This window comes from Pristis pectinata, chromosome 5 (assembly GCF_009764475.1).
Source record: "Pristis pectinata isolate sPriPec2 chromosome 5, sPriPec2.1.pri, whole genome shotgun sequence".
Lineage (NCBI taxonomy): Eukaryota > Metazoa > Chordata > Chondrichthyes > Rhinopristiformes > Pristidae > Pristis > Pristis pectinata.
Window position 1 is genome coordinate 34,944,090 of NC_067409.1, and position 60,948 is coordinate 35,005,037.

The following is a 60,948-nucleotide window of genomic DNA, read 5'->3' on the forward strand; positions in this document are numbered from 1 at the left end:
CACACCATGTCCATGATGACCATCTCGTACCTATCTATACTAATTCTATTTACCAGTACCTGGTTCATGACCTACTATGCCTTGGCAATTTAAGTGTGCATCCAGATGCTTAGATATTGTGAGAGTTCGTAACTCCACCACTCATGCAGCAGTGTTTTCCAGATCGTGACCACCCTCTGGGTGGAAAAAAAATTCTCAGATCCCTTCCAAATCTCTTAATCCTCATCTTAAACCTCTACCCTTTGGTCTTGTTTGCCCTTTTTTTTTTGATTCCCAAAATTCATCACCTCACTCTTGTCGGGATTAAATTCTATCTGCCATTGCTCTTCCCAATTTACCAGCTGATCATTATCCTTCTGTAGCCTAAGGCTACCTTCACCATCAACACCACCAATTTTCACTGTTAGAGGATGGGAAATGATTCAATTTACAATAATATTCATTTAGGTAATTGAATTTTGCATATAACCACATTGTGATATTTCAGAGGAATCAACTTGATATTTAACAAATGGCTTATGAAATTGCTTACTGATATCAAATTCTTGCAGAAATTTTTTTATTTTTAATCAATCATCCACCTGCAATTCTTTGCCATTGTTTCTCATTTCACTGCAACCGGATGGCCACTGTCTTGTTTTCAATTTTAGGCTGAGAACGAGTCCCAGCAGAGCTAGACAACTTCCCAACGAGAGAGAGCATAATACTCTGCAGCATCATTTCTTCCCCACTAAAGCCTAGCTTCAGTCTGTAGTTATGTCTTTTTCACGGTTTATTTGCCACTGCCACTCTTAAAGCAATTCCTGATTCCTAAATGAAAGAGTTAAATCACCAACTAAGTTATTAACAATCATTTTATCTTCTTGACATTCACAAAGAACTTCACAGATCATTTTCCTTGACTGTAGCAATCTCCAAATGTTGTTCAGACTGAAACCGTCCATTCTTGGTTCTGGGGTGGTTATAGGATCCTGCAGCCATACAGCACAGAAACGGGCCCTTCAGCCCACTATACCTATGCTGAACATAAAGTACTCATTTGCACTAATCCCACTTCCCAGCACTTGGTCTGTAGCCTTCTACACTTTGGTGACTTAAATGCTTGTCCGGATACTTAAAATATTGCTCGAGTATCTGCCTCCTCCATCTTCTCAGGTAGTGTGATCTAGATTGCGATCATATTCTGAAAACAATTTTCCTCTGATCCCCTCTTACTATTCACTTTAAACCTATGCTGTCGGGGTTTAGGTATCTTGCAGGGAAAGGTTTCTCATTATTCACCCAATGTATACAAAATCGTGCGGCATACCTCTGTCAGATCCCTTCAGCCTTTTCCACTCCAAGGAAAACAGTCTATCCAGTCTCTCTTCAAGAAGTTCCATGCCAGGCAATGTCCTGGTGAATCTCCTCTCTCGTGCATCCAAGTCATACCGATTGTGTGGAAACCAGAACTGCACACAGTATTTCAGTTGTGGCCTCAAAATTTCTCTTATATTCTATTTCTTGGCTAATAAAGGCTAGCGTACTGTATTCCTTTTTCACCACGCTATCTCGGTGTTCTGTCATCTTTAGGGAATCTATGGACTTTTACATCATGGTCCTTCTGTTCCTCAATAATCTAGGCCCCTATCATTCATTGTATATGCCTTACTCTTAATAAGCCTCTCAAAATGCATCACCTCACACTTATCAGGATGAAATTCCATCTGCCATCGCTCTACCCAACTTACCAGCTGATCCATACCAAGCTCCTTGCATTAAAATAAATGCAATTTTTCCTTGTAACCCTGCTCTGCACCTCTGCATGCCCATGCCTGCTCTGCCTGTTGAACTATTATTTCTGTATTTGCCTTTACCTCATTCACAAAGTACATCTACTGTCTGCCTCATTTCCCTGCTGAATTAGTCTCTGGAAGGATGTTGGGCCCATTCTGGTTCAAGTGCAAGTCATCCAGCTTGTGTGGGTCCTACATATTCCAGAAACTGTTATAATGATTGAAAAATTTAAAGCTCATCTTCCTAAGCTATCCCATTAGCAACACATTCATCTTGATCTCTACCTTGCGGAAGCCAGACAGCAGCTCTCAGATACCTCCTCATACCTACACCTGGACAATGACCCCCACCAGCTCACTGTCTCCTACACTATCACAGATCTTTCCTCCACAGCCTCCAACCTGACAGTGGCCTAACGCCGCACTTCCCACTGCCATCTCTTGCCCAAGATCCACAACCAGTACTGTTCTCTAGGCCAACTGTTCCTGCCTTCATACACCCACATCAGGAGGGTCTTAAAGCTCTCTGCTTCTTTCAACATCAAAGATCCAACCAGTTCCCCTCTGTCAACACTCTCAACCGCCTGGCTGAACTTGTTCTTACCCTGAACATCTGTTTTGATTCCTCTTACTTCCTACAAATCTAAGGTGTAACTCACATGGGCTGTAGCTATCTCTGTCTTTTCAATGGCTGCATGAAACGGTTCTTGTTCCAAACCTTCTCTGGTAGCACTCCCCAACTCTTTCACCATTGCATTGATGACTGCATTGGTGTTGCTTCCTGCACCTGTGCAGAACTCGTCAATTTTATCAGCTTCACTACTAACTTTCACCACGCCCTCAAATTCACTTGGATTTTTGACACTTTTCTCCCTTTTCCAAATATCTGTCTCCATCTCGAGACAAACTATCCACAGACATATACTACCTAGATTGCACCTCTTCCTACCTTGTCTCCTATAAGGATACTATTCCTTTTTCTGAGCTCCTTCATCGCCACGCCATCTGCTCTCAAGAAGAGGCCTTCCATTACAGGACCTCTAAGATGTCCTCCTTCAGGAAATGTGGCTTCCCTTCTGCTGTGGTTGATGGAGCCCTCTCTTCCATTTCTCAGACTTCTGCTCTTACCCCTCCCTCCAAACAGAATGGAGATCCCCTAGTCCTCACCTTTCACCCAACTAACCTCCCCATCCAGTGCTTCATCATTTCTGCCAGTTGCAACGAAATCCCACCACCAGCCACACCTTCCCCTCCCCACCACTTTCTGCCTTATGCAGGAACCATCTATGAAGGAAAATGCACAGTTGATGTTTCGGGTCATGACCCTTCAGCTGGACTGGAAAGTCAGAGGGGAGATAGCCAGTATAAAGAAAAGGTGGAGGGGAAGGGGTGAAGCAATTAATAGGTGGATCCAGGTGAGGGGGGTGATAGGCAGATGGCAGAAACACCTGTCTGTTTCCCTCACTCTGTCCACAATGGCTCTCTGTCAGCTCTCTTTCCCCAGAGTGCTGATTCCCATACACACTTGAAAAATGTTAAAAATTGCTGTTCTATAACATCTGAAAAGAAATGAATTGAAAGTGTTAACTGGAAGAACATTGCAGTAGTCCAGAAAATCTGCCAGACCAGCACCAATACCCAAGCATGTCAGATTAATAGACTTTTACTGTTATCTGTATGGGGGAGGGAGGGAGGGGGGTGGGGAACGTTAGCCACAGGGCACTCCAGCACCCACTGCTCCACCTGGTGGAGCCTCATCATTTTTCTGCCTGTGCAGCAAATAATTTTAGGGTGAATGGTTCACTAAATGTGCTAAATGTAATGTTCTTTGCGTCACAGATGGTCCGTAGTGAATCCATTCACATCTCCAGCTGCACAACACAGTCAGTCAGTCAGGACCTACAGCTGGATACTTCCTGTACACTTGGCAGCAGGAACACACAGTACCCCCAATTTCCCATGATGTGTGGGAGGAACGCACCACAGGGCTGACTTCTCCTGCCATGGATTACCCTCGAGTTACTCTAAATTAAAGAGAGTACGTAACTACACTAGGGAACTGCCACGCACAATCTGAAGACCTAACTTTTGCCTAGAAAATGATATCAGTAAAGAAAGGCAAAAATACCAGAGCAAAAAAAAAGCTGCTGGAGGAATTCAACAGGTCAGGCAGCATCTGTGGTGGCAAGGGAATAGTTGACGTTTGGTGTCGAGGCCCTGCATCAGGACTGAGAGTGTAGGGGGAGATAGCTGGTGGAAAGAGGTGAGGGGGAGGGGTGAGGCAGGAGCTGGCAAGCGATAGGTGAATCCGGGTGAGGAGGGGATACTGCAGATGCTGTCTGAGCTGCTGTTTGTTTCCTTGCTCCAGATTCCAGCAGCTGCAGTCTCTTGTGTCTCCAAGGTATAAATACTCACCTGTTACTTTTTCTCAACCACCAACCCCCCCCCACTCTGAAATCTACTGCAGATTCTCTCTCCCTTTTTATTCACTCAAACAGCTCTAGCCCAGTCAGCTGAATGTTGACCTCAGCTGAAAAGATTATAATTACAAAGGGAGGTCCTCACTTTAGATACCTTGTTTTTAAACTTTTGAACAGCACAGAGGTAGCATAGAAGATGTTGGAATACTTGTATCTGGAAGTAACAAGAGCATACATAGGTGGATGGATGAAACAGAAGAAAGGGAGGGAGACCAGTTGTGCTATAAATGTGCAAGGAGGTGGTCTTGGTATTGGAAGAATATATGACATCAAAGATTGTAAACTATAATTTTTCAGCATCAGTCAATGAACAGGGAACAGAATGACTGACAACACTTATGGCAAGGGATGCGGGAGATTGTCTTCATCTTCCCGGTAACAGGCACGGTAGCATAGTGGTTAGCATAATGCTTTACAGCGCCAGCGACCCGGGTTCAAATCCGGCCATTGTCTGTAAGGAGTTTGTACATTCTCCCCGTGTCTGTGTGGGTTTCCTCCGGGTGCTCCGGTTTCCTCCCACATTCCAAAGACGTACGGGTTAGGAAGTTATGGGCGTGCTATGTTGGTGCCGGAAGCATGGCGACACTTGCGGGCTGCCCCCCAAAAAAATCACTACGCAAAATATGTATTTCACTGTGTGTTTCAATGTACATGTGACTAATAAAGATCTTACCTAATTAATTAAAGACAATTTGTTATTTTGTACTGAATGATCAACAAACCAAAGTCACAGTCCGGAATGAGAGAGGTGTTAAAGATAATAAGATAAGATATCTTTATTAGTCACATGTACATTGAAACACACAGTGAAATACATCTTTTGCAAAGAGTGTTCTGGGGGCAGTCCGCAAGTGTCGCCACGCTTCCGGCACCAACGTAGCATGCCCACAACTTCCTAGATTTAGGAGTAATCAGTGTACATTTAAATGATATTAGTTAATGGAGTGAAAAAGGAATCCAAAAAGGAAATGGTCAAGGGATAATTAAAAATTACTACATGATTGATTTTGTCAATACAATTTTACAAAAATGATAAATTATCTTTCATGAGGTTGTAACTAGTAGAGCAGATAGAGCCATTAAGCAGGTTTGCACAGCCCAAAAGCAGATCTGCAGTACCTAAACTCTCCTAACCAGTCATCAATCTTTGGCAATTTATTAATTCCAATGATGTTGTCCGGCACCTTATTAAATGCATTTAGAAAATTGAGACCTTTTTGCAGGGAGGGTCAGATTGATGTTCTGAATTGTGAACATGAAATTTCCAAATTTCCTGGGAGGTTCTAGCAGTTTTGCAGAGAAACCTGGGCATTGACGATGCATTAGGTTAGACTCTGCAGGTTTAGCTATTTACTGGGGAAATGCAGCTTTGAGGAAAATAGGTAAACATTAGGTAATTTCCGTTGTATTTGCATTAATTGAGATAATTTAATTGGCAGATACATTCAGCGTTTCAAAGATCTGCTCTCCCCTCCTCCCCACACCTATCACTATCTCTTACCTGCACCTACCTATCACCATCTTGTGCCCATCCTGCCTCCCCTCTTTTGTCCACCTATCACTGCTCTGCTTTTCCCTCCTATATAGTGGGCTTTTTTCCTATCCTCAGTCCTGAAGAAGGGTCCTGACCTGAAACGTTGACCGCCTGCTTTTCTCCACGGACTCTGTCTGGCCTGCTGAGTTCCTCCAGTATCACAGTGTTTTTCATCTAGATTCCAGCATCTGCGGTCTCTTTCAAAGCATTTCTCAGGGTGGGATTTGTATTTCAGCAGGAAGGATCTACACACAATCCGGTGCCTCGCTGTTCAGTAAGGGGCTTTGGGGACCAAACTGCCACTACAGCTGTGTGTGGGTAAGGGAGCAGGTGGTTTGTTACTCACTGAGGGAGGCTGAAGGAAAACATCCCATGGAGCAGATGTGTTTTCACCATTGTTTGTTGTGCACCATTTATCCAAGTCTGCTAGTTTCATCTGTTACAACAGTTGCTACACTTTAAAAGTATCTGCTGAAAAGTGAAGTGGGATGTCCTGAAAAGTAATAGGAGAAAAGAATGCTGGGCTGGTTATTGGTAAACTTTGTCCCCATATCACAGAGATCCTTTTGGCAAGCAAGGGATCCAACGTTGCCCTCCAGTGGAGGACAGGGGAACTGCAGTATGGAGTGTAGAAGAGGAGAGTTGGAGCGCGTGTCCACAGATCCCTGATGATAGGCAAATGTAGATGATATATGGGATAATTGTCTTTATTGAAAAGCAATGGGGAGGTTATGATTGAACTGTATATAATATTAGTTAGGCCAGAGTTGGAGGTCTGTGTACTGTTCCAGCCACAAAGGATGCAGAGATCAGAAGAACAATAAATGAGCATCTTTTAAATCATCAATCTTTGAAAATTACTGTTCTTTACACTTTATTAGTAAACACCAAAATGCTTTTAAGAACCTGAGTATAGTCGTATGAACATTTATTACTTTAACCCAATTTTATCCAGTAAATGGCAGGACCCTTTGGAGCACTTATGTATGGAGGGAACTTAGGGTGCAAGTCCATAGCTCCCTGAAAGTGGCAACATGTGTGGATAGGGTGATAAAGCAGGCATACAGCATACTTGCCTTTACCGATCAGGGCAATGAGTATAAAAGTTGGGAAGTCATGTTGCCGCTGTATAAAACTTTGGTTAGGCCACATTTGGAGTATTGTGCGCAGTTCTGGTCACCACATTATAAGGAAGGACGTAGAGGCTTTGGAGAGGGTGCAGAAGAAGTTCATAAGGACGTTGCTTGGACTAGAAAGTAGTAGCTATATAGAGAGGTTGGACAAACGTGTATTGTTTTCTCTGGAGTATCGGAGGCTGACGGGCGACCTGATAGAAATATACAAAATTATGAGAGGTACAGGTAGAATAGATAGAGTCTTATTCCCATGGCGGAAGTGTCAAATACAAGACGGTATAGACTGAAGGTGAGAGGGTGAATGTGTGAAGTAGATCTGCAAGGCAAGTTTTTTTTTTACAGAGAGTGCTCCTTACCTGGAATATGCTGGCTGGAGAGGTGGTAGAAGCAGATATGAAAGCAATATCGAGATAACAAGAGGCATTTAGGCAGGACATGAACAGGCAGGGATTGGAGGGATATAGACCTTGTGCAGGCAGATGGGATTAGTTTTAGTTGGCCTCATGATCATCACAGACATTGTGGACTGAAGGGCCTGTTTCTGTGCTTAAAGTCCATAACATGGTCCAGATCCATATTCCGTTCATAAGACAAAAGGAAGAATGAAGTTTCCTTTGCAGATGAGGCCAAAATGGATGTTGCACCTGTGCCTATTCTCTGCTGAAACTATTGGAAAGCAGGACAGCAAATTGTGATATGGATATTTGGACTTTGCTGCAAGATATAGATAGGATGAGTGAGTCGTTGGAAACTTAGCAGATGGAGTTCAATGTAGGAAAGTGTGAGGTCATGCATTTCAGTAGAAGGAATCTGGACAAACTATTTTCTAAATTGAAATATATTGGAGATGAGCAAATATATTACAGGGAGATTAATCTACCAGCCAAATGACTTTATTAATCCTGACTCTATTCTCTTTACCATCATTACCTTCCTTATCAGATTCCAGCACTTGTTGGCTTTGTGTTCCTGCTTATCACCCTCCAGCAGCTGTCTCCACCTTCACCCTCCTCTGCCTCCTCCTGCCTCCATCTTCCTCCTTTTGTCTACCTCCTTCTATCATCCATTTGCTTCTGTCTCCCAACTCCACCGCTCCCCCTCCCCTACCTGGTTTGATCTGCCTGTCATCCTTCATCACCTCCCCTCCCCCTCAGTCCATCAATCACTTCTAGCCCCTGTCTCACCACTCCCCCTCCCCTCTTTATACTGGCCATCTCCCCTCTCCACGCTTAGTCCTGATGCTGGGATTTGACCCAAAACATCGACCATTCGATTCCTCCCACAGATGCTGCTCAACCCACTGAGCTTCTCCAGCAGATGGTTTTATTGCTCCAGATTGCAGCATCTGCAGTCTCTCGTGTCTTTACTTTTCCTTATCCCTCCCTCCCCCAACCTCCCTGTAACTTAAAACTAACTTGTTTTCTTTATTTCCAAGTTTCTCCACATGCTGCCTGTGTACTCATGGTCCCCAGGGTTAGAGGGCTCCAATGGTTTACAACCCTCTGAGTTAAGAAGTTTCTCCTTCCTTCCACTCTAAGTTGCCGACGTCTTATCTTAGTTCTAGATTCCCCAGCCTGTGGAAACAGATGCTCAGCATCAACCTTGTCAGTCCTTTTTATAAAGGTGTACATCCTAATTAAATCACCTCCAAACCTTCAGAAACCTTATGGGTTTAGATTAATTTTCCTGAATCAGTCAAATAGTCTGATTGTACCATGTGTTCCCTCACTATACTCATCCTGAAAGAAACTCCATCATGTCCTGTAAAATCTAGTGTGGGAGCTGCTTCCACACTTTTGGGGACTTCAATTTTGGGGAAAGAAAGAGTTCTTGACTATTTCACTGATTCAGAGAAGAATGTCACAAGGGCCATGGGTTCCCTTGGACCAGATATGACAGGAAGTTCAAACAAGGCCAAAATTAAATTATTTTTAATGGTGAGAAGTTAGTGAATGCTGATCTGCACAGGGATCTTTTTTAATAATGACAGGAGGCCATTTAGCTCATTGGGCCCATACTAGCCCTCAGAAGACTAATTCTACCAGGCCCATTCTCCTTCCTTATTTCCCTCTAGTCCTGTAACTTTCTCACATGCCCAGAAAGACGAGGAGAGAGAGAAGGAGCGGGGAGAATGAGAGAGGGCTGGGGGAGAGTGATAGAGAGTGGGTGGGTGAGGGATAAGGGGGTCTGGAGGAAGTGAGGGGAGAAAGGGAGGAGTGTCTCTAATCCTTTCCCTCCCTTTTGTCTCTTTCCCTCCAGCTCTCTTACCTTCACTTACTACCACCTCTTCCCTTTGGCCCTCTCTCACCACATTTGTTTCCTCCCTTCAGCCCATCCTGGTTTTGCTCATCACATCTACCCATCAATCTGCCTCTCTCCCACCCCAACTCTTCCTCTCCCCCTTCCCCACACTTCCACCGTTCTCTCCTAAGCCCGCTACCCCCTCATCCCATCTCCTCCCCAACCCTTTCCACCCATCCCTCTCTTCTACGCTCAGACCTTTCCTACCACATCCTTCCCTGCTTCCCAACATCCCTCAATCCCACCCCAATCCCTCTCCCTAAACCCTGTCCCTCTATCCCCACAGACAACGTTTTCTTTCACAGGGTACTCCTATGGCTCTTCTGATAAAGAGACAGCAGGTGTCCGAGCTACTTTCTACAGTTCTGGCCATTGATGGTGCAGTTCCCACCCATTGAGGCCGCCGAAAGATTCAGGGGTCAATACTGGAGGGCGGGGAGTGGGTTAATTCAGGAGTGTGAGAGTGGGACTGGACTGAGTCTGACATTAGAAAGCTCTAGTGACTGGGTCTGATGCCAGGGATGGTGGAGTAAGGACCAGCACCAACATATGAATGGGCAGGAAGTTCAACATCCAAGGAAGCGTGGTGTGCTCATTGTGGCCACTACTCACGTCTGCTCACTGGGTATATTCAAGCAAGAGATCAAAGATTTTTGGATGTTAAGAGAATCATGACATATTGGATTACTACAAGAAAGTGGAGATTGGGCATCAGGGTTGAATGGCTTTGTCCTGCTTTTATTTCTTATGTTTATATCACTCACAGTTTGGGAAGACCAACCAACGTACACACCAGTGTGTGAGTTGTATCCGTTTTATGTTCTCTTAAAGAAAAATTCCTGGAGAATTCCTAGATTTCTCACATTGTTCAGCTTGCACTTTCACAATCCCTTTCACGTGAAGCAGCAGCAGTTTGTAAAATTCATTAGCAAATGAGTGAACTTTCTTTGGCAAGATGTTATCATAGTAATGATGGAAGAACTGATTTCCGTGCATGTCTTTGGAGAAGGGCCAGAACCCATATAACTGAACTTCATCGCACATCTCCAATGCTGCACTTAATATTAGGAAACCACTAGAAAGACGATTCTCGTTTATACCATTATCTATCCAGAACTGAGAAACAGATTTCATGTACGATAGATTTAAAAATATTGCCTGTTGTTTTGCTCCGAAGTCTTGCAGGGTGAAGGAAACTTTGAATGAATTTGAAGTATCGTACGAATAAGAAAATGCAGGCAGCAGGATCAATGCATTTTCATAGACGGATACATGGTCCATAAATGGCTTTCGCCTTGAATTCAGATTTTGATATCTGTAAGATAAATAATCTTATTTATACGAATTCTATCAGCCTTCCACAGTAACTTCAACTGTCAGCAGAACCTGAAGGAATTGCAGAGGCGGGTTGGGGCTAACTACATTGGGTGTTCTCAATACAGGCCACGGTATAGGTTGATAATGCTAGCTGGTTCACCCACAGCTTCAGAACGGGATTCAAACTTGGCAAAAATAATATTGGAATCTACTAATTTGTGTGACTTCTTGTTACTGGACTAGTGAATTCAGGAATCTGGACTAATGATTCCAAGATGTTAGCTAGGATCCCCACATCAGCCTAACTTAAATTTAGTTAATTAACATGCATACAAAGTTAACACTGGTATTTGAAAATAATAAAAAAAAACTGTAGATGTTGGAAATCTGAAACAAAAACAGAAAGCATTGCAAATATTCAGTAGACGAGGCAGTATCTGTGGAGAGAGGAACAGCTTTCTCACTTTTCCAGTTCTGATCGAGGGTCTTCGACCTGAAATGTTAATACTGTTTCTCCTCCACAGACGGGGCCTGGCCTGTTGAGTGTTTCTTACAATTTCTGTTTTGATTATTAGCTAATGTCAGTAGGCTGGTATTGATAAATCCATCTGCTTTACTAATGCCCGTTAGGGAAAGATATCTACCTTCCTCACCCAAAATGATTTCAAACCCACAGCAATGTAGCACATTCCCAGCTGCTCTAACTCCTCTTTGAAGTGATCTTCTGCCCTTGACAATATCAGAAAGAGTTACCACCACACAGCTCTGTGGAGACAAAGTTCCATCCTCATAGCAAAGATATACTTTGTCAGAATGTGTGGCACTATCATCGTCCGCAGCAGCAGAATTGTATCTTTACCAAAATCAGAAGCTTCTTTAAATCCCATTCAATTTTGCTTACATTTTCCCAGTTTTTCCCCATTCCAATGTCTCTTTGTAATTTAATATTTCCAATGATTCCTATCTTCAAGACATCAGCAAACTTGGATACATTCCATAATCATTTGTAAATACAGTATTTATGGCCCCAACACAGGTCCTTGCAGGATACCACTGTCAACTTGAGTACTTATTCATTTCCTTACCCTCTGTCTCCTGCCGCTCAGCCAACTTCCTAGCTAGGTGAATGAGCACCAACTTTAGCTAATGATCTATTGTGAGGGATTTCATTGAGTGCCCTCTGGAAGACCATGGACATTCCCCTGCCTGTTACTCTAGCCACGCCTCATCAGACATGAATGACCCTTTAACATATATCAAAGATCAACTGAAAACTATCATCGTGGGCAGTCCTTAATTTGTCCTCTAACAGACATTGAATAAACGGATGTAAAATACCGTTTTTCCTCTTCCACATTTTACAAATGGTAATTTTCCAATCTAAAGGAATGGCTCCTGAGTTAAGAGAATAATAATTAGAGCATCTGTAATTTTCTTAGCTACCTCCTTTAAAACATAAAATACAGTACATGAACAGGCCCTTCAGCCCACAGCGTCTGTGCTGACCATGATGCCAGTTGAAACTTTTCCCACCTGCATGCACATGGTCTGTATTCCTTCATTCCCTACGTATTCATGTGCCTGTCCAAATGCCTCTTAAACATTTCTATTACTTGGAATGGCATCTGTCTGATCCCAGCATTTGTCACTGCATGAATAACAAAATTGTTATTTTGTTCTGCTAATCCCTATCACCGATTTAACATTAGTTTCCTTCAAAAGTTAAGGATGCCATTCTCTTTCCTTACTGTAAATACTGGAACAAAGTAATCATACGCCATGGAAGTCATTTCCACAATAATCTTACCATTCACTACTTTTTCAGGTGACCCACATTGATCCAAGTAACCCTCTTTTTCCTAACGTAATTATAATGACATTTGTTGACACTTTTTATTCATAGTTTCCTTTTTGTAGGACCCATTATTTGTTATATCACTTTATGCTGTTATTTGTATTTTCATAGATTCATAGGGTTAAACAGCATGGAAACAGGCCCTTTGACCCAACTCATCCATTCAAACAAACATGTCTGTCTAAGCTAGACCAATTTGCCTGCATTTGGCCCATATTCCTCTAAACCTTTCCTATCCATGTAACTGCCCACATGTTTTTTTTAAGTTGTAATTGTATCTGCCTCTATCACCTCCTCTGGCAGCCCATTCCATATACCCACCACCTACTGTGTGAAAAACTTGCCCCTCAGGTCCCCTTTAAACCTTCCCCCTCTTCCCTTAAACCTAGAGTATGTCCTCTAGTTTTACACTCCCTTACACTAGGAAAAAGACTGTGACTGTGAAAAAGAGCTTATCTACGCCATTCGTAATTTTATACATTTCTATAAGGTCACCCCTCAGCTTCCTTTGCTCTGGGGAAAACAGTCTCAGCCTTTCCAATCTCTCTTTATAGCTCAAGTCCTCCAGTCCAGGTAATATCCATGTGAACTTTCTTTTGCACCTTCTCTAGCTTTAATCACATCTTTCTTATAGTGTGGAAACCAGAACTACACACAGTACTACAAGCACAATCTAACCAACGTTTTGTACAGCTGTATTTCTTCTAGAATCTATGCTAGTTTCACATTTTGTAGTTTTTTTTAAAACTGCTTTCGTCATTCACCTCGTTAGACAGTTATTTTGTTTTTGCTGTTGAGCTTTTGCCTCCAAGGGGTATAAAATGGTCCTGCAACATTATAACCTCGAAAGTTGGACACTCCCTTTCAGTTCTATGCAACTGAAAATTATTTTCCTCCAATATGGAATACAATTGGGAGCATTTCTGGAACAGATTGGGACACATGGGAAATGTTGCCATGTAAGTTCCACTAGCAGCAAATCATCGTTGTGCACCAGTCATTATGTTGGTGTGAAACTTACACAGAATGATGTAATTCCCCATGCAACAATATGTTTAAAGCATTCCCAGGTAAATTAGTGCACATCGTAACAAGGAGTGACTAACTAGTCACTCTCAGAATAAACCTCAAAACTACTCTGGGTTAGATCCCATTGATTAAGTCTCTTATGTATCTGCTTGTCTTTGGGATCCCCCTCTTTTCCAATGACCCCTTCCCATTCATCAATCTCCAAGTTCCCTGCTTGACCCAAGTCTTAAACTCCAACCTTTTCCCGACGCACCTTCACACCACTGCGCCCACGCGTGCGCGCACACACACACACGCGCGCACGCACACACACACACACACACACACACACACACACACACACACACACACACACACACACACACACACACACACACACACACACACACACACACACACACACACACACCGGACCCCGCATCACCAAAGCCTAGTCCCTGACTTCTTCCCCTAAATGGTCCATGCCCAATCCCCAATAAAGTGCCAATCTCCAGCAGCCACTGCCAGCAACCTCCCCACCACAGGCTCCTAATGTCCAGCCAGTAACAACCATCCATCAACATGCACCCGACCTTCCTGAGTTCTGACCCCATTGCCAGGCACAGCATGCAATGATATGTTAACTCGGTCAATTTGTAGGAATGGTCAATCATCCCGTTGCCTCCACAGATGCTGCTTGACCTGCTGAGTTCCACCAGCAGTTTGTCTAGACTTCCGGACATAGTTTCAAAATAAAGGATGGCCTCTTTAAGATTGCATAAACTGTAAGTGCAAAAACAAGCTATTTGGTCCAATCAGTTCATGCTGGTATTTATGCTCTACTCAAGCCTCACATCATCTTTCTTCACCTAAATCCATCAGCATCACCCTCTATTTCCCTCCTCATCTAGAACACAGAACAGTGCAGCTCAGGAACAGGCCCTTTGGCCCACAGTGTCTATGCCAACATTTAAGCATGGTATCAATTTAAACAAATCCCAACTGCCTGCATATGGTCTTTATCCCTCCATTCCCTGCCTGTTCATGTGCCTGTCTAAATGCCTCTTAATCACTGCTATTGTATCTGCTTCTATCACCTCCCCCAGCAGCATGTTCCACTGTCTGTGCAAAATAAAAACTTGCCTCTTTTAAACATTCCCCCACTCACCTTAAATCTATGGCCTCTAGTATTTGACATTTCCACCCTGAGAAAAAGTCTCTGCCAATCAACCCTATCTATGCCACTCAGAATTTAGATACTGGTTGCATCTCAGCCTCCGATGCTCCAGAGGAAACAGTACAAGATTGTCCATCCTCTTCTTATGGCTAATACTCTCTAATCCAAGCAACATCCTGGTGAACCTCTTCTGCACCCTCTCCAAAGCCTTCCTGTAATGCGGTGACCAGAACTACACACAATACTCCAAATGTAGCTTAACCAAAGTTTTATACAACTGCAATGGGATTTCTCAACGTTTATATTCAATGCCCCAAGTATGCTGCACACCCTTATTACTACCCTATGTACTTGTGCTGCCACTTGCAGGGAGGTATGCGCTTTTACCCCAAGATCCCTCTGTACATCAATGCTCCCACAGTTCCTGTCATTTTCGAGACTAATAGAGAGGGGGTAAGTTATTAGTTTATTTGTTGAACTCAGCGGTATTCAGCAAGATGCATCTAGGGTTGGTCTTATGTTTGGAGTGTCAGATGTGGGGACCCTGGGAGACTACCAGACTCCCCGATAACTACATCTGCGCAAAGTGCACCGAGATGCGGCTCCTCAAGGAACGGATTGAGAGTCTGGAGCTGCAGCTCGATGACCTTCGGTTGGTTAGGGAGAGCGAGCAGGAAACAGATAGGAGTTATAAAGATTTTGTAGACAGCACCTCTGTGGCGGTCCCCCTCAAAAACCGATATCTCATTTTAGATTCGGTTGGAGAGGATGACCTGATAGAGGAAGACCTCAGCAACTGGGACCTTGGCACCGTGCCTGGAACTGTGGTCCAGCGGAGGAAGCGAAATGCAGTGGTTATTGGGGATTCTATAGTAAGAGGTACGGATAGCAGATTCTGCAATAGCGACAATGAGTCTCGGATGGTGTGTTGCCTCCCTGGTGCCAGGGTATGGGATATGACGGACCGGGTCCAGAATATTCTGAGGGGAGAGGGTGAGCAGCCAGAAGTCTTGGTACATGTAGGTACCAATGACATAGGTAGAAAAAGAGAAGAGGTCCTGAAGGAGGAATACAAGGCATTGGGGAGAAGGTTGAGAAGTAGGACCTCAAGGGTAGTAATCTCTTATTACTACCTTAAATTTACTAAAAATTACTACCTGTGCCACGTGTCAATGATAGGAAGAATAGAAAGCTCTGGCAGATGAATGCGTGGCTGAGTGACTGGTGCAGGGGGCAGGGCTTCAGATTTTTGGATAATTGGGAGCTTTTTTGGGGGAGGCATGACCTATTCGCTAAGGATGGGTTGCACCTAAACTCCAGAGGTTCCAATATCTTGGCGGGAATGTTTGATTTAGTTGTAGGGGAGGGTTTAAACTGATCTGGCAGGGGGATGGAAACCAGGATGTTAGGTTACAAGATGCTAAGGTAAAGGAGGGAGTTTATAGAAACAAGTCCAATGAGGATGGCAAGAAGGACAGGCAGGTGAGAAGTCAGGATAATTTGCCGAATAATAGAAGTACAACAAGTCAGGATGTTAGGATACAGAATATTAGGATAGGGGATGAGGTATATAGGAACATGTCTAAGGAGGTATGTAGTGAAGATGGTAAGAAGGATAGACAGGTGGAAAGCCGGGATAATCTGCTGAACGATAGAAGTACAACAAAATTAATAGCAGATACCGGACTAAACGTACTATATTTAAATGCACGTAGCATTAGGAATAAAGTAGATGACGTAGTGGCACAACTACAGGTTAATAAATACGACATTGTGGCAATCATCGAGTCATGGCTTTATGATGGATGCGATTGGGAACTGAATGTCCAAGGGTACACAGTGTATAGAAAGGATAGGCGGGTAGGCAGAGGGGGAGGTGTGGCCATGATGGTTAGTAGTGATATAAAATCGATAGAAAGGAAGGATATTGGGTCAGAGGAGGTGGAATCCTTGTGGGTGGAGCTAAGGAATAGCAAGGGTAAAAGGACAATAGTAGCAGTCATATATAGGCCCCCTAATAGCAGTCAGCAAGTGGACGATAAGTTGCAGTTTGAGATAGAAAAAGCATGCCAGAGTGACAATGTGAAGATAATTATGGGGGATTTTAACATGAAGGTGGACTGGGAAATCCAGAATGGCGGTAGTACTCAGGAGAGGGAGTTTGTGGAATATCTAAGGGACGTTTTCTAGAGCAACTTGTTGAAGAGCCCACCAGGGGATCGGCTGTTTTGGATTGGGTGCTGTGTAATGAACCGGAGGTGATTAGGGAATTAAAGGTAAAGGAACCACTGGGAACCAGTGATCACAATATGATTGAGTTCAGTTTCAAGTTTGAGAAGGAGAAACTGATAACTGGTGTATTGATATTTCAGTGGAACAAAGGAAATTACAATGGTATGAGAGAAGAGTTGACCCTAATTGATTGGAAGAGTAAGCTGGCTGGAGGGATGGCAGAGGAGAAATGGAAGGAATTTCTACAGGAAATAAGGAAATTGCAGGATAGATATATTCCAAGAAAAAAGAAGGTTTTTAATGGAAAAAAGGCACAAATGTGAATAACGAGAGAGGTGAAGGCTAAAATAAAAGCAAAAGGGGCGGCGTACAAAGAAGCAAAAATTAGTGGGAAAACAGAAGACTGGGAAGCTTTTAAAAACCTGCAGAGAGAAACTAAGAAGGTCATTAGGAAAGAAAAGATGAATTATGAAAGGAAGTTGGCGGATAACATTCGAAAGGATACTAAGAGTTTTTTTAAATACATAAGGTGTAAAAGAGAGACACGGGTTGATATAGGACCAATTGATAACGGTGCAGGAGCTATTATAATGGATGATAGAGAGATGGCAGAGGAATTGAATGAATATTTTGCATCGGTCTTCACCGTGGAGGGCATCAGCAATGTGCCAGTTAGTCAGGAGTCTCACGAAATGGAATTGAGTTCAGTTAAGATTACTAGGGAGAAGGTGCTAGGAAAACTAAATGGGCTAAAGACTGATAAGTCTCCCGGACTGGATGAGGTGCATCCCCGGGTTCTGAAGGAGGTGGCTTTAGAGATAGTGGAGGCATTGGCGATAATTTTCCAGAAATTGATAGATTCCGGCGTGGTTCCGGAGGACTGGAGGGTCGCAAATGTAGTTCCGTTGTATAAGAAAGGTGGGAGGCAGCATAAAGGAAATTACAGACCTATTAGTCTGACATCAGTGGTGGGAAAGTTATTGGAATCTATCCTCAAAGACGGGGTTACGGAATACCTAGAGGCGCAAGGCAAGATAGGTCCTAGCCAACATGGTTTTGTGAAGGGAAGATCCTGCCTGACCAACCTATTGGAGTTTTTTGAAGAAATCACAGGTAAGGTGGATAAGGGAGAGGCAGTAGATGTTGTGTATTTAGACTTTCAAAAGGCCTTTGATAAGGTGCCTCACAAGAGACTGATTAATAAGATGAGAGGTCATGGAATTACGGGTAGGATAACAGAATGGGTGGAGCATTGGCTGGTTGACAGGAAGCAAAGAGTGGAAATAAAAGGATCTCATTCTGGTTGGTTACCGGTTACTAGTGGTGTGCTGCAGGGGTCGGTGTTGGGACCACTCCTTTTTACCTTGTACATTAACGATTTGGATGATGGAATAAATGGTTTCGTGGCTAAATTTGCGGATGACACCAAGATAGGGGGAGGAGTAGGGAGTATTGAAGAGATAGGAAGGTTGCAGAGGGACCTAGACAGTTTAGGAGAATGGGCAAGGAAATGACAGATGAGATTCAATGTAGGGAAATGTGCAGTTGTACACTTTGGAAGCAGAAATAAGCGGGCAGATTATTATCTAGGAGGAGAGAAAATCCAAAGCACGGAAGTACAAAGGGACTTGGGGGTACTCGTGCAGGATACCTTAAAGGGTAACCACCAGGTCGGATCGGTGGTAAAGAAAGCAAATGCTATGTTGGCATTCATTTCGAGAGGTATAGTGTATAAAAGTAAGGAAGTGTTGATGAGGTTCTACGGGGCACTAGTGAGGCCTCATTTGGAACATTGTGTGCAGTTTTGGGCCCCACATCTTAGGAAGGATGTGTTGATGTTGGAGAGGGTTCAGAGGAGATTTACGAGGATGATTCCAGGAATGAAAGGGCTTACGTATGATGAGCGTTTGTCGGCTCTTGGACTGTACTCACTGGAGTACAGAAGAATGAGAGGGGACCTCATAGCGACATTTAAAATATTGATAGGAAAGGACAGAGTAAATGTGGCTAGGCTGTTTCCCTTGGTGGGTGAGTCCAGGACCAGAGGGCACAATCTTAGAATTAGAGGGTACAGTTTCAAAACAGAGATGAGGAAAAATTTCTTTAGCCAGAGGGTGGTGAATTTGTGGAACTCCTTGCCACGTACAGCAGTGGAGGCCAGATCAGTGGGGGCGTTCAAGGAGGAGATAGATAGATATCTAAATAGTCAGGATATCAAGGGATATGGGGATAAGGCCGGAAATTGGGATTAGATAGTTTTTTTTCTTCTTCTTCCCCAATTCCCCATTTCTCATTTCTATTTCCCTTTCCTTGGAGCAGACTCGATGGGCCGAATGGCCTGCTTCTGCTCCCTTATCTTGTGATCTTGTGATTTACTGTATACCTTCCTCTTAACATTTGACCTCCCAAATTTTCCCCTTATATTTGACCTCCCAAGGTTCAACACTTCACATTTGTCTGAATTAAACTCCATTTGCCATTTCTCTGTCCATATTTCCAACTGATCTATGTCCTGCAGTATCCTTTGACAACCTTCTTCACTACCCACAACTCCAAATTTTGTAGCATGTGCAGACTTACTAATCAGCCCAACTACACTTTTATGCAATATATACATTAACAATATTTAAAAGGTACTGCACAGGTAAAAGGATGTGGCCAACTGTGGGCATATGAAACTAGCTTCGAAGGGAATCTTGGTCGGCATGGACCGGTTAGGCTGAAGGGCCTGTTTCCATGCTGAATGACTCAATCACAAGCAATAGACATCCCAGCAATGATCTCTGTGGAACACCACTGGTCACAGACCTCCAGTCAGAATAACACCCCTCCACGACTAAACTCTGTCTTCTGTAGCCAAGCTACTTTTAATCTAATCTACTAATTCTCCATGGATCTCATGTACCTCAATCTTCTGCATAGGCCTACCATGAAGGACCTTGTCAAATGTTTTATTGGAGTCTATGTAGACAGCATCCACTGCCCTACCCTCATCAATCATCTATGTCATCTCCTCAAAAAAAACAAGTCTATAAGGCATGACCTCCCCACCCTCCCCAATAAACCCATACTGATATCCCCAGTAATTCCATGCTTTTCCAGATATGTGTAAATCCTATCCCTATGAATGTTCTCCAATAATTTCCCTACCATTAATGTAAGGCTCACTGACATATAACTTCCTGGTTTGCCCCCCATTGCTCTTCTTAAACAACCATTGGCTATTGTCCATTCCTCTGGGACCTCATCAGCACCAGCACTCTCTTGCCTCTCTCCATAACCTGGGGTTAATCCTGTCCACCTTAACACACTTACCTTTCTCCCTAAATACACTTATCCATTCTCGCTTAATACTATTCATTCCAGTCGCTCTCTGTGATAGGGAAGTTCTGAACTCTAGGTAAAGAAGCTTCATCTAAATTCTCGACTGAAATTACTGATGACCGCTACTGATGGCCTTTGATTATGTTCTTCCCCACAACTGGAAACATCTTCTCTGCATCCACTTCATTAAATTCATATATTCCCCATAGATTCCCATAGATTCGTAGGGTTAAACAGCATGGAAACAGGCCCTTTGACCCAACTCATCCATTCAAACAAACATGTCTGTCTAAGCTAGACCAATTTGCCTGCATTTGGCCCATATTCCTCTAAACCTTTCCCATCCATGTGACTGTCCACATCTTTTTTTTAAATGTTGTAATTGTACCTGCCTCTATCACCTCCTCTGGCAGCCCATTCCATATACCCACCACCTACTGTGTGAAAAACTTGCCCCTCAGGTCCCCTTTAAACCTTCCCCCTCTTCCCTTAAACCTAGAGTATGTCCTCTAGTTTTACACTCCCTTACCCTAGGAAAAAGACTGTGACTGTGAAAAAGAGCTTACCTACACCAGTCGTAATTTTATACATTTCTATAACGTCACCCCTCAGCTTCCTTTGCTCTGGGGAAAACAGTCTCAGCCTTTCCAGTCTCTCTTTATAGCTCGAGCCCTCCAGTCCAGGTAATATCCATGTGAACTTTCTTTTGCACCTTCTCTAGCTTTAATCACATCTTTCTTATAGTGTGGAAACCAGAACTACACACAGTACTACAAGCACAATCTAACCAACGTTTTGTACAGCTGTATTTCTTCTAGAATCTATGCTAGTTTCACATTTTGTAGTTTTTTTTTAAAACTGCTTTCGCCATTCACCTTGTTAGACAGTTATTTTGTTTTTGCTGTTGAGCTTTTGCCTCCAAGGGGTATAAAATGGTCCTGCAACATTACAACCTCGAAAGTTGGACACTCCCTTTCAGTTCTATGCAACTGAAAATTATTTTCCTCCAATATGGAATACAATTGGGAGCATTTCTGGAACAGATTGGGACACATGGGAAATGTTGCCATGTAAGTTCCACTAGCAGCAAATCATCGTTGTGCACCAGTCATTATGTTGGTGTGAAACTTACACAGAATGATGTAATTCCCCATGCAACAATATGTTTAAAGCATTCCCAGGTAAATTAGTGCACATCATAACAAGGAGTGACTCTAACTAGTCACTCTCAGAATAAACCTCAAAACTACTCTGGGTTAGATCCCATTGAATAAGTCTCATTACGTATCTGCTTGTCTTTGGGCTCCCCCTCTTTTCCAATGACCCCTTCCCATTCATCAATCCCCAAATTCCCTGCTTGACCCAAGTCTTAAACTCCAACCTTTTCCCGACGCATCTTCACACCACTGCGCCCACACACGCACGCACACACGCACGCACACACACACGCACGCACGCACGCACACACACACACACACACACACACACTCACACACACACACCGGACCCCGCATCACCAAAGCCTAGTCCCTGACTTCTTCCCCTAAATGGTCCATGCCCAATCCCCAATAAAGTGCCAACCTCCAGCAGCCACCTCCAGCAACCTCCCCACCACAGGCTCCTAATGTCCAGCCAGCAACAACCATCCATCAACATGCACCAGACCTCTCTGAGTTCCCAGTATGCAATCCTGGTGGACTGAAGTAAACCATTTTGCACTAGCTTCTGTTACCTGCTAATAATGATGATTAAACAACTGGGTATCCTGAAACCCACTTAAGATTGATCCTTTGCTCAAAGAGATTATTAATTTAGGGAGAGTTTGGTGGTGAGAAGATTAAGTTCATAAATTCCAGTTGCATTCCTCTGTCTCTTTGTAAAATCCTTCCACCACTTTCAATGTGGCAGAAATCCGCAACAGCAATATGGCCTGGTCTACCCTATCGATGTTGACTTACTCTTAAAGACAGGAAACCTGATGCATAGCAGCCTGGCAATGAGGTAAAACTCAACTAAACAGATCAGGATCAGAGGGGTGCTCAAACAATGGGTGGAAGTTCTTGTACTCAAATCTAAAAGAGGAAAATCCCAGAAGGTAAAGGGTGAAAGAAAATTGATAAAATTGTTGAAAATGCATTGTTGAAAAATACATCACCTGCTTCTTTTCACAAACCATTTTTTCTCATTCAATATTTTTAATAGCTCCTTTCTCTATATATCTACTTTTAGTTTAATTTTAAATATGTATAAATAATCACCTCTGTCTAAGAATACTTGGGTTTAATGTCACCATATCTGTTTTAGTTCCCACGTCATCCTTATAATCCATGATTGGTGGAATATTGCATCTGCAAATAAATTTATAGAAAAATTATTTTTTCAACTAATAGAACGTGATAAAAACATAATCACTACTGTACTGATGAGTACTAATGAAAGGCACTAAATGAATAAAACAAAACATAACTTTTTATCAGCCTAAAAGCTGGTCATTTACAATTTGTGATGTCATTTCCTGCAGAGCTATAATTCCACATTATATAAATTCCTGTTTGTTCTTGTTTATTTTTTTCAATATCACAGGTTTATTCTCTCAACTATACAATCCCTACCAAAGACATGTCTCCTTATGATCTAAATTTAAGAAATTAATTTGTCAACACTTTTAATTTCCTCTTTCACATATGCTGGAGCACATCTTAGTGTAAAAATTGCATTGTTTCACCAGTACATCTTGCACATGGTGAGTGTGCATCAGATCATAGCTGCTTTGTAAAGCATCTGTGGCCCTGTCAGTGATGCAAACTACAATGCTTCATATTGCAATTATGCTGTTACTCTGCTTGGAATACATTTACGATATTGTGAGCCAGTTTCTGGTCTATAAAATATGCTATTTACTTTGTTAACTGCAAAGCAACAATACCTATTTAACAAGGTGTATCATTGGAGCAGAGAATCACAATGTGCGAGGGTACAGAAGAGATTCACTAGGATAGTAGGCTGGGTTTGTTTTCCTTGGTATGGAGGAGAATGAGGGGAGATCTGAATGAAGAGCAGAGATGGGATAGACAGTCAGAAATTAATCCCCAGGGCAGAGGTGGATAAAACTAGAGGGTATAAGTTTAAGGTAAGAGCTAAGAAGTTAAGAGGGGAATTGAGCAAGAACTTTTTTCACCTAGAAGATGGTTGGAATCTGGAACATACTGCCTGAAAAGATGATGATGCCCTCACAGCATTTAAGAAGTATCTAGGTGAGTACTATGCTAGGGCATAGAAAGCTGCAAGCCAAGTGATGAAAATGGGATTAGTACAGAATGGTACTTGATGAGAGGCATGAACATGGTGGGTAGATCAACCTGTCACTAGGCCTATGACTTTTTACTTAATGTACTATTTACTTCATGGGATTTGTTAACAATCATTTAGTTCGAATGGAATGGATTATCCATGTAGCTTTAACCTTGAGATAGCTATTGGCTATCATTTAGGAATGGCTTTTTAGGACTTTTGTCCTACTTTGAGGACATAAGTATTTCATATTTCCCGTGCAGAATTAGAAGCAATGGATAGATTGCCAGACCTGTCTCCTGAAACACCTAGATCCATTAGATTTAGCAGCAACATATCACTATATCAAATTCTCATTGACATAACCACAATTGCGGCATTGATATTACCAATGCCAAATTTTTCTTTGCTATATTTCTATGGTTTTTCAGTACATTAGTCCCTTTAACCTCGCCCCAATAAGTTTTCTATCCAGTGCTTAGCTGGTCAGAGGGCAACTGCTTATTCATTTCTACCTATTTATTAGAGATGCTCAGTACAAGAATACATTTGAACCTGGTGTCTTTTCCGCTTTAAAGTTTAGGAACTCGGCTCTGCCTATAACTAGCAATCATCCTTTGATACGTAAGTTGTTCCCTGGAATGAGAACCTTCAAGGGATTCATCACATTCTCCTTTTAATTGCAAGTCCCACTCTGGAGACTTTAATACAAAAATTCCAGTTGATGCTCTAGTACAGAACTGAGCAAGAGGTACAATCTTTTGGATAAACTGTTAAGTGCTCTTTCAGGTAAACATAACAAATAATGACTCTTTAAACTACTGCCGTTCCCAATGGCTCGTGTGAGCCATTGAGATCTAGGTGATCCCGTTCGACCTTTTTTTTGAAGATTCCAAGTCAAAATTTATCCCTCAAACAAAACAAGTGGTGGAAAAAAAACAAATTGCTAGTGGAGCTCAGCGGGTCAGGCAGCATCTGTGGAGGGAAATGGACAGTTGACGCTTCAGGTGGAGACCTTTCATCTGGACCCTTCACCTTTGCTCCAGATTCTAGCAGCTTCAGTCACAAGTAGTACCATCTGGGGGAAAGTTGATGGAAATTTGGGGAGAACAAAATATGATGAGTGTAAGTGGGTGGTTGATGGTCAGCATGGACTTGTTGGGGCAAAGGGCCTGCATCCATGCTGTTTGACTCTGACTCTGCCAAACCAGATTATGAAAGATTTATCACATAACAGTTTATGGGAGTGTATAGACACCAGATTGGCTCCAACATTTCCTCCATTATGAGTGACTACAGTCCAGAAATATTTCTTTGGCTGTGAACAGCTTTGAGACACATTGGAAGTATTTCTTTTTTCATTCTTTCTCTTCTTACCTGAATACAAAGTCAGCCTCATTTATTTCTGCTCCACAGCTGCTGTTTGTTAGAACTCCTGCATTTCCAACAACTGAGCAACGTTTAAGTGTGTGATATTTAAAAGGATCTGTCTGAACAAAATAAACATTATTCAATTAGAAAATTAACTAACTTTCAGACTTTTTACTTATCAGAGCCCAACACTGGTAGCCCTTTGTGTTCCTGCTTATCTCCCTCCAGCAACTGTCTTCAATCATCACACTGCCCTCCCCCCACCTTGCTCCTCCTCTCTATCTGCCTCCATCTGTCATTAATCTGCGATTATCTCCCAACGCCACACCTACTCCCCTCCCATACTTGGCACTACCTGCTTGCCATCTTACAACCCTCCTCAGTCCACCAATCCCAGAATCCTTTCTCACCAGTCCTCTTCTCCTCTTTATATGAGCCATCTTGCCTCTCCATTCTCAGTCCTGATGCAGGGTTTCAACCCAAAATGTTGACAATTCCTTTCCTGCCACAGGTGCTGCTTGACCTGCTGAGTTCCTCCAGTGTATTATTTGTTGCTCTAGAATCCAGAGGCTGCACCTTACCCAGACGGAAGATGAGGTGGTGTTCTTCAGGCTTGCACTGGGCCTCATTGGTAACAATGTAGGAGACCACAGGCAAATCAGAATGGGAATAGGATGGAATTTGGAATTTTCAGACCCAGAGTGCAGTTGGAACCTGGAATGCACTGCTTGGTGAGTGGTGGAGAGATGCACTCTTCCAACATTTGAAACTTATCTAGACAACACTTGAATGGGATATTGATCATGTGAAGGTGGATGTGTCGTTTAAATTGGCATCATGGCCAGCAGATGTATCGTGGGCTGAAGGGCCTGGCCCTGTGCTGTACTGTTCTATGTTCATGAATCGCCAAAGCATAGAAGGCTGTGAATCAAGGGATGGTAAATAGGATTAGTAATGGATGGAGACTTGCTGGCTGGCACAGACATGATGGGCCGAGGGACCTGTTTCTGTACTGCTTAACTGTATGGTTTCAGGAAGAATGTGAAGGATCTGGAGAGAGTACAGAAGGGAATTGCAAGAATGGTTCCAGAATTGGATGTCAGTTACAAGATTGGATTAGAGAAACCTAAGCAATGAAGGGGGAGAGAAGATTTTATAATGGTGTACAAGATGGGTGCAAGTAGCATAAGCTAGGATAAATGGGGGGAACATATTTCCATTTGCTGTAAATGTGAGGACTCAGAACACAGATTTAAAAAAGGACAAGAGAAGCATGAGGGAAGGGATTCCAAAAACAACATTTTTATGCTGAGATTGGTTGTGATCTGGAGCTCATTTCCTGTAAGAATGATGGAAACAGAGTTGATCAGTGCTTTCAAAAGATAATTGGAAAAGCACTTGGAAATAACTCACAGGGTAAGAGTGGGAAAAGGGACTAAATAGATTTAAGAAAACAGAAAATGTTGGAAACATTAGGGGGCCGGGCAGAATCTGTGGAAAGTGAAACGGTTGATGTTTTAGGTTGAAAACCCTTTGTCAGAACTGGGAGAGAGAACTTAATTAGTTTTACATTCCAGAGAGGGTGGGGAAAGGACGAATCTATTGAAATTAAAAATCTCATCGATCAGCTTAATATGCACTAATCAAGAATTATTGTTTTGTAGTTTTAAGTAAAGAGATGTTTGACGTGGGGAGGCAACAAAGCCAATATTCATTTTTGAGGCAAAAATTGATAACAGGATGAAGAATTCACTCCTTTACCTCACAGGTTTTAAGATATCTTTATTAGTCACATGTACAATGAAACACACAGTGAAATGTATCTTTTGTGTAGCGTGTTCTGGGGTGGGGAGGGAAGCCCACAAGTGTCACCACACTTCTGGTGCCAACATAGCATGCCCACAACTTCCTAACCCATACATCTTTGGAATGTGAGAGGAAACCAGAGCACCCGGAAGAAACCCACGAAAAAATGGGGATATTTGCAGTTCATCAGAGTTGTATGTGTAAGAAACATCTTCAGACCTTAACATGGTAATATCAAAGGTCACAGAGTCACAGAGCATGGAAGCAGGCCCTTCAGCCAGTCAGATCCATGCCGATCAATGGGCACCCATCAGCATTAACCAAATCTTCCAGAACTTGGCCCGTACCCTTCAATGCCTCGGTGATTCCAGGTACTCACCATTCTCTGAGTGAAAACAGTCCCCCTTAGATCCCTCCCAAATTTATGTCCTCTGGTTTCATTCCCCTCTGATAAGGGGAGAAGATTCATGTAGTCTACTCTATCTATACCCCTCATAATTTTGTATACTTCAATCATGTTCCCTCTTAACCTCCTGCACTCCAAGGAAAACAGACATGGCCTCTCCAGTATCTCCTCAAAACTGAAACGCTCCATCCCAGGCAACATCCTGGTGAGCCTCCTCTGCGCCTTCTCCAGCACGTGCACATCTTTCCTGTAGTGTGGTGACTAGAACTGCATGCAGTACTCCAGCTGAGATCCGATCAATGTTTTATAAAGTTGGAGCGTATCCTCCCTATGTCTGTATTCAATGCCCCAAATAATGAAGACCAGCATCCCATATGCTTTCTTAACCATGTTAATATTTGGGAAATTGCCCAGTATGATAACCCTATTTTTATCTTATCTCTTTGCTATTTGCCTACATACTATCTGTCCTCTAGCTACTGTTGACTGTTAAATGGTCTGTAAGGCACCCCAAGTAAAGTGATAACATCCCTTTTCTAATCTCTACCCATATGGTCTAATTTGGGGAGACCACGGATATCTTCTCTCAATACTGAAATAATGCATTCATTGCCACCTCTGTCTCGCCTTAAAATTCTGTATCTCAGGATACTGAGTTACCAGTCCTGCCCATCTTTCAACCAAGTCTCAGTGATGGCAACAATATCGTTGTCCCACATGTTAATTAAGCTTTGAGTTCATCTATCTTGCTAGTTAGATTCCTTGCATTAATTAGATGCAATTTAGCTTTGAATTCCCTTCACGTGCATTTATCCTCCTGCTCTGCCTTATTGACCTTACCAATTTTTATTTTCCTCCAGGTGAGTGAAGTTCCCCATCTGAGCATCTACTCTGATCTCCTTTCCTCAGCCAACTCAGTTTAAACCTACCCCTAAAGCACTAGCAAATCTCCCTGATGAGATGTTAGTCCCTTTCCAGTTTAGATGCAACCTGTCCCTTTTGTATAGGTCCCATCTTCCCCAGACCTGGTCCTAGTGATCCAGGAACCTAAAGCCCATCCTCTGCACTATCCTTTCATCCGCATATTCATTTGACCTATCCTTCTATTCCTATACTCACTGGTTCATGGCACTAGAAGCAATCCAGAGATTACAACCTTTGATGTCACTCTCTTTAAATGGCTACCTAGCTCCCTAAACTTCTGTTGCAGGACCTCATTCCTTCTCCTACCTATGTCATTGGTGCCAATATGTACCACAACCCTCACCCTCCCCCTTCAGAATGTTCTGCAGCTACTCTAATACATCCTTGATCCTTGCACCAAAGAGGCAACATACCATCCTGAAGTTTCTTTTGAGACTACAGAAATACTTAAAAGCCCCCCCTAATGATAGAGTCCTCTAATACTGCCACCTTCCCAGTCTTATTCCTGCCTTTCTGTGCCACTGTTATCTGACTCTTGAATGGAGCTCTCATATGCTAAAGTTGAATACTTGATCTCCTAACCTACCTCGTCATGACCCTTGCACTTTATTTGTCTACCTGCACTGCACTTTCTCTGTAGCTGCTATACTATATTCTGCATTCTGTTTTCTTTTTACTGCCTCAATGTACTTATGTATGGCATGATCTGCCTGGATAGCACACAAACAAAGATCTTTCACTGCATCTCGGTACACATGACAATAGTAAACCAATTCCAATACCAATGTGACATTTTTAATCTCTTCATTTCAGTTTATATAGTTTTCTATTATCAGGCTGAGGCCCACACGCTGCTCAGCAACTGTCACTCAACTCCAGGACTGCTTGCCAAGCTGTGGTAATACATCTGAGTCAAGTTTCAGCAAGTGGTGGTCACTATCAGTGAGTGTATTGGGGCAGGAAAGTATAATACAGCTGCACTAAAGAAAAGCTTTGTTGACATCGGGATCAAGTTCACTAATGACTGGTGACTGACATTAGGATCTGACTAGCTATGCTGCTGGATACCAAGAACCTGGAGCAATTGGGATTTGTATGGAACTGAATGTTGTTCATTCAAGAGGAAACACCAAATTCTGGTAGCTCCTGCCCACTTTAACTATCAGGGAAGTGCTTCAAAAGACACTAAATGTGCAGCAGCTGCTGGTGAGGTATTGGTCATTGTAATTTGGCTGAATCTTTGTATTCACTGAATTTTGCTGATTAAAATACTAAATTCAGTTGTTATACCATGAAGAGCATTGTTTTAAGAATATGAACCACTGTTAGCTATGCCAACTATCCTCTTGTATTTTGGCAAAGTTCTTGCCAATGGACACCTGCTATCTGTTTACATAACAAGTTCATAAGAACCAAGAGAAGGAGCCATAAATCTCCTTTCCTTAATTAATAACTTGTGGAGACAAACCTTAAAAAATATTCTTGCAAAAGAATAAAGAATAATGAACTGATAACACCTGGGCCACGAAAAGCCCAGAACAAGTCCACCCTGTGCATTTGACTCCCTATAATTTGACAGATAAGATTCCTAACTAAGCTTATGATTGAGGTGGGATGTTTATCAATCCCTAAAATAGGATTAACAAGGACATAGGTCCCAAAATAAAGGCTAAAGGCGGGAATGCTGAGTCAATAAGCTTTGGTTTTCTGCCCTGATCAGCTCAAGAGGATAAAAAGAAAATACATTTCTTCTGACTTCCAGAAAGACCAGACTTTTAAGGAGGAACCCTGACTATGAGAGGCTGCAGAGAGTGAAGCAAAGGGCCACTCTGGGTTATTGAATCTCAATGAATTAAAAGTTATTTCACCCCTTATCATCCCTCAAAGTAATGAATGGTAAGCATTTTATTCAAGGGTTTTTTAAGATCATTTGCTAAACACTCATTTATTAACTGAATTCTCCACTTATATTAAGGAGGGAAAGGCAGCTTTAACTTAAATGTGTATAAGAGCATTGGTTGTTGGTTGTATTTGGTTCCATTGAATTGCATGGAGTAAAAGGTTAGTAAGTATACTGCTTGCAGCTGCAACTCTTGCTTGTGTGAAGCACCATTGACCATTGATTATGCAATATTGGCCCAGAATGGAAATTTCAATGTACAATTTGCTCTTGCAACCAGCCTCTGAGAAATGCCTGCACTTCTCTAACATAAAGGAAGAACAATGGAGTTGACTCAGTCCACTCTGGTGAAGTCTTGTGTATGACCAAAGCTTTCCCTAACTTAAAGAACATAAGAAAATAGGAGCAGCAGTAGGCCACCTGGCCACTCTAATCTGCCCCACCTTTCAATGTGATCATGGCTGATCTGCCCCGGGCTTCATCTTCTCTTCTGTGCCAAAAGAAGATCTTCCAAAAAAAAATCATCTGTCACCTCTTTTAAATAATGAGAACCCATGGGAGGGTCCAGAACAAGCCCCATTCCCAAATATGAGAAATGATCTTTGATAGTGAGTGAAACCTTGTGCATTGTCATTCAAATACAATCTAAATTCATTAGGATCATTAAAAGAAATAACAAAACAATTTAAAATGCTTTAAAAAGTTTATAAAATGAGAATCTAAACTCTTAACAACATTTCAATATACTTAAATTTGTTTTTAGAAAAATAATCTAAAATTACTCAGTCACTTTAGTAGGTTTTGGTAAAATTACAAAATTGTCTCCACTAAAATCTAAGGAAAAGCAGTCTCTCTGCAGTGTCCAACCATGTTTGTGAGGATTTCCCACTATACGTGCTGGGGAGTTACCACAACTCCATGCCCCCCTCCTGCATTCCTTGAGGAGTCCAGCATCAGAGAGTTTTCAGAGAAATAACAGCAACCAAGTGACTGTCGTCGGGATTTCCAAGTTTCCACAAAGGCTAAGTAGGCCTAGGTCAAGTTTCTTTGATGTTGAGTGATAGAATATGGGCCTGAGGAAGACCATTCAGCTGATTAATCCTACACCAGCTGCCAGTAGAGAACTCTTATCAAACCCTGCTCTTTCTCCTTAGCCCTGCATTAGGTCTAAACCCACTGAGATTTAGAGGTGGTGGCCTCAGTAGCTGAGGTGCCCTTGGATATTACGTCAGGTTATGGCAGATGTTTACAGCATATTGGAGCTAAACCTGTAGCCTGTAGGACCTAGTGCCCATGCTCTTAAAGTGAACGTCAAAATGATTACCATGCTCAATCTCTTTGCCTTGGTATCCATCCAGAGGTCTGTCCAAGATACTTAAAAGAAATGTTACCCATCTATCAGTTTTCCAACTGTTTCATCTTTCATAAATATTCACCCTGCATGATATGTACCATAAAGCCTTGAAGTAGCACTATCTGAATGAAGCATTCCCATGAGAGGCCTGGAGCAGGGTATAAGGATTCAGCAGCAAGTATTGAATCTCTTTACTGTTGTGTTGTATATATTCAGCCTAGGTTCTGCTTGGTCTTTAGTGCTGAATGAGTAGATCTACCTTTGAGAGCCAACGGTGAATCAATGTTCCAGGAAGCTTGCTGAGTGAGTGATAATATTGATTGGCATTAGGAGTGAAGGTAGGTGAACCAGAAGCCTGGATCATCAGTTGACCATTGTATTTCTTGCAGTGTTTAATTGGATCAATGACTTCAACTTAATCTCGTGACCGAATGTGAGTTCTATGAGAATTCTGTCCTTGTTGATTGAGCAGGGGTTTATTGGCTTGTAATGTTAACCTCTCATTGCAAGACCTCATCCTTTTGAATCAATGCACCTTAATATAATTTACTGTCCATTACTCTGTTGCTATTGGTCAACCATTAGGTAAACCTCAAAAATGTAATTAGTCAGACAAATGGTCGAAGGCATTTGACCTTATGTCTGCAAACTTTAGAGGGTTTTATGAGATGTACTATTATGACAAATGATTGGCATGCAGGTGAAAAACGTGTGGAATTGGGTAGTGTCCTTGTGTTCATTGAAGTATGCAGCAGTAGGTCCACGTCAAGATGTGGCATGCAGCAACCTTCTGGCATTTTGGGCAATGCCCTTTTATTACATGGACACGGACTATGGGAAGCAGAAAGCACAATCAGAGGATAATTAGTAATCATTCTGTATATTCTTGAGATCTCCTGGACATGTGGTCATATGTTCCTTGCCTCCTGTTCTGAGACACTTGATCAGTGGTAGATGTTAATCCAGTAGTAGCACCTCCACATCTGACTCAACCTTGTTCTCCTCAAACAATCCAAGCAAGATTGAGGTAATGCACCTTCTGAGGTCAAATTCTGGGAGGACATATGAAGTAAATGGCAGGGACCTTTGGAACTTTAATGTACAGAGAGACCTTGGGGTGCAAATCCATAGCTCCCTGAAAGTGGCAAACAGATGGAAAAGGTAGTGAAAAAAGCAGTTGGTATACTTTGATGCAGTTGTGTAAAACACTGGTTAGACCACATTTGTAGCATTGTGTACAGTTGTGGTCACCATGCTACAGGAAGGATGAAGTAGGAATAGAGAGAGTGCAGAAGAGATTCACCTGGATGTTGCCTGGAATGGAGGGTTGTAGTTATCAGGAGAAATTAGGTAGGCTGGGTTTATTCCCACTGAAATGTAGGAGGCTGAGGGGTGACCTTATGAAGGTTTACAAAATTAGGAATGGCATAGATAGGATAGTCAGAGTCTTTTTCCCTGGACAGAAGAATCTAGAATTAGAGGGCACAGGTTTAAAGTGAGAGAAAAGGAATATAAAGGAGACCTGAGCAGTAAGGTTTTCACATAGAGGGTGGCAGATATCTGGAATTAGCTGCCAGAAGAAGTAGTGGAGGCAGATATGATTATGATATTTAAGTGGCATTTGGACAGGAAAGGAGTAGAGGGATAGGGGCCTACTGTAGGCAAATGGGATTAGTATAGATAGGCATTACAGTTGGCATTGATGTGGTGGGCTGTAAAGGCCTGTTTCTATGCTGGTATTGGTATTGATTTATTATTGTCACTTGGACCGAGGTACAGTGAAAAACTTGTCTTACAAACCGGTCCTACAGGTCAATTCATTACACAGTGCAGTTACATTGAGTTAGTACAAAGTGTATTGATGCAGTACAGGTAAAAACAGTAACAGTACAGAGTAAAGTGTCACAGCTACAGAGAAAGTGCAGTGCAATAAGGTGCAAGGTCACAACAAGGTAGATCATGAGGTCATAGTCCATCTCATTGTATAAGGGAACCGTTCAATAGTCTTATCACAGTGGGGTAGAAGCTGTCCTTAAGTCTGGCAGTACGTGCCCTCAGGCACCTTTATCTTCTACCCGATGGAAGAGGAGAGAAGAGAGAATGTCTCAGGTGGGTGGGGTCTTTGATTATGCTGGCTGCTACACCAAGACAGCAAGAGGTAAAGACAGAGTCCAAGGAGGGGAGGCTGGTGTCCGTGATGCGCTGGGCTGTGTCCACAACTCTCTGCAGCTTCTTGCGGTCATGGGTGCATGTTTCTATGAATCTATGAAGATCTCAGTGACCTCAGTGGTGCTGCTATGATAAGACACAGATCAGTGGTGTCCACCTAGGATGATCCTGGGGCTTGGAAGATGAGAGTGACTGTGACTTTGACCTACTCAATAAGAGCAGTCTAGGTCTGAATGTATGACTAGAAGTCCTCCAGAAAAAAATCAAACATCTCAGAATTGGTCTCAGTGATCCTGAACCTACAAAGGCAATACTCAATGAAAAAGTATAGAAAGGACCTCATGTTCCTATAAGTTATGCGGGGATGTGTTCATTGCATGTGCATATCTATGAATCATTAGGGTACTTGGCCTTATAAGAGTCATCTGCAGTGCCCAGTTTGATGCTGTCACTGGAAAAGCAATACTAGCAGTTTGACTACAGAAGTGTCCATTAAATTAGTTAATTAAGAGGTAACTTAAGAAAAGAAACACTTGCCTTATTTTACATAGTCTTTTTTTCACTGTCTTGCATAATTTATGTATAATTTATATTTTGTGTGTTGTTTGAACCTACATTCCTGTGATGCTGCAAGCAGGTTTTTCATTGTACCTGTACCTCACCGTACTTGTGCATGTGACAATAAACTTGGCTTGACTTAGTTGTTTGAGATAGTTCGGAGCATTTTGGAATCACTGGGATATTCTCCAATGCGAGACACTTGATCAGTAGTAGATGCTAATCCAGCAGTAGCACCTCCACATCTTACTCTATCTTGTTTTCCTCAAACAAGCTGAACAAGATTGAGGTAATGCACTTTCCTAGGTCAAATTCTGGGAGGACATATAGATTAAGTGTAAACCCAACTGTTTTGGGGATTGTCAGACCATGGTCATTTTATGGATTTGGGAGATCCAATTTATCTGGCCAATCTTGGAACAATTGCAGATATTGTGCTGGGAAATAATCAGTGGCGTTGGCATGGATCCCAACAGAAGTACCAGCTCGAACTGCAACAGTCTCCAAACTTGACACAAATGATCAGAAATGATCAGTTCAAGAAAATATGGACTGATTAATATTGGGTAAAATTATGAACTCCGGTTTATAGGAAAATACTTTTTCCTCCTCCTCAAATTTAAATTATCCCCAGCCTTCCTGCACAGCTGAGCAAACCAAAACTTACCTTTGGAAGCAGGTTAAAGATATCTTTAGTAACTTCAACAGTTTTTTTGGGTTGTGCTTCATAATTGATGCTTGTACTCAGTGGTGTATTGACTTGTGTAATAATAAAATTTTGAGATGCATTGCAGCATTTCTCCAGCTGTGATCTGGAAGGCAAAACATTTTGTGTGTCATTTTGTGCCAGTGACTGTTGGCTAGCATACAATTAGCAGCATTATCACTTCTGGCTCTTATACTCAAAACTTCTTGCCAAGAAGGCCAGCATTCAAAACGCCTTTCTAATCTCCTGTTACACCTAAGTTTCTGATACTTTTATATTGCTGTTTGTGAAAGCGTGTTGTACACAAATTGGCTGCCACATTACAAAAATGATCAGATTTTACAAATTATTTTATAGGCCATTATAAACTTTGGTGCAGTCTGCAGACATAAAGGGTACTATTATTTATTTCTTTGATCAAGAACCAGGAGTACATTAAATAAATTTAATAACCTAATTTATCTGTTTTCTCTCCCCAATGTGTAATTTTCCTTGATTCCATGAGTAATTTGGTGGTGCAATGATTAACTTGATATTCTTGGACTAACAAAGCCATTTCAAAACCTGAGGCGGTAGCTGTGGAATATAAATGCAGTTAATAATCTGGAATTTAAAGAAAAAACTAGACCTTGATAATGATGACCACATAACTGCTGGGTTGTTGTTAAAACCCCATTTGGTTAACTAATACACTTTAGGGGAAGAATTTTGCAGCCTTTCCCACCCTGGTCAAAGAGATCCTGCAGACCAAACTAGGCATGGTGGTGCAACAGTTAGTACTGCTGCCTCAGAGCACCAGGGACATGGATTTGATTCTGACCTTGCTCCGATTTTTTTCCCACATCCTGAAGGTGTGCTGGTTTGTTAATAGGCTTCTGTAGATTTCCCTTTAGCAATAGGTAGATGGGAAAAATAATCAGAGTTGTTGATGTATGGAGGAGAGGCAATAAGTTACAACACTACAGCCAAGATAAAGGGGAAATGGGACCAATGGGATTGTTCTGTGAAGGGAGCTGGCATAGACCCAATGGGCCAAATGGCCAACTTCTGCATCATAATAAGTAGGAAAGTAAGTCATTCAGTTGTACCAAAACTGCTATGTGGAAAAGAGGAAGAATAAAGCAGGATGAAACACCTGACATTGAACATCACAAAGTCACTCCCAGTCCAGTCGACCTTGCAACATTCTCCTCACAACCATGCAGTGCCATAATTGTACACCTGCCTGCTAACCTTTTGTAAGTCATGCACTAGAACACCCAGTTCTGTCTGAATTCCTCATTTGCAATAACCTTCCATATAAATCATATTCTCTCCTTTCATTCATCCTTCCAGTGCATGACCTTACACTTACCCACAATGAATTTCATTTGCCAACTTTTTGCTAATCACTCAATCTATCTGTATTCCATTGTAGGGTCACAATAAACTCATCACAACAAACCCTTCCATCTATTTTTGTATCATCAGCAACTAGGATACCTTGCATTTTGCCCCATCCTCCAAGTCGTTAATATAAATAGTAAATAATTGAGGGCCAAGAACACTTCCCTGGGGTACTCCACTAGTTGCATCCTACAACCTATAGAAGAAACTGTGTAGCAGCACCTCACAATGAAGTTTGGGAGTTGGAAGATCAGCACCCTCATGGACAGCTCCAACAGTGACAAACCAGACAAAGAGCACAGCTAATGACAACCTGATCTTGAGGAAGCTGGCAGCCTGGCACAATAGTTTTGAACCAGTCCTTTACGAAAATTTTTTTCTTGATCAAAGTCTAAGAATACCGTAACTCTTAAGAAATACTGATCTTTGACACTGGAAAATTACCTGATCTTTCTGTGCTCTTCAGGATTTTTTATCCATCCGCAATTCTGAATTTTCTTGAAGAGTTTGATAAAATCATCCTCAGAAAACCTAAGACCATAAAATCAAATAATGAAGAGGTAAAGAGGAAGGAATATCCATTCGTTGTCTAAAATGTGCAGGTGAAATACATGTATATTTCAAAGGATGGACTTTAAGATGTGTCTTCCATGACACGCAAGCTGCCCTGTAGGCTGTGACATGGAGAAGCTGATTGAATGCTCCTTTGCCCAGAAGTGGTGGAGAGAGATGCATTAATATCTGTCCCAGTTCATCCCTAGCAGCTCTACGATGTGTTCCCTGGATTGCATCTTGATACTAGTATCATATAAACCTAGGAGACCATTAAACTCAGTCAAGCAGGCCTTATCATCTGCTCAAAACACATGAAACAGGAAAGTATTAGCAGGAGTAGGCCACTTGGCTCTCAAACTTGCCCCACCATTCAAACCTGCAGGTCTTCCAGCTGAAGGAGCTGTCCATGATTAAGTGCTGCAAACTTTTGGACTCCGAGAGTATGTCTGCAAGGCCTTATTTACTGAGATGCATGAGTTTTTGAGAAGGGCGCGTGATCACTGTTTAATCCTTTGCAATATATTAGAGTTACCTGCCTGTGTTTCATTGCTATTTAAGAAGAGTTCAGACTGTTCATATTCAAAAATGTATTTTAGGAGCAATGAGGTCTTCGATTTCAATCTTTGCATTACTTTAGTTAAAATGTATACATTTTTATTGTATATAGTTTTTAATTTTATATTAAATAGGATAATTGCTGCATGAGTGCTGTGTTAGATATCACTCTTTTCCCTTCTACTCCTCATCCTCCTCTGAGTTCCAGCAACATGTCTTGGTCTGTATCACCTCAGCTCATTTTTAACAGTCTGGTTACATTGGAAGTGAATTGCCTCATCTCTGTAAGCAACTGGATTTCAGAAGCCAGAAGAATAGGAATTCCTTCAATATTTGCTGCATCACAACTTAGAACTCTTACAACATGAACCAGTTCTAGAAAGCATTAATCACTTGCAAGATTCCATTAGAAGGAGGAAATTAATGACCAGTTAATCAGTAAGTAGTTTATAGTGGGAATAATTATGACTCTTTATAAGGTGGTGACTCCGTCTCCACTTAAATGCATGGCTGTGGGCCACAATTGTTGTCAAGCTATTGTAGCTGTGATATTCTTGCTTGTTTTAGTCCCATCATACTGTCATGGAGTTGTCAGACAATTGTAAACCTTTTGAGGCAACCATACAAAAAAATCTCAACAGCATTTATGCATTGCTGAAAGAATCACTGATCAGGTGGGCAAGACGTCAGAAAAACGCCTGATGACAGAATATCAAAGCAGCTACTTTATTGGAGAGCTGACTGAGGGCAACCTATCAAGTAGTGGACAGAAAAAGAGAATCAAAGGCTCTCTTGGAACATCCCAGAAGAGCTTCAAAATTGACACTGGGAACAACAAGCATTGGCTTGTCCTGTTTGGCGTACCCACATAAAAAGCAGTGCCCGCTCATATGAGAAGTTAGAATGGAGGAAGCAAAGAGGAAAAGAACCACTGATACCAGAGCATCCAAACACCTCTGTCACCTGTGCGAAAGGAACTTTCAAGCCCATATTGGTCTAATCAGCCATCTCCATGCAATCGCAACACTACAGACTAGATGTCATGGTCCCAATCGAGAATGAGTGATGAACAACAGCAACAAGAGCACAGTGAGCCACACTGACGTGGGGTCCCACTGAGCAATGTTTTTGAGTTTACCTCAGTGGTAGCTTAATTGACCACCCAAGAACAAGTGTCTCCTAAATCCTGTAGGTGCGCGATTGTCTGAGTGTTACTGTAGTTTAATCATTCCTTCTATCCTTGTGATTACAGGATTCCCCAACCCCAGCGGCCATGTCTTTTGCATGTGGGAGTAAATTGAAATCCCACGTGTTCCAATTTACTCCCATATGCAAAAGACATGGCCGCTGTTAGAAAAAATATTATGTATGAAGCAAGATTAAATAAGTGCATAATCAGTTGCCAAGTATATCCTGTTCAAAGTGCCATTATTATGTGTGCTAGAAAACTGCCCTCCAGCTTACTGTTTTCACGTGGACTGTGTGGTCTGGGTATTAATTTGTGTTATCATTATTACCACTTTTCAATCTAACAGTGGTCAAAAGAACTGTGAACAAGTCATACAGTCATAGAGTTGTACAGGACGGACATGGGCTCTTGATCCCAACTGGTCCATCCCAACCAAGATTCCCATCTAAGTTAGTCCCATTTGTCTGCATTTGGCCCAAATCCCTCTAAACCTTTCCTATCCATGTACATGTCCAAGCAGCTCTTAAATGTTGTTAATATGCCTGCCTCAATCACTTCCTCTGGCAGCTCATTCCATATACTGACCACCCTTTGGGTGAAAAAGTTGCCCCTCAGGTTTTTATTAAATCTCTCCCCTCTCACCTTAAACCTATGCCCTCTAGTTATTGATTCCCCAGCTCTAGGAAGAAGACTGTGTGCATTCACCCTTTCTATGCCCCTCATGATTTTATACATCTCTATAAGATCACCCCTCATTATCCTACGCTCCAATGAAAACAGCTCCATCCTGCTCAAACTCTCTCTATAACTCAGTCCCTCAAGTGCAGGCAACATCCTTATAAATCTCCTCTGCACTCTTTTCGGCTTAATGGCAACCTTCCTGTAGTAGGATGGCAAAAACGGAACACAATATTCCAAATGCAGCCTCACCACCATCTTGGACAACTATAACATTAATATCTCAACTCTGTACTCAAGGGCCCTGATTGAATGAAGGCCAGTAGTGCCAGAAGCCTTCTTCACCACCCTGTCTACCTGTGATTCCACTTTCAGGGAACCATGTACTTGTACTTATAGGTCCCTCTTCTACTATGCTCCCAGGGCCCGCTGTTGACTGTGAATAGTCCCTACTCTGATTTGTCTTACCTAAATGTAACACTTCATACTTATCCAAATCAAACTCCATTTGCCATTCCACAGGCCCACTTACCCAGCTGAACAAGGTCCCCCTGTAAAATCCTGATAACCATCTTCACTGTCAACGACACCACCTATTTTAATGTCATCTGCAAACTTACTCACCATAACCCATACATTCTCATCCAAATCATTGATAGTAAATGGCAAATAGTAATGGGCCTAGCACTGAACCAGGGGAGACCAACTAGCCACACGCCACCGGTCTGAAAATCAACCTTCCACCATACCCTCTGCTTCCTACCATCAATTTATATCCAATTACTTAGCTCTCCCTGGATCCCAATGTGATCTAACTTACCATAGCAGCCTACCATGCAGAACTTTATCAAAGGCCTTACTGAAGTCCATGTAGGCTATATCTACCACCCTGCCCTCATCGACCTTCTCACTTACTTCTTCAAAAATACTCAGTCAAATTTGTGAGACATGATCTTCTATGCACAAATCCATGCTGACTATCCCTAATCAACCCCTGTCTTTCCAAATGCTTGTGTAAGTCTTCAGTTCGGTTCATGCTTCTTCCAGACATTCCCTGCACAAAGCAATCAAAGTTCTGGGAATTTCATGTGATGTGAAACAGATAAACTATTACCTTATCTAATGCCCCCTGCCCACCACCCCAACCCCCAAAGCCTTGCTTCGGCCATATCCTGACTCTTTAATTTTTATCCAGGTTGTGAGCCACGTCATTGCTTCTACCAGTTTTTACTCTGGAGGTTTACATAATCAGATTACAGCTGCCTATTAGGTCATCCTAGGTAATTAGGCAGTGTAACTGATTGGATTTCAATCAGAGTTGTGAACTGGAATCCATCTCAGCTCCTTCAGGGGAGTGCTCAAATTTCACACCTGAAATGAGAATGTGACTCTCTTGGTGGTGTTAGATGGAGTAGGTCGCATCTTGGCACTGCTCCACTCACTTTTAATTTTTTGTACACCACCCCCTAATAAGACTTTTATAACACTTACATAAGATTGGCATCTAATTTTTAACTGCCGGAAATAAATACCTGAGCTAAAGGGGAATGGAGATCCTCAACTTACTTTGGAAGCTATTTCTAAACTCCTGGATAAAAAACTTGATCAGAAATTTTCCACTTTGGAAATGCTATTAAAGGAGATTGAAGACAGACTAACAACACTTAAACAGGAAAATGTTAAACAACAGCAATTAATTGCTGAACTGGATGAAGCTGGCAAAGAGAGAGATGGTAGGCTGAGCTCACCGGAAAAGGATTTGACTGTGACCACCCAAATACTGGAACAGCAAAGATAAAAGATTATTGATTTAGAAAGTCGAAGTCGGAGGAACAATTTGAGGACTATTGGCTTTCTGAAGATGCCGAAACTGGTAGTCCTATTGAATTCTTTTCCAAACTTCTGATGGATGTGTTTAGCTCTGAAGTTTTCTCTGTACATCCCATACTTGATCGTGCTCACCGAACGTTAAGACCAAAACCCCAGCAGAGCAAAAACCATGCCAGTAATATTGAGATTTCACTATGTGAGTACTAAAGAGCTGCTGATTCGAATCACTCGTCATCAAGGAACAATCCAATATAAAGATTGGAAGTTTCGTCTGGTTGAAGATTACAGCCCAGAAGTTATGAAAGAAAGATTGCATTATAAATAGATTATGTCGTGGCTTTATCAAGGGAACTATCAACCTACATTGTTGTTCCAGCTCACCTGAGGATTGTACTCCCTGACAAATCATGCAAATGGCTTAATTTCGTGAATGAAGCTGAAGAATTTCTCAAAGATTAACTTGTGACTTCAGATGGTTAATAAATGTGCTATTCTTTGATTTTTATACCTATTTGGTCTACAAGGTAATAACTAACTCACAGATTTGAACGTTTTAAGTCTGGAGATCTTGTTCTGCCCTTTGTTAACATTTTCGTGTTTGGTTCTGGAACATGGATACTTATCATGTATCTATTTTACAATTCTTTTTTTCCCTTATATTATTCTACTTTAATATTTTAATGGTTTATTTTTGTAATAACTAAGAATTTGACTGGGTGATTGATTGCTTTTTTTCTTTTGAAATAAAAGTAAGATTATATTTTTTAAATGTTGACTGTCAGTATTTTTGACTGCATAGAATTTTCTCAGCAAGCCATTTCCTCTCAATGTTTATAATTCCGAAATGTTTTTTGGGTACTTGTATCTTCATGTTTTAACTACTAGTGGTGTTTTGCATTCCTTTTAACTTGGAGATTTGCCAACAGAAGAGGTGGGGTTAAGGGATTTACTGAGTAGCATTTTGGCTGTCTATTGGCCAGTTTTTGGGCTTTTGTGGGTGGGGGTGGGGCTGTTTTTAGTTTAGTTTGTTTTCTTCTGGACTGATTTAAAGCTACAAATATGTCTGAATTGTCGTCATATCCGGCTCCTCTTTGGACTCTTTTTCCTCTTCCTATTAATGAGTCTCCTGTGCAGCAAGGTTAACCCTTTACATGCCATATGTTTTAGTCTATTAAAATGGATGATATGATTAATTTTGTTTCATGGAATACGAATGGTTTAAATAATCCAATTAAGTGGAAGATCTTTGAAGTTTTTCATAGACTGAACACTCAGATTATTTTTGCTCAGGAGACTCATATTAGGAGAGAGGATAATCGGCGCTTCTTTAGATTTTGGAGGGGTCAACAGTTTCATTCTAATTCACAAGCAAAAGTGAAAGGAGTCTCTATTTTTATAGACTCCTCGATTTCATTTGTTCATCATGAAACAATCTCAGACCCGAATGGTAGATTTTTATTAATTACTGGCTTACTTCATAACAAAAAAGTTGCTATGGTTAATGTTTATGCACCTAACATTGATCATCCCGAGTTCTTTAAACATTTATTTGCATCTTTCCCTAATTTAAACAAATATATGTTGATTATGGGTGGAGATTTCAATTGTTGCTTAAACCCTTCAATGGATAGGTCTGCGTCAAATCAAGTACTTCCAAACAAATCCGCTGTCTTTATTCCTTTTTAGTTGATTCCAGAATTTTAGAAGTTTGGAGATTTCTACACCCATATAATAAAGAGTTTTCATTCTCTTCTCATGTCTATCACAACTACTCTAGAATTGATTACTTCTTTTTCGACTCTCAATTAGCTCGAACTGTTATTGACTGTAAGTATGATGCAATTGCCATTTCTGATCACGCGCCATTGAAACCATCAATCAAATTAGTGGATGTAGCCTCTGGTGCCAGACAATGGCGATTCAATTCTTCTTTACTTCAGGATTTAGACTTTGTTCATTTTATTAAAGAACAGATTTCCTTTTTCTTCTCAACTAATTCTACAGAAGAAATTTCCAGTGGAATATTATGTGATACCTTTAAAAGCTTATAGCCATGGTCAAATCATTTCATAATCTGCTGGATTGAAAAAACAAACTAATAATGAATTATGCATATTGGTTGATAAGATTAAATAAATCGATAAAAAATACTCTGATGCTCCCAATTTGGAGCTTTATAAAAAGATAATTGAACTTCAATTGCAACATAATTTATTATTAACATCTCCAAGTGAAAATCAATTACTCAACATCAGGAGTCAGTTTTATGATGGTGATAAATCTGGTAAATTATTGGCCAACCAACTGAAAGCTGCTTCGACTAAATGTAAGATTATTAAAGATCATAAATGAGATGGTAATTACACAGTGGACTATGATCAAATTAATAAATCTTTTCAAGAATTTTATACTTCTTTATGTCAATCAAAATTTCTTGAGGATTCTACATCAATGCATGAATTTTTAAGGAATTTGAAGATTCCGAAATTATCACTTAATGAACGTTTAATATTAGATGCACCCATTTCAGAGGAAGAAATAAAGAAAGCAATTTCTTCAATGAATTTGGGTAAAACATCTGGTCCCGATGGGTATACAGTTGAATTTTTAAAATCCTTTTCTGATCTTCTCTCTCCCTGGTTAGGTAAAATTTTTAAAGATGCCCTATCAGCAGGTAAATTACCACAATCCTTTTATGAAGCAACTATCTCTTTAATTCTTAAAAAGGATAAAGATCCTACTGAATATGCATCTTACAGACCTATCTCTTTATTGAATGTGGACTCCAAAATTTTTTCCAAAATATTGGCTTCTAGACTGGAAAAGGTACTTCCACAAATTATTTCTGATGACCAGACAGGATTTATTAAAAATCGCTATTTGCATTTTAATATTAGGAGGTTAATGAATATTCATCTACAATTCCAGAATGTGTTGTCTCGCTAGATGCCAAGAAGGCGTTTGATAGAGTCAAATGGGAATATTTATTTAACACACTTGAGAAATTTAATTTTATATCTGCGATTAAATTGATGTACCATACACCGTTGGCTTCAATACTTACTAATAGTCAGAGATCCCCTTTTTCAGGCTTTTTTGAGGCACTAGACAGGGCTGCCCTTTAAGTCCTTTATTATTTGATATTGCCTTGGAACCCTTGGCAATTGCCTTTTGGGACTCTTCTAACATATTTGGTATCACTCGTGGAAAGGGGATGCATAAGGTATCACCATATGCAGATGACCTGTTACTTTATATTTCTAACTCTGAGGAATCCATCCCTGCAGCATTATCACTGCTTGCTCAGTTTAATGTTTTCTCTGGTTATAGATTAAATCATAATAAAAGTGAGCTTTTCTCATTAAATATGCAAGTCCCAATTTATAGACAATTACCATTTAGATTAGTGACTGATTATTTTACTTATTTGGGTGTTAAAATTACCAAGAAGCACAAGGACTTATTCAAAGTTAACTCTTTACCCTTAATTGATCATCTTAAACAATTGTTTACTAAAAGGTTCCCATTGTCTCTATCATTGATTGGTTGAATTAATGTGGTTAAGATAAATATTTTACCAAAATTTTTGTATTTATTCCAGGCGGTTCCAACCTTCATCTCGAAATCCTTTTTCTATACTATTGATTCTAAAATTCTTTCATATATATGGCAGAATAAAAACCCAAGGTTAAGTAAGAAATATTTATAGAAATTAAAGAAGGATGGCAGTATGGCTTTGCCTAACTTTAGATTTTACTACTGGGCAATTAATATTAGGTATTTAATTTTTTGGACACAAGATTTAGATGTAATTCAATGTCCCCGATGGGTGTATCTTGGGTATGAGTCTGTGCAAGGGTTGTCACTAACTTCTATTTTAGGAGCCTCACTCCCTTTTGCACTTCCTAAATTGACTAAACAAATGATTAACCCAATAACTAAACATACAATACAAATATGGTTTCAATTTCGTAAATTTTTTGGATTGAATAAATTCATTTTATCAAGTCCTATCCAATCCAATTTTTTCTTTCAACCATCCAGAATTGATTTAGCTTTTTCTTTATGGAAAATGAAGGGAATAACATGCATTCATGATCTATTCATTGATAATTGTCTTTTGTCTTTTGAACAGTTGTCTAATAAATACAATTTGCCTAGATCACATTTTTTTTGATATTTACAGATCAGAAATTTTTTAAAAGTTATTTTACCTACTTTTCCAATACCACATAAAACTGAAATTACAGAAAAAATTTTAGGTTTTAATCCTTATCAGAGGGCTTGATAGCAATAATTTATGATCTGATTATGAAAATACGTCTAGAGACACTTGACAAAATTAAGAATGAATGGGAAAGAGAACTCCAGATACTTTTACCTATAGAGACATGGAAGAAAATTCTCCAATTAGTTAATACAACTTCAATGTGTGCTAGACATTCTTTGATACAGTTTAAGGTGGTTCACAGAACCATAGAACCATAGAACACCACAGCACAGAAAACAGGCCATTCGGCCCTTCTAGTCTGTGCCGAAACGTTATTCCGCTAGTCCCATTTACCTGCACCCAGTCCATAACCCTCCAGACCTCTCCCGTCCATGTATCTATCCAATTTATTCTTAAAACTCACTGGCCTTTAGTTACCTGGTTTACTTTTGGATCATTTTTTAAACAATGGAACAACATGAGCTACCCTCCAGTCCTCCGGCACTGCACCCGTGGCTAAGGACATTTTAAATATATCTGCCAGGGCCCCTGCAATTTCTACACTAGTCACAGGACCCATATATCTAAGGATAAGTTAGCCCGTTTTTATCACCATATAAATCCTATATGTGACAGATGTAATTCAGAGGTGGCTTCCCTGACACATATGTTTTGGTCCTGCTCTCTTTTGGAAAAATATTGGAAGGACATTTTTAATATTATTTCAATTGTATTGTATACTGATTTACAATCTCATCCTATTACTGCAATTCTGGCCATTTATCCGCTTCAGCTTGTCGTATGATTGCATTTGTTACATTAATGGCCAAGAGATCCATTCTATTTAAATAGAAGGATCCTATACCTCCTACCACATTTCAATGGTTTTCTCAAACTATAACATGTTTAAACTTAGAAAAATTAGGAGTGGTACTGTTGATTCTTCGCTTAAATTTATTCAGTATTTCCATATGATGTAAGCAATCCTTTTCTGAATTCCTTCCAATAACCTCTCACTTGAATACAGAGGAGCGGAGTTAATGACATAATAATGTTTTTTAACTGAAGAAATAACAGTCCAGCTTTTTTTTTGAAGTTTTTGGTTTGCTTTTGTTTATTATTATTTTTTTTTTTAATTTTGGGGTTCTCTTTTCATATAATTAAATTTCTTTTCAAATTCTTTTGTATCATGTTCACTCAGTAAGAGATTGAGAGCTTCAGATTATATATTTTACTCCCTGTGAGTGTATACGTCAACTGTTATTATTGTAATCCCAATCTCTTCACACCAAGTGTATAATCACTATTGCTATGTATATTAATTTGAACTTTAATTTGAAATTTAATAAAAAGATTGAAAAGAAATGAGAATGCTAACAATACACCAAATGCTCACTTCGCCGCTTCACAATACAATGGTTTATATGGTATAATCAGTAGGTCTTACAGAATAAAAAGCTGTTACCTATTGGGTTTAAGAGTAAGGATTTTGCTCAGCTCCATACATTCTGGTGAATTAAACTTCTGTTGATGTTTTCTTGTCTGTTTTGTGATTCTACAAAAAAGGGTAAACATCTAGTTTAAGAAAAATAAATAAGAAAAGGAGTCAAACAATAATACAACGACTTGCATAGCGCATTGGATTATATTTCACATTTTATGGATGTTAACTTTGAACCTTATTGCAATCATATTTGCAAAACTCTAAGTTTCTTTTGCACTGTTTATAAAGGAACTAGATTTTTGGGTGAGAACATATATTGCTGGCTGAATTGCCCAAGCCAGTGGACTAGTAAATTAACAACTATGCTACCTTTGAACTGCATATTCATGTTATTACTATCCCATCTCCACAACATTTGTCCCTGCATCAGCTCATCTGCTGCTCATTCATACTTTTATAACTTCTAGACCTGATTATTCCAGAGCATCATAGGGTAATAGATCTCCAGTGCACTCTGAAAAGAACAAACATATCAATTCTTATCTCTACTGAATGCGTAATCACTGCAGGAGCAAGGTAATATACACCATGGGACGGAAGGACTGAAGTGTGTTTACTTCAATGCAAGTATTATTAAGGGTAAGGAAGATGAACTTAGAACATAGATCAATACATGGAACTATGATGTTCTGGCTATTATTGAGACTTGGTTGAGAGAGGCACAGGACTAGATGCTTATTGTTTTGGGGTCCAACTCCATAGCTCCCTGAAAGTGGCAGCATAAGTAGATAGAGTGGTAAAGAAGGCATATGGCATGCTTACCTTTGTTCATCAAGGCATTGAGTTCAAGAGTCAGGAAGTTATGATGCAGCTTTATAAAACTCTGGTTAGGCCACATTTGGAGTATTGCATTCAGTTCTGGTCACCCCATTATAGGAAGGATGTGCAGGCTTTGGTGAGGGTGTAGAAGAGGTCTACCAGGATGTTGCCTGGATTAGAGGGTATGTGATCTAAGGAGAGGTTGGACAAACCAGGGTTGGTTTCTCTGGAACAGTGGAGGCTGAGAGGAAACCTGATAGTAGTTGAAAAAATTATGAGAGGTATAGATGGAGTAGACAGCCAGTACCTTTTTCCCAGGGTTGAAATGTCTAATACAAGAGGGGATGCATTTAAGGTGGGAGGAGGTAAGTTCAAAGGGGATGTAGGGGGCAGTTTTTAAGATAGCTCTGTGTTTAAAAGAGTGGTGGGTGTCTGGAATGCGCTGGCAGGGGTGATAGTGGAGGCAGATAGGATAGAGGTGTTTAAGAGGCTCTTAGCTAGAAAAATGAATATGCAGGGAATGGAGGGATATGAATTATGTGCAGGCAGAAGGGGGTAGGTGTCATTAGCTTAATTAGTTCAACACAACATCGTGGGCCAAAGGGCCTGTTCCTGCGCTTACTGTTCTATGTTCTATATTAATATTAAATCCTGGTGGACACTGAAATGTTGATTAGCACAGATTGAACAAAATGTTCCAGTAGCAAACAATTTGTCTATCACAAATCTTCTGCAACACTGCCCAGCTTATCTGCTCGTGTCACTTGACATTGTCAAGAATGATCTCACTGTTTAAAAATTCAATATGGTATAATCCTTATAGCTGTCAGAGGTACAATACCTTGGATGGAAGTGAACTCATCAATATTATGCTCATGGCATTATTGACATTGTGTGTGAATAGTGTACAAGGAGATTGCAAGTCAATATCAAGTAGGAAAGTAGGAAGTAGCTAGCTCAAATACCATTCCACTCATTCTTTTTGGGCATGTAGGAACACTATTGGGAAATTAGATTTGCCAAGTTAGCATGAAGGTTGAAAACATCTCAGTACCCACAAGTAGAATACAGATCATGCTTTCCTACTTCGTCTTGACAGGTCCCTTTGGCCCACGATGTTGTGCTGAATATGGGAGTAATTCTCATGTTTCAACGCAGCTATTAATGGGTCTCAACAGCTTTCATTTCCACCCCCTAGCCTTTGGATGTGTCTACAAGGTATGACAACATTAAAGGAATACATTAAGGGAAAGGATCAGAACATTGGAAGCAGAACATAAGGAAGAAAGAACATAGAAAGGAAGCATGTTGAACAACCTCTACAAGAGCCCAATTTTCCTGAGTGGAAGGCAACCGCTTGCATTCGCTCTCTATATATCCAGTTGCCCCAAACTAGTGTTCACTAAATCCAGAAGTTGTGCATTGCTGTTTTCGATAGTGCTGAAGCCAAACAGTGAGCTCACTGAACAGTGATAGGGCTTTGCTGAAAGTAAGCCAGGAGACATGTGTAGGCTGGGACAGGCTTTGTCTGTGAAACTCATCCAGACACCTTTAACAGATAGCAATGCCCTGCACCCAACTTTGCACTGTCTAGGATTTTGAATGTTTCAGAAATTAGAAACATTTAAACAGTTTACAAATTGAACCTGATGAAGGGTCTCGACCCAAAATGTCGACTGTTCAATTCCCCTCCATAGATGCCTGCCTGACCCGCTGAGTACCTCCAGCTTTTTGTGTGTTGCTCCAGATTTCCAGCATCTGCAGTCTCTCGTGTCCCCAATAAAGAAGTGAATTCTTTTTGAATATCAAACCACATAGAAATAATTGAAAACATTAAAGGAAACAAAACATTAAAAAAAAATGACCAGCCATTAAAAAATGACCAACCACAGATCAACCATTGCTAGTCATATCAATGGCCTCTAGGATGCTGTGCCAAATCCAACTTGGCAAAGCATTCAAGATCAAACTTCACAATGGAGTCCGGGGGTGGGAGTCCTGACACTTGGCAGCAGCTATGCTGAGAAAAGCCATCAGTAATGCATGATAATCACCCTAAGGATGGCTGGTAAAATATGTAAGCTTCAGCCTCTTGTACCAACATTTCGACCTTGCCAAAAGAATATTGTTTGACTTTCAGAAATCTGTGGTATAATCTTGTGTATAGTTGCAGATCTGCAATATTCCAACAAGTGGAATTCATATATAAATATTTCTCCCAGTAATCTGACAAAATGACATGAGTGATATGGGCAGTGATTTTTGATGTTCCATACCCAGCCACTGTACATTCATTTGAACATATGAATAAGGGGCAGGGGTGGGCCACTCAGGCCCTTTGAGCCTGCTCTGCCATTTAATATTATGGCTGATCTAATTGTAATTTTCAACTCTGCATTCCACCAGTCCCTGATAAACTTTTGCTTATTGCCTACCTCTACCATAAAAATAAATCAAAGATAGTGTTTTCATTGTCCTTTGAGATAGAGAGTTCCAAAGATTCCCAATCATCTGAGAAAATAAAATTATCTCATCTTCATATAAGTGGGCAATTTTTAAATAGTGACCACCTAGTTTCAGATTCTCCCTAAGTAGAAGCATCCTCTCTACATCCAGCATGTCAAGGCCATCAGTATCTTACATGTTTCAATCAAGTCGCACTTCTAAACTCCAGCAGATACAAACCCAAGTGGTATAACCTTTCCTCATAAGGCAACCTGCCCATTCAAGACAATGATCTAGCCAACCTTCTCTGACTACTTCCAATGCATTAACATCTTTCCTAAATAGGATGGTTAATAATATAGACAGTACTCCAGATGTAGTCCTCATTAATGTTACATATTTTTGAAATATAACCTTGCTACTCCATTGTTCAGATTGCAGCGAAAAGGGAGAGAGTACAGAAGAGGTTCACCAGGATGTTGCCTGGATCAGAGAATATTAGCTATAAGGAGAGGTTGGACAAACTTAGATTTCAAACACTTCTCTGAGAGTGTCAGAGGCAGAGGGGTGGACTGATGGAAGTATATAAAATTACAAGAGGCATAGATAGAGTAGGTGTTCAGAGTCTTCTTCCCAGGGCAGAAATGATAAATACTAGAGGGCAAAGCTTTAAGGTGAGAGAGAGAAGGTTCAAAGAAGATTTACAAGGCAAGTTACTTGCTGCCAGGGGAGATGGTAGAAACAGATTGATAGCAACATTTAAGAGGTAGTTAGACAGACACATGGAACAGGCAGGGAATGGAGGGATATAGACCACATTCAGGCAGATGTGCAGTGTAAGTTGGTAATGTGGTCAGCATAGACATTGTGGCTGAAGGGCCTGTTCCTGTGCTGTACTGCACTGTTCTATGTCTAAATTATACTTTCTGTGAGGTGTTCTATTTACTTTTGCACATGAATATTAGGCTATTGCAAATCATATATTTATTTGGACACCCAGATCCCTCTGCACTTCAGAGTTCAACAATCTCTCATCATGAAGACAAAATGCTTCTTTTTTATTTTTCCTGTCAGACAGACAATTTCAGATTCTCCCCCATTATACTCCACTTGCCAGATCACTAACTTAACCTATCTATAACCTATTACAGCCACCTTAAGTCCTCTTCATAATTTACTTTTCTATCTGTCTTTGTGTCATCACAAAATTTAGCATCCATGGCTTTAGTCCCTCATCCATGTGATTTCTATAAGTTGTAAAAAGTTGATGCCCAGCGCCAATCCGTGTAACACACCACATAGCCATTTAGAGAAAGACAACATTTATGCCTGCTCTTTGTTTCCTGTTAGCCAGCCAACATTCTATCCATGGTTGAGAGTTTCCAACAGGCTTAAAAACTATAGCATGACTTGTACACGCAGCCTCAGAGTGCAGTGATCATCAGAGTGTGGGCTTTAGTAAATAAAAAGGCTTCACTGAGGGAGTTGTAACACTGAGCATGGTCTGAAGGAGCCTATCAACACTGGCTTCTAGTTCTCTCATTCACCAGTGCAAGTCAGTTAGGTGGAGGATGAGTCTTTTTGACATACTTATAAAGTATAAATTATTAATGAGACACAGCAGTGCAGCTGAGATGAGCTGAGTGGGATGCACATCCTGCTCCATGTGTGAGGTCATAAATGTTTCCAGTGATCCAGACAGCCACACGTACAGGAACTGTCTCCAGCGGCAGCAGATTTAGCTCTGCATTTCACGGAGCAATAGCTGGTGTCACAGTCGTGCAACCATGAGGCTGAGAATTTTGTGGATGGCTGTTAAAGATCAGTCCTTGCAAGAGGGAAAAGTGGGAAAAGTTGGAGGAGGTGAGAAGGAATTCCGTTCGTATGTATCAGAGGGTTTTGTTTCACTGAATGATGAGTCACCCCAGGTGCCAGTGAAAATTCTTAGAGATACTGGGGCTAATCAATCTCTCTTGCTGACAGTGTTTTAAATTTGGTGAAGAAAGTGACACTGGTGAAGTAAATCTAGTACGAGGCGTTACAGGTGAGACCACGTCTGTCCCTTTTCACAGGGTGATTTTAAAGTCAAAGTTCGTAGAAAGGACCAGTCGAGATAGGGATAAGACCCAGGTTGCCAGTGGAAGGAGTTTTTTGTTATTGGGAAATGACCTTGCAGATGGAGAAATTGTTCCTGTGGTACGGTTAACAACCAAACCAAGGATTGATGAGTCTGAGAATGATCCAGATGTTTACCCATCATGTGCGGTGACTCGAGCTAGAGCTAGAGAATTAGCCAAGACAGACAGTCCGGTGCAGTCTGATGTGGTTCCTTGTGACAGTCCTAAACAGGAAGAAAATTATGATGCCTTATCTGAGACTTTTCTGTCTTCACTGGAGGATCAACATCCTTATAGTGAGCCTGAATTTAAAGATTTGTCTTTGTCAAGGAGGATTTTATGGTGGAAACAGACAAAGGACCCTGAGTTAACAGAATTGAAAGAAAAAGCACTCTCATGTGAGGAGATTAAAAAGTGCCAATTGGATACTATGTCAAAAATGGAGTGTTAATGAGGAAATGGAGACCTCCCCATGTCCAAAAATTTAAAACTCGGTTGGAGAGAGTCTGCCAGCTAGCGAGAGAGAATCTGAAAACAAGCCAGATAAGAATGAAGACATATTTTGATAGACGTGCTCGGCCTAGGACATTCGCAGTGGGGCAAAAGGTGTTGGTATTTTTCCCTAGCCAAAATAATCCCTTGCAATCTCGTTTTTCTGGACCCTATGTTATTGAATCTCGAGTGACTGATCTAACATATATAATCAAAACACCAGATAGATGCAAGAAAACACAACTCTGTCATGTAAACATGCTAAAGCCTTATTATGAGAGGGATTCAGTTGTGGCCTTGGTGGATGATGTAAAGGTTGTTTCTAGAATGCCTGATGTTGATGTTGAGGAAGGCCAATTTAGACCAAATATTGTTCCATCAAAACTAAAAAACCAAAATATCCTGGAGAACCTTGAAAACGAAGTTGGAACCATTTACAGTTTCACAAAACAACAGATGAGAGAATTAATTTTAAAATTTAAAAAAAAAAAAATCTGTTCCCAGATGTTCCAAACAGAACATCAATAATTACCCATGATGTTGATGTTGGGGATGCAAAACCAATCAAACAACACCCATATCGAATGAATGTGGAAAAAAGTAAACTTGTTGATCAGGAAATAAAATACATGTTGGAAAATGATATTATTAGATATTCTACTTCAAATTGGAGTTCGCCCTGTGTTATTGTACCCAAACCTGATGGAACTGTTAGATTTTGCACAGATTACAGGAAAGTGAATGCTGTAACGAAGTCAGATGCTTACCCTATTCCTAGGGTGGATGATTGCATAGACAGAGTGGGAAAGGCAAAATTTCTTACAAAGATTGACCTATTAAAAGGGTACTGGTGTGTCCCATTAACAGATAGAGGAAGGGAGATTTCAGCCTTCGTAACCCCTTCTGGATTGTATGAATACAATGTTTTGCCATTTGGAATGAAAAATGCTCCGGCAACATTTCAAAGAATGATTAATTCAGTGATTCATGGGTTAAAACATAACAGATGCCTACATTGACGACTTAGTGACTGGGAATGATACTTGGGAAGATCACATCTCTGCGTTAGAAAGGTTGTTTGAAAGACTTTCCAAGGCTAACCTTACAGTTAACTTGGCTAAAAGTGAATTTGGCCATGCCACTGTGACGTATCTTGGTTATGTTGTAGGTCAAGGCAAGCAAGCTCCTGTTCAGGCAAAAGTTCAAGCAATATCTGAGTTCCCTATTCCCACAGGTACGAGGACTGTTAGAAGATTTTTGGGAATGGTTGGATATTACCGAAAATTTTGTAAAAATTTTGCTGATATTGCTCTTCCCCTAACTAATCTTCTGAAGAAGGAGTAAAGTTTGTTTGGACAGATTCTTGTCAAGAAGCATTTGATAAGCTGAAAGCCATTTTATGCTACCATCCTGTGCTCAAAACACCTGACTTTGACAAGCCATTTTCATTAGCAGTAGATGCCAGTGATGAAGCTGCAGGAGCTGTGTTGTTGCAGAAGGGTGACCTTGATGATATTGACCATCCTGTAGCTTACTTTTCAAAGAAATTTAATGAGCATCAAAAGAATTATTCCACCATAGAGAAAGAATTACTGTCGCTTGTTTTTAGCCTTGCAACATTTCAGTGTATATGTTTGCACCGCTCAGAAACCATTGACTGTGTATACAGATCATAACCCATTGGTGTTTCTGAGCCGAGTCAAAAACAAGAACAGAAGGCTGTTAAACTGGAGTTTAATTTTGCAAGAGTTTGATCTCATGATAACTCACATTAAAGGCAAAGATAATGTGATTGCTGATTGTCTTTCCCGATGTTAAATGGGAAACATGTATCTGTACTAATCTGATAGTCTGTAGTTGTGTAGCATGATAATTATTAACATTACTAACTGTATGCGCGGTTAAAATTTTCTTGGGAAAATTTTTTTTTAGGTGGGAGGTGTTACGGACTCAGTGAAAGTCCCTTTAAGATAGAGAGTGTGTGTGTATGTGTGTGTGGGGCGTGCTTACGTCAATAGAAGATAAAGGACGTAATGACGTTGTTGAAGAAGTAAGAAGTTAGAAGAAGAAGAAAGAGAGAGAGAGAAGGGAGAGAGACACCAGCCTGCTTGTTTTCTCTATCGATGGATGAGAAACAATAACTGTGTTTGCCACTGAAATCCATGTATGGAAGTTGGAAGAAATCCGGTGGAGTTCACTTTGTTGCTGACCTGTAGAAGGAAACAGGTATTTGTGTGTGGACGACCACGGTTCGGATGCTTTTTGGGGTGAGGAAGTCACTACCGAGTAAACACTGAAGTGTCGTTTGGGTTCCATCGTGGAACATTTGGATTTCATATGTACTCTCTCTAAGTTTTTCTACATCTACATCTTATCTTCAGACAACGGTGGTTGTTGAAGAAGCCCTTGCTCATATTTCACCTTATGGCTTGCGGAACTGAACTTTAAGAACCATTCAGGAACTGGGAGTTTTGGACTTTGTCACACACACACACGAAGAGTTTAGTTTTGGGGTTAACGTTCGAGGTTTAACATTCTTGAATTCTAACATACTAACATTTTTTTTTAACTTTTATTTTACGTATTATCATAAGTAGTGATTAATAAAATAGTTTTTAACACTAAATCATGCTCAGTGTGTTTCTTTTGTTGCTGGTTTGTGACAATGGCGTACTTTGGGAGGTGGTTACGCTGCAGCTGAAGTGTGAGCAGGCACAGGGAATGTGAGTGGCCATCTGAGAGATCTGGAGGAGCAGACAGGTAGTGCAGCAGCAATCCTCTAAGTCAATCTCGCTCACTGACAGATTCTCCCTTTCTGATGCTGTTGGTTCCTGAGAAGAGTGCGGCCAGAGCCAGCAGCATGGCACCACAAGTGGCCGGGCTGCCCAGGAGCAGAGGAAGAAATATGAGAGTTCACTACTGATCAGTGATTCAATAGTTAGGGGAACAGACAGGCATTTCTGTGGTCATGGATGTGATTCCAGGTTGATATGTTGCCTCCATGGTGCCAAGGTCAAGGATATCACTGAACAGCTGCAGGATGAGGGTGGTGGGGGATGGAGGGAGGGACAGTAAACAACCATCCATATTAGTGCCAATGACAAGGGTAGAAAGAGGGATGAAGACCTGCAGTTAAGAGCTTAGGAGCTAGGAAAGGGGTTAAAGAAAGCAGGAGGGGTAGCAGCATTAATTAAAGATTCTGTTTGTTTAGAGCTGGGGAAGAGTATTGAGAAGGTGGTGGTGAATTGCCTTTTTGAACTGTATTTCTTAAGGTGTAGATACCCCCACAATGCTGTTAGGGAGAAAGTTCCAGGATTTTGAGCCAGCGACGGCAATGTATTTCCAAGTCAGGATGGTAAATTGGTTTATTATTGTCACATGTACCGAGGTACAGTGAAAAAACTTGTTTTGCATGCCACTCATGCAGATCAATTCATTATGCAGTGCATTGAGGTAGTAAAAGGTAAAACAATAACAGAATGTAGAATAAGGTGTAACAGCTACAGAGAAAGTACAGTAAGGCAGACAATAAGGAATAAGGTGCAAGGTCATAACAAGTCAGATAGTGAGGTCAAGAGTCCATCTAACCATTCGACAGTTTTATAACAGCGGGATAGAAGCTGTCCTTCAGCCTGGTGGTACATGCTTTCAGGCTTTTGTATCTTCTGCCCGATGGGAGAATATCTGGGGCGGGTGGGGCGTTTGATTATTCTGGCTGCTCTACTGAGGCAGTGAGAAGTGTAGACAGAGTCCATGGAAAGGAGGCTGGTTTCCGTGATGTGTTGGGCTGTGTCTGCAACTCTCTGCAGTTTCTTGAGGTCACAGGCAGAGCTGTTGCCATATCAAGCTGTGATGTATCCAGATAGGATGCTTTCTATGATGCATCGATAAAAATTGGTAAGGGTCGACGGGCACATGCCAAATTTCTTTAGCCTCCTGAGGAAGTAGAGGGACTGGTGAGTTTTCTTGGCCATGGCATCTATGTAGTTGGACTAGGAACTACTAAGAACTAAGAAGTTCACTCCTAAGAACTTGAAGCTTTCAACCCTCTCAACGTTAGCAACGTTGATGTGGACAGGAGCATGAGCACTGCCCTTCTCCCTGAAATCAAACACCAGCTCTTTTGTTGACAGTGAGGGAAAGGTTGTTGTCATGACACCATGTTACTAAGTGCTCCATCTTCTTCCTGTACTCCAACTGATCATTATTGAGATACTGCCCATTACGGTGGTATCATCTGCAAACTTGTAGATGGAGTTAGAGCAGAATCCAGCCATGCAATCATGAGTGTATAGGAAGTAGAGTAGGGGGCTGGGGACGGAGCCTTGTGAGTTGTTTCAGTGCATCCTGTAGATGGTACAAACTGCTACTTCTGTGTGTTGGTGGTGGAATGAGTGAATAGTTGTGGATGGGGTGCCTATCGAATGGGCTGTCCTGTATGGCGTCGAGCCTCTTGAGTGTTGTAGAAGCTGCACTCATCCGGGCAAGGGAATAGTATTCCATCACACTCCTGAGTTGTGGCTTGTAGATGGTGGACAGCCTTTGGGGATTTAGGAGGTGAGTTCATTACCGCAGGATTCCTTGTTTCTGACTTGCTCTTATTGCCACATTGTGTATATGGTTACTCCAGTTCAGTTTCTGGTCAAAAGTATCCTAGAATATTGATAGTGGGGGATTCAGTGATGATGATGCCATTGAATATCAGGATTTTCTGGATTTTCTCTTGCTGGATATCATCATTGCTGGGCACTTGTGTGGCACGAATATTATTTGCCACCCAACAGCCCAGGCCTGGATATTGTCCAGATCTTGCTGCATTTGGATATCTGAAGAGTCGAGAATAGTGCTGAACATTAAGCAATCATCAGCAAACATCCCTACTTCTGATCTTACAGTTGAAGCTTATTGATGAAGCAGCTGAAGATGGTTGGGCCTAGGACCCCACCCCACAGCGATGTCCTGTGGCTGAGATGGTTAACCTCCAGCACCATAACCATCTTCCTTTGTGTTAAGTATGATTCCAACCAGTGAAGGGTTTATCCCCCTATTCCCATTGACTCCATTTTAGCCAGGGCTCCTTGATGCCATACCTGATCAAATGCCTTGATGTATTCTATAAGCCACCAATGAGTGGCAGTGATAAAGAGGAGCAGAGAGAAACAATAGAGTAGTTATAACGGGGGGCTTTAATTATACCACTGTGAACTGGAATAGTAATCGTGTTAAAGTCAAAGCAGTTGAAGAGTTTCCAAAATGTGCCAAGGATAATTTTTTAGTCCAAGGAGGAAGAAGGCATTTCTGGATCTGGTTCTAGGGAATGAGGTGGGTCCAATGCACTACATTTCAGTGGGGCAGGAACATTTAAGAGGCAGTGAACACATTATAAGATTTTGGTTAGCAATAGAAGAGGAGTAGGAACAATTCAAAGTAAAACTCATTGATCAGAGAAACTCTTAACTCTCTTTGCTCTTTGCACTATTACTAGAGAAGGGAAAGCTGAGGTGAGTTTTAAAAGAAGCATATAAGATGATCAAAGGTGTGAACAGAGTGGATAACGAAAGGTTGTATTCTTTGGTGAAGTGGTTAAAGTCTAGAGGTCACAGATTATGAAATAAATCGGAACAAAATTAAAAGCAAAATGGGAAATACATTTTTGTGCAGCGTGCACATGGAATCTGAAATACAGATGTGGTAGAAGCAGGTTCCATGAGCCCCTTCAAAAACGAAGTGGATAAATATATGGTGAAGAAAAGTTCAAAAGAATAGAAGAGAAGGGGCAGTGAGGTGGGGACTGAAACTTGGGAGTTGCTGTGATAAAGAACCAGCATGGACATAATGGGATGAATGGTTGCCTTTTGTGCTATAAACACTGCATGATTCCATGTTAGTGTCTTTTTTCCATGGTAACCTTTGATGCAGCATCGTATCAAAGGCCTACTGACATTTTTACTATATGATTAATTCCCCTTTATCCGTGGTAAAGTTAGTTCTTCAGAGAACTCTATTAAACTGGACAAACAAGACTTTCCTTTCACAAAAACATGTAAACATTGCTTGATTATCTTGCATATTTCTGAGTGCCCTGCTGAAGCATCTTTAACAATGGTTCTAATATTTCCCCTGCCTTCAGTCTCCTTCCCTTTTTCAATAAAATAGTTTCATTTGCTGTATTTCAATCTATTGGAACCTTCCCCAAATCCTGTCAATTTTGAAAACTAAAACCAATGCATCCAATATCTCATTCCTACTTACTGTTTCCCTTCCAGTTCCTGCTTAACATCCTTTTCTGTATTCTCTCCTTTGTTAATGCTTCATTTTTAAATATGCAAAAACTCTTTTGTTTTTATTTTTCAGAATCAGGTTTATTATCACTGACTTAATGTGAAATTTGTTGTTTTGTGGCAGCAGTTGAAAGACATAAAAGTTACTATAAATTACAAAATAAATAAATAGTGCAAAAGAAAGGAATAACAAGGTAGTGTTCATGGACCATTCAGAAATCTGGCGGCAGAGGGGAAGAAGCTGTTCCTGAAACATTGAGTGTGGGTCTTCAGGCTCCTGCACCTCCTCCCTGATAGTAGTAACAAGAAGAGGGCATGTCCCAGATGGTGAGGGTCCTTAGCGATGGATGCCACCTTCTTGAGGCACCGCCTCCTGAAGATGTCCTTGATGGTGGGGAGAGTTGTGCCCGTGATCGAGCTGGCTGAGTCTACAACTGTCACGGCTGTAGAGAAGGCTTGATCAAAAGCAGAGCAGTGGAGACGATTTAGCAGTGAATGATGACTTTAATAATAGATGCAAAATAACAAGCCACACGGGGCTCCAAAACAGGAGGGAATGGAAACTAAACACGGCAGGCAACACGGTAACCTTAGGCAGGGAAAGTAAAGCTAGGAGCAACTGGCTGGTTTGATGAGTAAACAAGGACTGTGAATGAGAACTGGGGTTAAACAGACTGCAGGTGATGAGTCTGGAACGAGCGGCAGGTGAATCCTATGAGCTTGGTGGAGACTGGGAGTATCAGTAGGTGTAGGCCTGACAACAACCCCTCCCATGTGTTGATTGTCACCGAGGAGATGTTATTACCACTCTGTACTGAATGTGATTTCCTGAAAAGGAAGTCGTGGATCCTGTTGCAGAGCAAGCTGGCTTTGTCTTGTACTCTAACCTTTTATACTTTACAAATCTTCCAGTCATTCTTTGCTTTTTTTAATCGGCTCTATCTTCTGACCTGCCACCCAGCTTTGTGTGATGGGAAGGGCCCACCATCACATTTATTTTGTTAAAAAACGGATGGTGATTCCTCCCCTTGTTCCTCTTCATTTTTACTGAAAGCTATCTGTACTTTGTATTCTGGAAGATCCCCTTGAATGTCTACCGCTCATTTCAATCGGCCAATGCCTTAATTTAGTTTGCCAGTACACTTCAGCTAGCTCCGCTTTAAATTACTTTAAATTACTAATCCTGTGTCCATTCTTTTCTCTCTCACACTGAATGTAAAATTTAACAATATTATCATCTCGACAACCCTTCAGAAACAGTCCACGAACAAGGCACCTCGGCTTCCTTTTCCCAATTTTTGTTTCCAATTTCACGTACATCGAAATCCCCCGCCCCCCGATTATCGCTGCGCTTTCCTGCAATGTGATGTAATATCCATACTGAAAACATTCCTCTAAATTCTGAGGAACTTTATTTGAAAATTAACTTGTCACGATACTAAACACTTACAATTGCGACGCCTGAAACAATGAGTAACGTGATAATGAGAAGTGTACTGAACAGAGTTGATCAAGGATGTAAACTCTTCTGTAGTTTCTGATTGTAAGTTAACTGCTCGTTGTGTTCATACTCCACGGTAGGAAAGGACCGCGGGCATTCAAAACAATACTGAGGTTTTACAAAGGATGAATTAATTTGTTTGAAGGGATAAGAAATAAAATAAATGAGCATCACTCCAACAATTTCCTCACAGAGAAATTAGTGCCAACATGGAGCTGCCAAGCCAAATTACTTCTATGTATTCCATGTAGCTAACCACTCGATTTTACTTTCAAATTATTCACCTGCATCTTCGAACAACAAGAAATCGTTTGCAAATAATGCACTCCGTACCTGAAGTAATTAGTCTTCCCTCTTCCTATCCAGGAAATGCAGCAAAAGGAAAATAAAGAAACTAGTACAACGAGGAAAAATAATCTCTTCTGTCCCATGGCTGATCTTTCAAAGATCAGAGAAACGGATTCTAAATCCTGATTTGTGTTTGTAATTTTCCGGACGCCAACATCGACCCCTTTTCACTCGACTCCCCTTGAGCAAGAGCAGTAGTTTAAAAATGGGAGAATTCGCCCAGTGGTTCCTCCCACTTTGCATTTCTTTTCATTGTACTCATACATGATTTGTTTGTTTCTAGGAAGATCTTATATGAACGATTCAGCTATATTGTTGACTCGGCTCCTACCTCGGGTCATTAGTTTAACGATAGGCACAGTGAGTATTGGAAAGAGGGGCAGATCAGAGAGAGCGCCGGTGGGAGCGTTGTGAAAGGTGCCGTTTGTGCGAGGTGTGTTTCTGAATGACTAAGTGTGTGGCAAGTCAGACAAT

The 60,948-nt window shown here is 41.1% G+C and overlaps 1 protein-coding gene across 1 annotated transcript; it reads right to left on the reverse strand.

Annotated features, from left to right (window-relative positions):
* Nucleotides 1–10,051: 10,051 nt before the first annotated feature.
* On the reverse strand, nt 10,052–60,606 carry LOC127570528 (alpha-2,8-sialyltransferase 8F-like). The gene is made up of 7 exons (XM_052016181.1): nt 60,460–60,606; nt 46,493–46,582; nt 36,455–36,541; nt 34,586–34,730; nt 24,808–24,920; nt 22,398–22,487; nt 10,052–10,541 (listed from the first exon to the last, which is right to left on the reverse strand). The coding sequence occupies exons 1-7, from the start codon at nt 60,555–60,557 to the stop codon at nt 10,052–10,054; spliced, it is 1,113 nt and encodes a 370-aa protein (XP_051872141.1). The 5' UTR covers nt 60,558–60,606.
* Nucleotides 60,607–60,948: the final 342 nt, after the last annotated feature.

Excerpts from the sequence above, each read along its gene's own strand:
- LOC127570528 (XM_052016181.1), bottom strand. The coding sequence starts at position 60,557 with ATGGGACAGAAGAGATTATTTTTCCTCGTTGTACTAGTTTCTTTATTT. Across the intron at positions 34,731-36,454 it reads GAAGAGCACAGAAAGATCAG|ATCACAGCTGGAGAAATGCT; the intron begins GTAATTTTCCAG and ends TTTGCCTTCCAG. Across the intron at positions 22,488-24,807 it reads GAGGCTGACTTTGTATTCAG|ATGCAATATTCCACCAATCA; the intron begins GTAAGAAGAGAA and ends ATTTATTTGCAG.